This window comes from Eublepharis macularius, chromosome 4, assembly GCF_028583425.1.
Source record: "Eublepharis macularius isolate TG4126 chromosome 4, MPM_Emac_v1.0, whole genome shotgun sequence".
NCBI classification, from domain to species: Eukaryota; Metazoa; Chordata; class Lepidosauria; order Squamata; family Eublepharidae; genus Eublepharis; species Eublepharis macularius.
In genome coordinates, this window is record NC_072793.1 from 140,091,246 (window position 1) to 140,163,334 (window position 72,089).

General features: G+C 43.1%; 1 protein-coding gene across 1 annotated transcript; it reads left to right on the plus strand.

Moving 5' to 3' along the window:
• The first annotated feature begins 15,607 nt into the window (after positions 1-15,607).
• EIF4E3 (eukaryotic translation initiation factor 4E family member 3) lies at positions 15,608-48,948 on the plus strand. Its single transcript, XM_054978759.1, has 7 exons — positions 15,608-15,843; positions 29,860-29,932; positions 31,115-31,209; positions 36,229-36,289; positions 44,286-44,352; positions 47,643-47,798; positions 47,885-48,948. Exons 1-7 carry the CDS (start codon positions 15,662-15,664, stop codon positions 47,929-47,931), a joined length of 681 nt encoding a protein of 226 aa, XP_054834734.1. The 5' UTR covers positions 15,608-15,661; the 3' UTR covers positions 47,932-48,948.
• The last annotated feature ends 23,141 nt before the right edge of the window (positions 48,949-72,089 follow it).

Below are 72,089 nucleotides of genomic sequence, written 5' to 3' on the forward strand. Positions count from 1 at the left end.
AAATAAAAGATTGATTCCTTTTCTTGTCAACTGTAACTCTCACTAGTCATAGTTGCTATGGGAATGGTCTGGTATTGCCGGGGTTGGTGGTAGAATTACACAATTGTTATAGATGCTGCATTTGAAGCTCTTTGTTATATTGCTACTACTCTGTTTTGGAGATTTGGGCTTATTATCAGTAATAATACTTAGCATTATGTTGTGCTTATTGTATAATGAATTTATTATATCATGCGATAGAAAGCTCAAAGTACGTCACACGTATTATCTTACTGTAATTTTCACAGTAGTTCTATTATTTTATACCTCTATTGTCAAAGGGAGGCTGAGCAGAGAGAATAGCTTGTGTGAGGCTGCCTAAAGAATTCACACAAGACAAAATTTGCACCAAAGACTTCCTTTATTTGGGCACTTTTAACACACTTTTCTTTGCTCAAAGTGGCTTACAATGTCAAATACAGCCAAAAACTATCAAATACTACAAATATTTTAACCCAGTTTATTTACCAACAAATCTATGTGCCATCAAGAAACAATCTTGATGTTTAGAAATGGGCTGTACTGAGGCTATGAAAAGTAGATTAATGTGGGAGAGTGAAACTGAAAAAAAGACCCAGAAAAACAGTTTGCAGTAGAGCTATAAGCCAATAAGCAACAAAGATCCGGAGCTACTCCTCACCAGGTCAGAGGATACGGCACTTAAGTTTCAAAGCCCTGAACAGTGTTCATTACAGTAACATAAACACACAGTGCACCTACACAGGCAGTGCAATCCTAACTGGGGTGGGGAAAGCGAATAGGAACCGAACGAAGGCATGCAACGGTGCTTCTGGTCCTTACGTGCGCGTAAATGGTCCTCTGCCAGTACTGGGACGCAGTGCTGCCTCGCCAGCAGGCCGGCACTGGCGAAAGCAACAGGCGGCCGGGCGGAGGCGGAGGAGTGGCGTAGAGCCCCGCGCCAGCGCAGGGGGGGCAGGGAGGAGGGCGGGGCTGGAGTTAGTCTGCTCCCTAAGCCCCTCCAGAAGTGGGAACGCCCACAATGGCGCAAAAGAGCTACGCCACAGAAGAAGGCATAGCCCATAGGCGCCCATGGAACGGCGAAAAACCGGCCCCCTCTCCGAGCTCCCAGCCCCACCCCCGTGGCCCGAAGGAGCATAGGATGAGAACTACCCCGGCGACCAATCAGCGTGGGCGCCCGGCATGGACGAGCCCCCCTCCCTGCACCCAATCACCCGCGACCGTGCCCTACAAAACATCCGGCCAGTGCCGCCCAAACCCTTCAGGTAAGTGAGCACATGGCCGGAGGCTCTGTCCGTGTGCTGCGTGGCGTGGCCTCTTTGAACACCGAGCGGGGGAGACGGCATTCATGGTGGCAGGCACGGAATGCACTTGGGGGACTTTGTAAACAAAGTGGGGGAACTTCCCGTCAAAGGAAAGAAGTGCAAATGTCTGGCTAACTCCCCTTTTACCCTGGCAGGAAGAACAACTCAACATATAACTGGACTCAGGCAAACTAGTTGCCTCTAACTAAGCACAAACAAATTAACCCTTCCGTGACAGAAGAGAATGACACTTGGCGAACTAACTGCAGCCACTCCTGTTTCCTTGTAGGTATCCTGACTCTGGAGTTCCCGCCTGGTAATGAGTGACGGAGCGCTGACAGGTGAGGAGGAGGTGGGGGGCACGGGGGGCCCGTTCTGCTGATTAGTGCTACCTGCCCCTTTACCTGACCCCACCCACTCACTTGCCGCCTCGGGTGAGGCCCAGCAGGGGTGGGGGGGCGACTGTGGCCGCCCCTGCCCGCCCCAGAGGCAGTTGCCCTGAAAACTACTTGTGACCAGGTGTTCATAACCACCAGCTCATTCCCTCCCTTACAGGTAAAGGCTCCCCAAGGCCGAGTGCATCCTCGCCAGATGGTCGTGCATCAGCTGGTCGCTGCTGCCCTCAACTATGTACACCCTCTCAGATGGCCGAGTGTGGGGCTTGCCTCGCCAGTGGAACGATGCAAAGCCCACATGTGTCTTTTTCTCCTGCAGGCACGTCCAGGGCATGGCTGCTTTCCCACGCCCCGACCTCCCCAAACATCTGCGATGGGCGGTTGGCTGCAGCCCAGGAAGCAGTATTGCGCCGCGGCCTGCATCGCAGCCCCGCCCCTTGGAACAGGAAGGAGGGCTGTGTGGAATGCTCTGGCTCCCTTGCTAGCCTAAAAACAAGTCCGCTTTTTCCAGTGCAATAAAACAAGTTGAAAAACAACTACCTTCTGTGTCTGCGTGCCTGACTTTGTCCCGAGCCCCTCCCCCAACACCCCCCGTCACATATTTCTACCTGCACATCACTACAAATGTATCTGCCCGTTCTGCCTCCCCGCCCCCTCCCTTCCCTCACTGTAATGTCAGGCAGAGGATTGGGGCCGGGCATGTCTGCAGGGAGGGGGGAGCTCCCGAGGGCGTTCAATCCCTGGTAGGTCGAGCAGCTTGCATCTGATAAGCCAGGGAGAGGGTTGCCGGGGGGGCACTGCCAGGGAGTGGGAGATGGCAGGGGAAATGGTCTGCTCACTCGAACCCTAGCCCCATAAGCGAAGAAGCTAGGGCGACGGCAGACGGATGCCATATCCCGGGCAGGAGGTCCCGCGCGCCTGGGGAGGGTCGCTCCCTTTGCAGCCGCAGCCGCAGCAACACAGTCCCATGAGCGGTCGCCTCCCAGAGTGGGTCCACCCCCTCGGTTGCCTGCATCAGCCCCATTGGTCATTCCGACACCCTCTGCCCCGCGGCGTCCTGCCTTGCATCCAATCCTCCCGGGTAGTTGCCAGGCTCCCGGGCCAACACGGTGTGGTTGTTGGGAGGGGCGGGGTGTGTCTGAGGCTGCGAGTGGCTCCGCCCCGGCCCGGTGCCGTCTCCTGCTTTCAGCATCTGGGGCCACTTGTGTTGCCCTGCCAGGGAATGGGAGCCACTCCTAGGCCGCCGGCCCCACCAATCCTGCAGGGGAGACCGCAGGCCCCGCCCACAGGGGCAGCGGAGGAGTGCGCCGACTGCGCAAAGTGGCCGAAATACGGAAGCCCGAGGCCCCCCAGCTGGCAGCCACCATGCGCCCCCCTGGCCGGGCCAGGGCCGGTTCCATGTGAGGGGCTGGGCCCGTGGACGTCCAAGGGGGTCTGGCTGCCGGGCCCACCGGTGAGTCTTGCTGCCGCCTGCTGGGGGGCAGGGTGTTCGGCTGGACAGGTGGGGCCGCGGCCCTGGATGTTATACAGCTGCTGGAGGCAATGGGCCAGGGTCCTGGGGGGGACAAGGGCAGCAATGTGGGGCTTGGCCACATGACCTGGTCACCACAACCGGGGCCGCATGGGTGAGAGTGGCAGCTGCTTCTGACCACGCACTCGAACAGGCGCCAGACGACGCAGGGGGCGAGCGGGGGGACTGGCGAAGCAGCACCCAGGCCATCGACGGGCCTCTGGCTGCCTGTCCTTCTGAATGGCCTCTCTCTGGCCGTGCCTCCCCATGGCCCCTCGTCACCCTACCCCTCCTACACGCCTCCCCTTGCTCACATCTGCTGGGGGTGGGTGGGATGGTATAATAATAAAGACTGTTTTCTGTGCAACAGGTGTCTGTGGTCTTTGCCTTGGGATGGGGACAGGGGCGGGCCCTCTGTGTCTGCCTGTTGGTGGCAGCCTCAGCCCAACCCTCCCCTTAGGCACCACTTGGTGGCTGTTCCCTGCTGTCGGGACCGCCTGCTGCCCTGGATTCCTTGTGGCAGGGCGCCTGCCTGTCCCATACCAACATCTCTGGACACGGCCGCCACGGACTTGATGCTGCATTGGGCAAACCGGGGAGAGGCTCCTCAGACCACGCCCACCCCTCTCCTTCCCAGCTGTGAGCCCCGCCCAACGCAATGACCGAGGCGGTCTGCCGGCATGGGTGCGGCTTGCCTGTTGCTCTGGGGCCTGGCTGAGATCACGTGCTGCCCATTGGCTCTGCCTTTCCTGGCCCCTCCCCCTGCCGCTTGTCAGGAACAGCACCCTTTGGCTGCGCCTGGCAGCACCAGCGCATCAGACCTGACCACAACACTTTCTGGTTCTCCCAATTTGCATCTCTGCGCCGCTGCCTCCACAGCCGCCGCACCATCTTTGCTGATACAGGATCCGGCCTGGCGCCGCCACCACCCCGCCTGTGCAGCCACACTGGCATTGGGGCCGGCCATAGGATTGCGCAGTAATTCCCTTATGTTGTCTATGTGGATTAAATGCAAGAGTGATGTTCATTTGTCATAGATACCTCAGAGGGCTCTGGCTCAAAATAAACATCCACCATAGACACAGTTGCCAAATAGATCATGTATATTTCTATTTTATAGGGTGTTTTAGATGATAATTGATATAAGCATTATAAATTGTTTTTGTACTCTCAAAGTACAACAGAAATTAAGCAGATTCCTACTTAATACATATTGCTTCCTATCTAATACATATTCTCTTTTATAGATATTTTGACCTTTCTCTTTGATTCACTGTATTGTAAGAAGAAACACAACTTTGTAGATGGCTTTCTAGGGATGAGGTATGCAAGAAATGGTTTATTCTAGTTCATGTACTTTCCAAGTCTTTTATTAGTAACTAGGTGCTCACCCCTGCTCCCTCCACCGGCCAATCCCATCGTTCGCTGTGCTTGCAGTATTCAATGGTAGGGCCAGATGGAATTTCTGATTGGCTATGCAGATTTTTAAAAATATTGCTTTGGACACAGCTACCATCACAGCACAAGGATATTCACTGTGTGAGTGAAGGTAAAGTGTGCATATGCAAAAACAAAACAAAACAAAACCTTTAAAAAATATGTTCATTTTTAAAACCATCCTGTTAAACAGAGATTCTGTCTGAAATGTTGAAGACTTATTATTAGAGTTATTATTAGAGTTAAAATATCTCTGCCTGATATTTTGTGGTTGGTTCTTCCTCCTGTGGCAGCCATTTTTTGGTTGTGCCCACCATCTTGTGTCAGAATTCCAAAGGTGCCCACAGACTCAAAACAGTTGGAGACCCTTGGAATACTAAATGAGTAGTTCTGTCTCCTGCCAAGAGTTGCAACAATACCCAATGAAGCAACAGCAACCATCCTTTTTACAAAGTATAGGCACAATTAGATTTATACCAATTGTCATAGTTCAACTTTCTCCCCAATGGGAAACCAAAGTGGCTTACATCATCCTCCCATCCACCATTTTATCCTCACAATAACTCTATGAGGTAGACCTGGATGAGTGTGTGAGAGTGGCCCAAGGTCACCCAGCAACCTTCCACAGCAGACTGGGGATTCGAATCTGAGCCTCCTTGATACTAATTAGACTTTCTAACCACTAACTCACATTAGCTCTGATAGCTCAGTGAAGTTCTTAAACCCTCATTTTGTAAAGGAGGGGATATTTTCTACTCTCCCTGTCTGTGCTGCCTCCGCTTTCCTGGCTTTGAGCCCGTAAACCATCCCTTCCATTGCAAACAGCAGTGGGATTTACTTCATTTATACCCCACCTTCCTCCCCAGTGGAGCTGCAAAGCAACTTAAATAATTGTCCTCTCCTCCATTTTATTCTCACAACAACTGTGTAAGGTAGGTTAGACTGCGCTGCCCAAGGTCACCCAACAAGCTTCTGTGCTAGAGTGGGAATTTGAATATGGGTCCCTAGATCGTAGTCAGACAGCCTAACCTGCTACACATACTCTGATTAGGTCAGGGGAGTTGTTAAACCCCTTTTGTTTTGTAACAAAAAGGATATTTTCTACCCTGCCTACACTGCTTTTCCCCCCAATGTGGACCCAAGGAGGCTCACAAAGCTCTCTTCTCCTCCAGTCTGTCCTTGCAACAACTACTGTTTGTGGAGGGTTAGGCTGAGTGGATGTAACTGGCCCAAGATATCCCAGGAAGCTTCTGTAGCAGACCAAGCATTCGAACCTGGATCTCCTAGATCCGTCAGGCACTATACCACACAGGTCTGGTAAGTTAGGGAAGTTGTTTAAAAACCCTTGTTTTGTATCAGAAGGAATATTTTTCACCTTCCTGTCTGGGTTGACTCCACTTTCCTGGCTTCTCATAAGTAAACCTTAGTTTTCATGCAAATAGTGTGTGGGGGGTGGGTTCCATACACAAGAGTGGGAACTAGTCAAAGGGTCAAAACTGCTGATTTTGCTGAGCAAAATTCCAAAAAAGCTGACAAAAAAACTGACAAATTACTGAACAATTTAATTTCAGCCTATCAATAAATTAGCGGTTTAAAAGTAAAACTGGGACTTCATTAAAAAAATTATTATTATCTGGCCTTCACCATCCCCATAGCCAGCCATCACACACCTTTCTATTGAAAAATATATATTTTTATGACAATAGGACAATGGTTTATTATTGTGCAAAATTTAAGGCAAAAAAGATTACTTTTAAAAATAATTGCATATTGCAGATAATAAAACAGCAAAACATATTAAAACAAAACATAATTACTGTAAGGTAAGATTTGTCTTTGTTTTTACTTGATCTTTTTTTTTTGCTTAAAAAAGTTATTAACAAACTTTCGTTTCTTAACAGTTTTCTGCTCTGCATCTACCAGCATTTTTTCTTGTCCTTCCATTGTTTTCTCCACTCCTTCTAGAATGAGCTGTGCCGTGTTGAATCCCATCATATCCTTTTTCTCAGCAGCCTCCTTTACACATTTGGTTGCATCACTTAGCAATGTTCTAGGAATCATCCTCTTCTCGTTCTGTTCTTGTCTCAGCTTTTTCAGTTTTACTTTCTTCTCTTGTATACTATCCTTTTCACTTTCTATCTTTTTAAGCGTTTGTAATTTCTCTGCCTTTTCCCTTTTTCTTTTTGATCCTTCTCTTTAATGACACACTGTTAATCACAATAGTGCTTGTAATGAACATGAGCTGTTCCTGCCATCTGTAAAGGCTCTTGTGTGATACTAACATGGTGTACCTTGTTTTCATATACATGATATAAAGTTTCTTTGACCATCAGGTGGGCATTCAAAGTTATCTCCGACATGCTGGCCCTTTCGCTCGTCAAAATGCATCCAGATTTTGAAAACCCTATTTCTATGTCCGCACTACCATGTGATAACGATAATGCTGCTTTCACCATGTTGGTAAACAGTGGGTATTTTGGATCTCCAGATGGTTTTGTCTTTTCAAAGAACTGGTTCCAGTATGTATTTATGCAGCAAGTTTCACTGGCAGTTTCATCTTCAAGTCTAAGAAGTTTCCATTTATCCACAATCATGTCCAGTGAGATATCCATTGGGAGCGCTGCTGCTATTTTCATTATATCCTTGTGGGTTCCTTCCTTGACTCACTGTGCTGGAGGTAAACATTGGACATTTCTGAGGATGGGCTTGTCCAAAGATGACTGAAGTAAAAGGCATTTGCAGGCTGCTATGAAATTTTTTTTGCTCCTGTTAAAAAGAGTTGCTGTTCCTTTTCAGAAAGTTTTTTCAGTTCATCACAGATTCTGCTGTCACTGTTTACTTCTTTCACAGGTATGTAGTGCTCAAGAGACACTTCAAGAGGCTATGGTGCTGAACTCTTACAAACATGGTTTATTATGGTTCTTGTGAGCATTTTTACTTTACTGTGCATCACATGCACCAAAGGCTCTTCTTTCTGGAACACTTCAGTGAACTTTGTAAATAAGTGGGCACTCGTGCAACAGAACATCACTTCTGCCTTCATTGTCTCAGGTTTTAAGAGGTTAATCATGTTTCTATGCTTTGTGGAAGATTTCACCAAATCATTTTTAGTCTTAGAAACAAAGTCCTTAAAGTACTTTGTAACTGCTGGCCACTGTTCAATCAGTCTTGCGGCAGCACTCTCTAGTGGCAGAACGGGCAGGAGCTCTATTGTAAGTTCTGCCGTTTAAACCAAAATTTATATCTGTAACAGGAGGTTACAGGAGGTTACTAGTAATAGTCACCATATACTATTTACTATCTGCTACCACTACCTATTACAACTTGATAATTATGGAATTAAAGAACTGAAGAACATCTGACATAAACTACCAGCAACTATCTGCAACTACCTGCAACCACTAGCAACTGTCTCTTCTAGCAACTATTAGTAATCACCAAACATCACCAACAATATCCAGCAACCAGCAATAGACTGAGTCAGCTACCCAATTGCCCAGTTGGAGAATATACCTGGAGGTTTGGGGGCTGACAGAGATAGGGTGAACTGAGAAGAAAGAAGGAAAGCCATTGAAACAATGAGGAGGTGAGCCAGCTGGCCAGAGGCTTGGTGAGATAGTAGAGACAGCTTCAAGAGCAGATCGGAGAGAGGCCGCTAAGGGACAGGGAGTAGGAGGCCAAAGACTCCGTGCTGCTGGGAATGCTGTCGGGGTTATTTTGGTGGTCCGCCGCCAGAAGCATCAGCTCAAGAGGCTGCCATGGACCGTCGATCTCCTGGGGCAGTAGTGAAGTTTGTCTGACTCTCCACCCTCCAGAAAGCGTTAGAGGCCCCAAGGAATGCCAAAGGCCTTCGAGAGGAGGCAGAGGCCTCGAAGAATGCTGGAGCCGCTCGAGAGAGTATAAAGGGCAGAACCCTCTGGCCTCCGAGTGAGTCAAAAAGGCCCGAAGGCTTCTGAGAGAGCTCAGGTAAGATCCAAAGGGCATGAACAGCTCGAAAATAGCACCGGAATTTTCAATACATCAATGCACTTGGAGGACATTGGGATTATTGAAGACGCCCCCTTACTCTGGAGAGAGTCTAGGGGATGAAGAACACACAAAATGCCCTAGTAGATTGAGAGGATACTCAGGTTTTTAAATATCTTTATTGTAATGCAAGTTTAATATGGGATTAGGTCTAGGACGTATGTATGTTAGAGAGGTACAAATGAATTGAGGAGGGATTTGATTGATTAGGAATTTGGTTGATTTATGAATTGATTTATTGTTCCCAGAAGTTAGTTGATTATTGATTGTACTGCCCCATTGGTTATTAATTTGGCCTTAAAATAGAGAATCTTTAATGGAAACTCTTTTAGAGTTACTAAATTTATAAAAAACAAAAAAGGGGGGGTTGCTGCTACAAATTAGATAATCATAAGTTAAATGATCAATATTAGAACTGGGGATCATTTGGATTGAGAGGGGCAGGGTCATTGGGTAGATTGCATTAACTGGGAACTCAGTAAATTTGGATTATGGGAAATGAATGCGCCCTTGGACTTATGAGTTGCTTATTTATATGGTGCGGAGAAAGTTTGTGGCCATTCCATACAGAACACATCAAATTGGAGTTGGTGTTATTTCTGGCTGCGAGTGAGACACTGTTGTGGAATGATGGTGGATGCAGAGAGGGTGGCCAGGAGAGGGACGGGGATCCCAGTCCTCTGGGGACAAGGTAGATATGGGAGTGGGACATGGGTAAAAGTGAGAAGGTCACGGAGATATAGGAAGGCTCGGTGCCCTTCTATCTTGCGTCCCATCTCGAGAGACGCTGGTATTGGAACTAGGAAAATTAGCTCTCCTTCGACACTGATGTTGTGCAATGCCAGGTCCATAAATAATAAGATCAATACTCTACAAGATGTTTTTGCAGCAGCTGACATGGACCTGGTATGCGTGTCTGAGACCTGGGTGAGGGAAGGTGAAACAGTTGCCTTGAGAGAACTGATCTCCCCAGGGTACTCGGTCCTCCATCAGTCCCAAATGGGTGGCCGGGGGGAGGGGTGGCACTTCTTGCTCGAGAGGCTGACCTCTTCAGGCCACTCCCCACCCCTGAGATCTCCAGCATTGATTGTGTAGGCCTAGTGTGGAGTGCTGAGGAAAGTTTGGCTGTTTGGTGTACCAACCACCTAGCGCACCAGCAGATGCCCTGTCACATCTGCTAGAGGTGGTAGCGGGATGGGTCTTGGAATACCTCAGGCTGGTAGTGCTGGGGGACTTTGTCCATGTTGATGATGCCGCCTCTACGCAGGCTGCAGACCTGGTGTCAGCCATGGCAGTACTGGGACTTTCCCAATTTGTATTGGCCCCCACACATAAAGCAGGCCACATACTGGATCTGATCTTCAAGAAGGGGATAAATGTGATTCTGGCTGTGGTAGAGTCGGTGCCATGGTCAGATTACGCGGTCCTGAAGGCTCAGTTAGATAGACCACACACACACACCCTGCAAGGGCAGCAAACTAATTTATGCTCACCCGTGGAGACTTATGGATCCGATCAGATTCCAGAATGCTCTGTGGGAACCAATGCTCCATGGCGGTTCATTGGTTGAGCTGGTGGAGGACTGGCAGGTCTGGTTCTCCGAAGCCATTGACGATATTGCACTGTTGCCCTCTTTGCCCACATGTCCGGCGAGCTCCCTCGTATACGGAGGAGCTACATCAGAAGAAACGGGAGCTAAGATGGCTAGTGTGTGTGTGGCAGCAAACTCGGGATGAGGAGGCAAGAGCATCTTATAGGTTTATGAAATCCTATGAAGTGGCAGTGAGGGCTGTGAAGAAGGAATTCTATGCAGCCTCCACTGCATCGGCTTGTTCGCACCCAGCAAAATTATTTAATGTGGTACAATCGCTGGTCTCTCTATCAGAGGCAGACCACCAAAATTTGAATTCGGACATTAGCTGTGAGGCTTTTGCAAACTTTTTTGCCGATAAAATCTTGTCTCTCCGCCATGACTTACCGGCCACGATTGACACAGTACATGAACTAGAGACCCCTTGGCCATCTTCTGGAACGATATTCAACCATTTCAGCCCACTCTCTGGGGAGAAGGTTGACAGGACCTTGCGAGCAGTGAGACCTACCACGTGCCTCCTGGACCCATGTCTGTCATGGCTGGTGAAAGCCAGTGCTGATGGACTACAGGATCCTTTGGAGGCCGCCTCTACGCCTCTTGAGCTCCAGGGTTTTTCCTGGGGTGCTAAAGAAGGACGTCTGAGGCCTCTCCTAAAGAAACCATTGTTGGACCCCGCCAGCCCTGTCAGTTACCACCCAGTCTCGAACCTCTCGTTTCGGGTAAGGTGATTGAGCAGGTGGTGGAGGAGCAAATGCAGGGTCCTGAAGGATACCTTGGCCCTGGCTCCTTTCCAGTCTGGTTTCAGCCCAGGATATGGGATGGAGACACTGCTGGTCGCCCTCACGGACGATCTTCGCAGACACCTGGATCGGGACGGATCGGCACTGCTGATATTATTAGATCTTTCAGCAGCATTCGATAAGGTCGACCATGATCCTTTGACCCACTGCCTCACTGATTTGGGGATTTGAGGGATGGCCCTACAATGGCTTGTCTCTCTTCTCCACGACCAGGGACAGAGGGAGGTGCTGGGGGAGAAGTTGTCATCTCACCATCCACTGGTGTGTGGTGTGCCTCAGGGGGCAATACTCTCCCCACTATTGTTTAATATCTATATGTGCCTCCTTGCCCAGCTTGTGTGAAGTTTCAGACTTGAGTGTCATCAGGATGCTGATGACACCCAATTATATCTGTTGATGGACGGACAGCCTGACTCGGCCCCAGATGTCCTGGAGTGTATTTTTGAAGCTGTGGCTGGATGGTTGAAGCAGAGTCTGCTGAAATTAAATCCTACAAAAACGTAGGTCCTGTACTTGAGTCGCAGGTGTATGGATTTGGGACCTCAACTTCTAGCCCTCGATGGAGTGTTACACATGCCAGTTCTGAGGGTCAGGAGCCTGGGAGTGATCTTAGATGCCTCCTTGAAAATAGAGGCTCAGGTTGCAGTGGTTGCCAGGTCCTCATTTTTCCATTTGTGACAGACCAGGCAGCTTGCCCCATATCTCTCAACCCATGATTTAACTACAGTGATTCAAGCAACGGTCACCTCTAGGATGGATTACTGTAACGCTTCCCTTCGATCTGATTCGGCGATTACAGCTGGTTCAAAATGCAGTGGCGCGTGTCATCACCAGAGTACCAAGTGGTGCGCACATAACACTGGTATTGCGCCAGCTGCATTGGCTACCAGTGGAGTACCAAATCAGATTCAAGGTTTTGGTATTAACCTACAAAGCCCTATGTGGACTGGGACCAGCATATCTGCAGTACCATCTCTCCCCGTATGTGCTCCAGACGAAGTTACGATCAGGAAATAAACACTTGTTGGTGGTCCCTGGCCCCAGGGAGGCCTGCCTAGCCTTGACCAGAGCCATGGCCTTTTCGGTCCTGGCTCCAACCTGGTGGAACTCTCTGTAGGATGAGACCAGAGTCCGGCAAGATTTGTTATCCTTTTGCCGGGCCTGTAAGACATTCTGCCAGGCATATGGTTGAGGTGGGGCTTAGCCTCCACCAGCCAAATAGAGGAGATCAGATCCCTCCCAATTGGATGCATCCACCATCTAGCTTTTTAAACCTTTTAAATGGTAGTTCAGGTGGTGAACCCTGTTACTGAGTGTTGCTATCTATTTTATACTACTTTTATACTATACTGTTTTATAGTTATTTAAATGGGTTTAATATAATTTATTGTAAATGCTTCTTATTAAACTGTAATCCACCCTGAGCCTGCTTGTGTGGGGAGGGTGGAATAAAAATCAAAAATAGCGATAACCAACTAGAAGAAACATACTTCAAGAAACGATGATTTGGGATACCAAGATCTCTCTGAATTTTTGTGAAATCCTCCAATCGTGATGGCCACCCATCAAAAAAATCGTGAAGAAAGAAAATTAAATTTGATGCATTGTCTCCCAGTTCTCCCATGCCCCTTCGGAACACATCTCTTGGAAGTCATGTTTCCCCCAAAATGCAGTAATGAAAACAAAAAAAACCAAATTTGCATTCACAAGAAACAAAGAAATGCTGACTTTGCTGACCAATTTTTAAACAATCTGACAAATTGCTGACCGAGATAAAAAATCTGACTTTTGCTGATTTTTCTGACCATTTTCCACCCCTGCATACATGAGTCAGAGCCAAGCTACAAGTGACGCCTTACACAGGTTGGACACTTGTCAGCTTCCCTCAAGTTTTGTTGGGAAATGTAGGCATCCTGGTTTTACAGCTTGGCTCTCCATTACAGCTGCAAGACCAGGATGCCTACATTTCCCATCAAAACTTGAGGGAAGCTGACAAGTGTCCAACCTGTGCCAGGCGTCACTTGTAGCTTGGCTCTCAGGATGTACCTATTCTTCAGTTTTGGCATGGCAACTCCCACAACCATGCTGCATCTGGTGGCCAATTTTGAGACTTCTAGCTTTAATTTCTGATGAGTTATGGCTGCCACAAACAGGACAACAAACAGATGTATCCTTTTATTATTATAGATGGGCTTAATTATCCAAGGCTTGTGGGTAATGTTTACAGGGTTAACATGTGGGATGCTACTGGCAGCACATGTGTAAAGCATAATTATCATCCAACTACTTGTGGTAGAATAGCTGCATTAATAAAACCGAAGGAATTATTCAGTCAGAAATATTAGAACTGATGCCTTACAAATGGAGGAAGGAATAAAATCAGTTTGATTTTACCCAAGTTACCTTTAATCCAATCATCATCCTGACCAGCTCCAGAAATTCCACATTAACTGCTAGAGCCCAGTGGCTAAAGAAAGGAAAGAGATCAGCGTAGCTATAGTTGACATTTTGGAGCTTCAATGGCTGTCTTCAACTTGCTTCCCCTTCCAACAAGTTCAATTTACACCTTCATAAAAGATACTCTGTAGCCTGCAGAAGCTGCTCTGAAGGTACTCAAAAGCAGCACAGAACGTTTACTTTTTATTTACATTATTTATTATAAGCCACTGAAGTAAAATGAAATAAATATTAGCAGCTGTTCACATATTGTTTATTTTAGAGCTTATCAAGATCCTCCACTCAGAGGTGTTGAGGTATTTTCTCCTGAAGTAACTGTTATGAACAGCTGAACGCATACATAGGGCTGTGAACTGTGAAGAGGTTTTAGCTTCACAACTTATTTATGCAGATATTTATTCCTTGCTTTTATCCTCAATGGGGAGCCAAAACAACTTTCAACAGTATTCTTTCATTTTATCCTCACAACAACAATCCTTTAAGGTCAGCTAGGCTGAGAACGAGTGAATAGTTCAAGGTCACCCAGGAAACTTCCTTGTGGGGATCCAAACCTGGGTCTACCAGATCCCTAATACAACACTCTTAACAACTATACCAAACTGGCTCGAGATAGTAACTTGCTAATGTATTGTGACTTCTGTGCTATACTAACTCTCAATGTCTTTAGTTTGTGTCCAAATGGATATTTATTTATTTAGCTTGTGTATAACCTGCCTTTCTCACTCAGATTGAAGGTGAATTACAGAGCAAAAAAAGAGAAAAACGTAATCATACATCATAATACATCAAATGAATGGTTCAAGGGTTTAAATATCACAGGATTGATTTGAGAGGCCTGGGTTCAAATTCCTCATCATCTTGAATTCAGGATTAGTCTAGATATACAAAAAAATGAAGTCGCAGAATCTTGAGATGGTAGAATGGACTGCTGCATGTCAGGCTACTGGTGGAAAAGTTATATATTTTATGGTCTCAATTAAACAACTTTTGGCAAATTAAAAAAATACTACAAAAGGGAGAAAGGTGCTGGCCTACACCTTTCTACGCTGTGCTCGTTTTCCACTTACAGGGAAATATTAATACAGGGGAACTTTGAGCAAAATACTCTCTCACCTGTAGAGTGAAGCAGATCCATTCTGTCACCTCAGTATTCTACCACCTCATTTTGCCATACATGTAGACCGGCCTTCAGCTTTCCTGCTCATCTAAATGGAGTGCATATAAAGAATAAATTATGGGTACTTTGTACAGTATCTCTTTTTAAAAATCTCAACCTTTCTCCAAGGAAATCAGGGCAAAGTCTGTCTAAGAGGTGGGTAGGTTGACCATAGCTGCCTCCACATACCACTGCACTATCATTGTGCTATAGCAGTGATTTGTGACTGGATGTGAGGATCCAGCCCTAAGATCACCCAGTGAGCTCCATGGCTAAACAAAGGTTAGAACATGAGTCTCTCTATGTCTTAGACCAAAAATTCTTAAGCACAGAAGCAAATTAGCTCCTATTTATTTACTCAGTACACGCATCCTACCCTTCCTCCATTTATCCTCTTTAACAACCCTAAGAAGTTGGTTAGGCTCCGAGAATGATTGGCACAAGGTCACCCAAGGATTCTCCTAGGGTCCCCAACCTAAGGGTTGGAGATCTGTAATTTACTGATCTTTAGTCAACAGAGACCAGTTCCCCTGGAGAAAATGCCGGTTTTGGCAGGTGAACTCTATAGCATCATACTCCATTAATCTCCCGTCCCCCAAACAACTACCCCAAATAGCCAAGAATTTCCTAACCTGGAATTGGCCACACTTACGACAGAGCAGGGGTTTGAACCTGATCCTAACACTAGGAGGCACCAAAAAGTGCTGGGGATAAACAGTACTGCCCCCCGCCCGTTTGTTCGAAGCACGTTTATGGGAGGCGAGGTCCCTTCCCGAGGGTGGCTGGCGCCTCTGCGGTGCGTGCCCGCCTCCCTGTGCTTAGGGTCGCAGCGACGGCGAGCCGGGGCCCCCTGCTGCCCGCCGGCTGTGTGTGCAGCTCTGGGAGCGAGCCAGAGCGAGGGCGGGCGGGCTTTCCTTCAGCGAGGCGGCGCTGACTCAGGCTGGGCCGAAGGAAGCGCAAGGCAATGGCGCTGAGCCCCCCCGAAAGGCAGCCGGGCCCGCCAGAGCCCCCGCACCCGCCGCCTCCCCACCACCCCCAGCAGGAGGAGGACGACGACGCCGAGCTCGACCCCCAGCAGCTGAGCGGCCTGGAGCCCGAGTCGGGCGGCATCCCGCTGCATTCGCCCTGGACCTTCTGGCTCGATAAGTGAGTGCGGGGAGACCGGATGGGGAAAGCGGAGGAGGGCGCAGCCAGTCTCCGGCTCGGCGCGGCCTGGCTGCCGGGCGCACAACCGGCTTCGGGAACGCGGGCCTGGGGAGCAGAAGTTGGCAGCCGCCCCTGCGCCAGGACGGCCTGGCAGCGGCGTTGGCCTTCCTTTGTCCAGCCGGGCTCTTCCCCTCCGCCCTTCCCCCACACTGCCGAGTCTGTCAAGTGGGAAATAGCGGAGCCCCGCTTGGTCCCCTCCTCCTCCTCGATCCAGCAGCTCGGTTCTCCGGCATTGCCCCCCACCTATTCACCCTCTTTCCCCAATACTCAGGAGCTTCCCTTGGCTTTATTTTTTTCTTATGTCTTCCGCTTCCTCCAAGCCCCCCTCCCCCTTTGCAGTTTCTTTCTGCTCTCTGCCGCCGCCTTCCTTTTTACAAGGTTTAATTTGAGAGGACGCCTGATTTAGCCTTAGGGCATGTAAAGTAATCTGTGCCTCTGAACATGTGCTGAGTCCCTTGTGCCCTCCTTGGTAGGCAGAAGTTCAACCAAGCTAGCTTTTTCCCCCAAGCGGAGAGCTGTACAAATGGGGAGGGGCGCTGCTGGCACCAGCGAAAAGTTTGTACTGGAAAAAAAATGATTATGGGGATGCCCCACAATTATTAAAACTTACCATCATCTGGCAGGCTGAAGTTCTATACCATTCATCCTACTCTAAAGAGGGTTATTTAGTTAGTTAACTTTCTCTAGAGATACTTGTGCTGCTCTTTGGAAGCTTTGCCTTGAAGAAAGGTGGCTAATAAATATTTTAAATAAATAAATCTCTAACATATGAGTTCCCAAGGCTAAGAAAATGGTATATTTTCGTACACACAGTTTTTGCCCTAGAAGCAAACTAAAGATGGGTAATCGATCTGCATGGTGACTTAATATACTTTGAAGTATCCTTACAATACCGTCCTGAACTAAGTTCCCATTCAGGAACTTACAGTTCCTTACAATACTATCCTAAGTTCACTGTTCAGTCATCATAATCTTTCAGTGCATACTTCTAGATGACATGGGAATTCTAGCTTGCATTATGGAACAACGATGTAGTTATTCTTGATTAAAGCAAGAAATGATTCATTTTACTGTTGTTGTTTTTTAAATTCCACCCTACCTTTTCACACAAGGCCCCCAAAGTGGCTTTTAAAATGTAGCAATGATGTGATGTTTGTTTAAATCCTACATATTGATACAAAAAAGTGTTTTGCTATAAAAAGAAACACATTTCTAAAATCTCTACCTACTGTTTGTTTTACAGCTATTTTTAAAGCCTTTTGGTCTTCCACCTGATGTCTCTCACATTCCAGACCCACTTCATCAGCCTTTCCAAAATCAAACTGACAATCTTTCTTCTTTCTAACAGTCTAACAATCTTCTTCTTGTTCTAACAGTTTGCATCTTTATCCTCACTTTTTATAACTTCATGATCTCCCACCCAGTCCAGATCAAGCTCCTAATAGGTAGATGGCTTGTTTTCCTTTCTGGATCTGGTTTTGTAATCTGAGAAAGAAATGAGTCCTTGAGGCATAAACATCTTCCACTGATTAGTTAGCTGAGGCCTGAAATGCTGTTAAAGTTAGTTGTATTTTATCATGAGCTGTCTTGATAATAAGGATTTAGTAAAAAAAGGATTTAGTAAAATGAAATGCTGAGGGCCAAACCAAATGTGAGGCAGCACAGTGTGTTCCGCATACCTTCCTATATCCCTTCTCACTGACTCACTCAGTTGAGATTGCTTCTGTTATTGGAGCTTGGCTAAGGGAGAAAAATTGCTCAGAGGAAAGTTTTGCGCTTTCACCTGGGTACCTTTGTTTCTGGTCAAAATGAGACCCTCGTTTTATGTTTAATCATATGGAGCTGCGACTGTCCTATCTCACTGTATAAAAAATCTCAGCCACATCTGAACGTATAGCCATTTTGGGTTAGGTGTTTGATAGATGCATGGCAACTTGTAGAATAAAAGATTTATTTATTTGCTTTTTTACTTACGTTATTTATAATCCGCCTTTTCTCACTGAGATTCAAGATGGATTGCATAGTGCAAGTAATCAAATAAATAAATAAACAGCTGGGACATTCAATAATGAATACAATAGAGTATGGCTGACACCAGCAAGTCATAACACTGAAAACTAAGATGATCTAGGGCAGATGCTGCTCCTAATGTGAGGTAGAATATTTCATGCATCAACCACCTGCATTTTAATCCAAAATTACCAAGTGGCCAAGCAGACAGCAAAGCAAGAAAGATGTCCCCACATCAAAGCTACCTGCATGTAAGGAATAGTTTAGAAAAAAATGCAGGAAGTTTCATTGAGGTTCACAGTTGCAATGGAAGCCACAACATACTGTGATGTGTTTTTTCTTTGACTTCCAGTATTGTGATTAGGACTTAAACATGAAATAAATCTTTGTGAACATCACTAGAGAGATCTTGGTTTTCTGAAACAAAGCCATAGCTTCTGATTTCCATCCACTGTTTTCGGTATATGGAATCCTAATGTCTATAATGAGAAAACCTGTATTGTACTGTACAACAGGATGATATATGGATATAAGGAGGATGATATAAAATGGGGGTGCTTGCATAAATGTATTTCATTTGTCTACGTTATTTGCTGGAGGTATAATGTTTTAGAGCAGTGAACTGTGAAGAAACGCAAAATTCGTTGCCCCCTTCGCTGCCTAAGCATTTGGCAAAAACTGTTTTTTATTCCCATAACAGAAGAGCCAACACAACTTGGTTCTTTTTTAACAAGCAAGAGCACATGTGCTTGGATTTCCATAGCTGCTATCAATTTCTGTGTTAGAGCTCCTATTTCATGCTACACACAATGTAGCTTCAAGCTGTCTAGAGTCTCCGAATCTTTTATTTCACTGGCATGGGCTTTGCAAACTGGGGTGTGTGGGGCTCTTACCAATGAAATTCATAAATTTTAACTGTCAGTGCTATAGTGTGTGAAAAGTGGAGGGTTCCCTCACTTGGCTTGTGCCTAATTTGAGTACTGTTTTAGTGGAAAAGTCTGCTATGAGCCCAAGATCCTTTCCAATCCATAGCCTGACTTACTCCAAATCTCCTTTTTAAAGCAAAAATTCTGAAGGATGTTCTTTTCCATCAAAAACCCTGTCTTACTATTATAGGCCTTTGTCCTGAGAACTAAGTGGGTCCGCTTAGTTCTCATTGAGATAATAGAATTGATTCTAATAATTGGAAATGTGAATCAGTAGCAGGGTAAGAGTCAGGAGCCAGTTTACCCCCACTTGATTTCATATCCAGTCCCAAAGTCAGACAATCTCCAGGATAGAATAGGATTAAAAAAAATAATTAAAAGGTAGACATGGAAATCATGGTTAAACTTTGCAGTGATTCCTACAGCCCACGTTAAGGAACATAAGATCAGACCAAAGGCCAATTTAATTTAGCATTCTGCTTCGATCAGTAACTAGCTAGATACTTCTGGTAAGCTTAAAACCAGGCAAGGAAAGGTGTGTGTGCATGTGTGCTATCAAGTCAGCTCCGACCTATGGCAACCATATGAACAAAAGACCTCCAAAATGTCCTATCATTAACAGACTTGCTCAGACATTGCAAACTGGAAGACGTGGCTTGTTTTATTCAGTCGAGCCATCTTGTTTTAGGTCTTCCTCTTTTCCTACTGCCTTCCACTTTTCCTGGTATTACTGACTTTCCCGCACCATTCTCATGACATGACCAAAGTACAATAGCCTTAGTTTTGTAATTTTAGCTTCTAGGGAGAATTCAGGCTTGATTTGATCTAGAACCCACTTATTTGTCTTTTTAGCCATCCGTGGTATCCGCAAAACTCTCCTCCAACACCAGGAAAAATGTAACTCTCTGTTGTTGAAAGCTTCCTCAGTGTCAAATTGATGGGAATGATTCTCATCTCATTATACTGGCAATGGTTGTCTCAGATAAATATCAAGAAGCTTAGCTGCAGTGTCATAAGAAACTTGGAACCTTGGAATTAAATTCCACAACTCCTTTTCACTGATAAAGCAGTAGAAGAGGCACCTCTGGTGATGAAAGGTCCCCTGTACAGGAGAAAAGCTCTTCTTGTTACTGCTACAGAGTTGTAGGATGTAACTTAGGAGTCTGAAAGAGCCTAATAGAGCATCTGGTTCAAGCCATGATAATTTTTAGCACTTAAACAAATAAACATGGTCATTGAGAAATAGATGGTTGTTGTGAAATAGACTGAACAGTAAACATGTAAACCTGTGTTTTGTAAGAGGAACATTCAGAAGAGAAAGCAAGAAGTGGAGGACAAATTCATACCAGTAGCTAAACTGGTGGATAGCTGCATGGTTTAGATAGAAAATCAAATATCCAGAGAAACAAATGTTTTTATTCATGTAAACACTAACATGAGATGTATAGGTAGTAAATGAAATAGGAGTATGGTGATAACGAGGTTAAGATAATTTTAGTTCTTAGAGTAAACATATAAAATGACTGTGTCTACTGCACTGCAAATAACAGACTGCAAAACGTTTTGTATGAAATAGCTGGAAAGTAGGGTATATTGAAGGGAAGGAACACACAGCAGTCCTGATGGCTTTTTGTGGAACCTTTGGGCTATCTGTGGCAAAATGATGTCGTGCAGCAATATGGATAGCACTGTAAATGCTGTCACAAGTAGCAGTGTGGTTTTTCAATTTCTATTTTGTTACTGAATAATAACTGAATCCATTCAATTTTTTCATTATACATTGATTAAATCAAATAAAATAATTGCTTTCCAGGTTTGCCCTAGGGCAGATGTTGCTGCCTTTGGAGTTGATACAAGTAATTACCTAATTTCTGATACTGAACAACGCAGAATCCACAAAAGTCTTAATTCTAAACTTTCCTATATAGCCCTCTGGCATTAACTTGGCAGTAACCAGCATAAAGTGTGCTAAAATTGCCTTTTAGTGCCCCTTCATTCTGGTTCTAAAGTCCAACTAGTCATTGAAAATTTTTTAGAGTAAGTTAAAATCTGACATATTTAATCCATCCCTCTGAGGGTAATTTGACTAAATGTAATTGTTGTCATGTCCACACAGTATAGGAAGAATGACGGCAATGCTGTAAGCCCACCTTCAACTTCTCATGTCCAAAGGATTGTAGCTGCACAATCCACACAGTAGTTGTGGTTATAAAGGGAAGGGAGCTAGTATAGGACTTCAGCTTGCAATCTGTGGAAGGCTTACATATTAGTCCACAAAAGTTACTAATAGGGCTGTGTGCTTCGGGTTTTGCTTCGGGTAAAGTTACCCGAAGCAACCCGATTCGGAATGCTTTGGTATTCCCTGAAGCAAAGCTTTCTGAAGCATTCGGAAGTGCTTCAGAAAGCTTTGGGGCTTGTTTAAAGGGCCCTGCCGCTGCTTGCAAGCAGCAGCGGGGGCCTTTAAACATTAACCCCCCACCTCCCCTTCCACTTACCTTGCGGTGGCTCTAGGCCAGCTCCTCTGCCACCGCCACCCGAGCCTACGGGGTGGTGGGGAAGGCTGGAGCCGCCACCTCCAGCCCTTCCTGCCCCTCAAATGGCCGCGGCGTGCCAGCAATAACCATATAATATTTTATCATTTTCACTCTAAAAGTTTTGTTTGGCCATGTATGTGTTTTTCCTCCTTCATACACAGGGGCATGGGGACATGTTCTGCATGTAGAAGATAACATGAATTATCTTTTCAAAAGATATGAACAGTCTGTTTCAGTTTTCCATTGCTGGCAATAGGTTGAATCGGCATGATGAGAAAACATGGTGGTTGATACATTCTCCTCCCACATATCTACCCCAGCGCAATCAAAAGGGCAGTTAACTTTTAGACTATTTTTACACCTTTATTTAGTTTCTGTCCGACATTTTCTTTAAAGAACAGAGGTTGTAACAATCTAGCATTTAACTTATTCCCAAAGCCATCCTTTGAAGTAAAATAAATTGAGAAAGAGTTAACAAGGCACAGTGTGAAATTCACCTGCCCAGTGAGCTTCACAGCAGCTCCAATTTAAATGTGAGCCAAAGTTTTTCCCAGGATGTTTCAGTTTACCCACAGAATGTGCAAACTAACAATGATTTTTTAAAAAAACAAAACCCTTAGGGAACATTACCCTCACAATCTGTTACTTCAGCCAGCCCCAGGGGTGTAAAATTGCAGTAACCCAGTCACCAGTGGCTACCACATAATTAAAGTCTGGCTTTTGGGAGAGAGAGACAAACATGATGTTCACCCTCTTTCAGTGCAGAATAAAAAAATACATTTAATGCCTGAGCTGCAAAAGTCAACTGTGCCTGTAGGTGGCATTATGTACATGCAGGGCTTCTCCAGATTGGTTCTGTTGTTTGTTCAAAGGGGCAGAGTATTGCTGTACAGTGCAACTTAAGTTTTTTACCATGCAATCCTGAGAAGAGTTACTCCAATCTGAGCCCATTGTTTCAATGGAGTTAAACTGGAGTAACTCTTTTTAGGATTGCACTGTAAATCATCCAACAGATTGGTAGCCATTAATGATTTCATGTCCCTTTCCCTTATGATTGCTTTCTATGGTTTCCTTAGCCCTGGGGATTGCAGTAGTATGGGATACAACTTCTAAATACAAAGTATATAGTTAAAAGATGTCCTAGGCTAGACATGAGCTTAAACTAAAGCAATTTCCAGTGACATTTTACAGATGCTCATGCTGCAGAATGGGAAGGGAAAAGTAATAGTAAAGGGGGGTGGAAGAAAAGGGAAATCAGAGGAAAGAAAGATAGGGAAACATTAAGCCATATAAGAAAAAGAGGAATAAAAGAAGAAGAACAAATTACTAAAACAACAGAACATGGGGAAGAAAGACACTATGGCAAGCCCTCTCATTGCATTGGGCTATTAGAAGGAGATGCTATGAATTCCTAGTTTACAGGTTGGGGAATGAGGCTGAAGTCAAGAGGACTTGCCTGATGCCATCAGTGATTCCAAGGCAGAGGTAGAACTTGAACTCACATGCAAGTCCAAGTGGGACATAAATCTACTTCCCTATTGAATGTGGACGTATGAAAAAGATAAGACAGCAGTCCTATTCAGACATAAACCAAAGCATTACATAGTATTGCTGTCCTACCCCAGTCTCCACATGTTCAGCTGTAGGTTGGAATATAGCCAAGATACATACAATTTCATTCATTAGTCTATCTCTGTTGGTACCTTCTGCCAGCAGGTGAAGAAGTTTTTCTTTTGTTTGCCATACCCCTAATAACTCTTATTGGCTCTCTCCCAAGGTTTTAGTGTTATGTGTTTATTTCCCTGTATCACATTTTTATATATTACAAGTGGAACCTGCAAGGACTTACAGGAGACATTTCATTTTCCCCTCCCCAACCATGTCCTTTCCCCCTTCCTTGCTTCCCATAGCCTCTCCCCCATTTCCTGCTTCCTTCTCTCCTTCCCACCCACCTTTGTCTGCCTCTCTGCCTTCACCTTTCCATCTCCCTCCCCAGCAGCCTCTCCCTAATGGCTCAGTTGCACGGGGCTAGCAAGGTGGGGGACCTGCAAGGACTTGCTGAAAGTACTTCACTTTTCCCTATATCACCTTCCACACACTATTTCCTCTTTCCCTCCTAGCAGCCTCCATATGCTCACCTTCCCTACATCCTTCTCTCCTTCAAACTCACTAAACAGGTCACCTTTTATCTGCCCCCCATTTTCACCTATATGTTTAATTCACTTCATTTATATACTGCCTTTCTCCACAATGGAGCTTACATAATTCGTCTTGCCTCCATATTGTCCTCACAACAACCCTGAGAGGTAGGCTAGGCTGAGTGAGTGACTGGATCAAAGTCACCCAGTGAGCTTCCACTGCAGAATGGTGGTTGAAACCTGGCTCTTTCACCTCCTACTCTGGAGCTCTAACCTCTACACTACAAGGTCTTTTGAGGCAGGGATGGGGTTGCTTTTAAACAATACCAATCAGCCAGGTCTGGGTGAGTCATGCAAGTCATGTGGTAGCAAGTTGTCTGATGGTTGTTTCTGGGCCTGGCCCCAATGAGTCCTCCCTTAAAGGCCAAAACAACCCTGAAAAGGATCCTGCCCCCTCTCTGCCTTTTACTGACAGAAACCAAGGCTGGAATACTGACTAAACTGTTACAGTTATGTTTGCCTAGCAATAGCCACAGGGCATCTGGTTAGAGCTACAGGCGCTCCTTTTATCATTTAGAGTTTTTTGTAACCCTCAATGTATTTTTTTAGATTTCAGATTTTTTTGCAAACCTGGGGCATTTTTTCAAGTGTGCAGGAAGATCTGTCTTGTTCGTTCATGGCTCCAATCTCTAGATTTAAGTATCCTCAGATCATGGCTATTTGGCTATTAGTATGTAAGACTTTAAATGATATTTTAATGTTCGAATGTTTGCCACATTGAGGACCCTATTTGGGTGGAAAGGAAGCATTGAAATGTTTTAAATAAATAAATAAATCTCACGGTTTCCATGCATACCTTATCACAAAACTTTGTTCTAGCCTTCAGCTGAATGTGTGTAATTGTAGAGTGGAGATCCTCTTCCATGCATTCAGTGAACTTGTGAAGATGGTAATGCAGCATGCCTAGTTAGGTGTGCTAAAGGAAGGAGGAGAGGGCCTAAGTTAATTTAAACTTGTCTCCTAGAAAAACTAGCTGGTTTTTAAGGTATGCAAATCTTTTTGTACATGTGGGTTTAGGACATGCTGAGTTACCATGTGGCTTTCAGACCGGTTGGATCCTAGTTACTTTTGGTGCATATAATAATCTGAACCTGGGTTCCCCAGGTCAGTCTCTTGTCTACAATAATCGCACCATACTGACACCCTGCCTATTATTTCTTTAAGATACATTTTACTCTCTCTATATGTGTATAATTGTACAAATTTCATAGAATTCTTTCTAAGAAATCACTGTGGAGAACCATGCTATAATCCTGTATAAAGTACACTAATATGTAAGCAGGGAGAAAAATCTTGAAAAATGTCTGTGATGTAAATTCAAAACATGTGCAGTCCAATATATTTTATGTTTGACTTTGTTACCTCCTGTTTCTTGCATGGCTTGATGATCAGTTCAGTAAATGGTACTTCAACTTCATGACTATTCCTTTGAAATTGAATGAATTTGCTTCACCTTACCTTACCCCTTGAACCTTTAAATTCCTTGACCCATTAGTAGCATGCAGGACTATAATCCTATGACAGAGTTGTGTTTCATCATTGTTATTTCATTCTTATTTCTAAAAGTTCTGATTCCCCAGGCACTATGCCTGTTCAGACAGCTATGCCTGTTCAGACTACTGAAAATTTGTAATCTGGCATTTGTCCTGTTATTAATTTCAAAAGGGTGAAAGCAATGAAAGCAGCATAGAGAAAATAATTAATGCTGCATAACTACATGACCTACTTACAAGAGAGAAAGAACCGCACAACAAATCTTGGCCAAAACAAACATGTTGCTAACAGTGATTTTGGACACTGAACTTGCAATGAAATGTTGTAATATTTTACCAGTGAAATTCTGTTGAAATGCTTACAATAGGTTCATAGGCAATTATACTAGCCTCATTCATTGTTCCCCTAAGCCTTGACGTGGATAGCCCAGGCAGTTGGCTGGGAGACCTCAAAAGAAGACCATGGTTGCAGAAGCAGGCAGTGGCAAACCACTTCTGTTAACCTCTTGCCTTGAAAACTCCAGCAGAGGTCACCATATGACTTGAGGGCACTTCCCACCACCACCAGGTAGTTGAAGTGTTACAATATGCTACTAATGTCTTCTGCTGTCATGATGAGTCTCTCCTGCTCCCTTTCACCTTCTGCTTCTCAGTAAGGTATTGTGAAAGTGTAACATTTCAGTTTGCTAGACAAAGAAGTTAAAGATTCAAGTAGGAGTATTCATCCATGACCAGTGGTGGCCTTTATTCCATTCCTCTAAGGTTAATGATAAATCTCCAATTGACATATCCAGATATAGAAAATGATAGTGTTCTGGAACATGTTGGGCCATAAGATAGCATGTTGTTCATGTCTCTTGAAATGTGTTGGGCCATAATGAAGAGCTTGCAGAAAATACAGAAGAGAGCAACCAAGATGAGTAAAGGTTTTGGAAGACCTTTCCTATGAGGAAAGGCGGGAGAGCCTTGAACTTTTTTGTTTAGAAAAAAGACTTCTAAGAGGGGGCATTATAGCAGTTTAGAGAAAGTGAGCAGAGGAAGCTTTTTCTTCTTCTCCCATAGTACTAGAACTTGGGGGCATGAAATGAAATTGTTGGGAAATAGGTTCAGAGTAGACAAAAGGAAATACTTCATTACTCAACAAGTAATCAAACTGGAATTCGCTACCAGTGGAAGTTACATTTGCCTCGAACACAGATGATTTTAAAGGGTGATTAAACAGATTCATGGAGCAAAGGTCCATTAGTGACTATAGCTGTGGTGACTGAAGGGAGCATAGCAAACTTCTGAATACCAGTGGTAGGAGACAACGTCAGAGGAAGACCTCAGCCTCTGCCTTGTTTGGCCCTCCAGAGCAATTGGTTGGTCACTGTGTGAATAGCGTGCTGGACTAGATGGACCACTAGTCTGATGATCCAGCAGGCTCTACTTACGGGTGCTTTATAGCAGGAGAACTCTATTTTCTCCAACAGAGAGAGACTTCTGGCAGAAAGAGACTTCATCTGATTCAGTCGGTCTTCATCTTGGATCTCACTGGATCAAAGTCACAGTAACTATGGACAGTTGAAGTATTTTAAACACTTATCTCTTACTTTGTTGCTGACTAGAACAATAAAAACAATTCAAATCAATCAGCTAAAAGAAAATAATCATAGCAAAATCAGCGAAGGTCCAGAACAGAACGAAAAACGTCCAGTAAACAAAACTTAAATGGTATCAAATGCCAAGTGTGAAGTTTGTAAAGGGGGGGTAATTTTGTGCATTTAGATGTAGGAATTTAAAAAGAAATACTTCATGAAGACCTGTAGTGTTAAGTTCAAAAACTCCTGCTTTGAAGCATAGAGTCTTTTTGAGTCAGACTACAGATGGCTAAGTAGACCATTGAACTGAGTCAATAAGGCTATTCTTAAATATATTTCTGTGTCTTTGTATCCAGTTCAGTTGCGGCAATGTCATTCTTATGGGCAGTTTAAGAACCCCCTAGGCTTTAGTTGGGCTACAGAATGACTCAGTTCCTCTTCATTGTCTCCAAATTATCAGTAGGTTTATTATACCTTTTCTAACCATTTTAGATAACAGGGTCCGCTTCTATCTGCCTAGTCCATCTGTATCCTATCTTTCCTCCAAGGACCATAGGGTGAGGCATCACATTCTCTCTTCCCCATTTTATAACAACCATTGTCATAATTCTTATGAGGCATGTTAGGCTGAAAGGGAGTCACCCAATGAGTTTCATGGCTGAGTAGAAATTTGAATTCAGGCCTCTCGGGCCCTGATCCCACACACTGACCATTTCACCAGCCTGACTTTTTTTCTGTGATCTGTTTCATAAAACTTAATTTCAGTTTTTGTTGTTTCAAGTTCTTTGTTTAGTGCAGAACTAAAGCTTTAGTTGATTGTACAGTATTTCCAGCCATAGCATTTATTTTTAATTAGCCCAACAATACTTTTTTTTCGGTAGGTAAAAGCAGATTGTTCGAGACAGTCTGAAAGTACCCTCTTTTCTGATAACTGCTTTGTGCTGTGACTATTAGATCATTAAGTATTAAAAATGCATTGTCTTTTATTATGCATTTGTTCCCTGTTCTCTTACCTGGGAGGACTACTGGGTCATAGATTTAGATCTCTAGATTCTCATAAGATGATCCAGCATCTTCCTGTTCCCTATAGAACAAAGGATATCTGTTGTGTGAGACAAATTACTACAAATAAGGCTTCCACTCATGCTTTAAAAACAGTTTGATAGTTGAGATCTTTATACCATCTGCAAAAATATTGAATGATTTGCCAATACATGGATGTAGAACTAAAAATAAGGACCCCAGTCCAGAGACCTAAACAGACAGCAGTGGGTTGTGCATGCCTAGTGTCGTCGTTGACATTTCCCATCTCCTGTTTGGAAAGTGGTCACCTAAATCCAGGTCTCCCCTCCCTAGCTACAGATACATCTACTCTTACAGATATAGCAATGTAATGTTTAACTCACAGCAGCCTGAATAGCCCAGCTTAGCCCAGGCTCATTGGGGTTGGCCACAGTCAGTAGCGGGATGGGAAACTACATGGAAGATGGGTTGCTTTGCAGAGGAAGGCAATGGTTCTTGCCTAGAACAGCCCATGGATAGGATTACCACGAGTCAGTTGTGACTCGATAGAATGTGCTTCAATGTTTAACTCATACAAGTCTCACAAACATTTCAAAAAGGGAGTACATAAAATCTTTGCAGAGGCTGATTATAGACATTATCTCTGCACACTGTATTGGTATTGAAATAATGAAGTTGTTGTTAGTAGCTCCAATATCAAATATCAAATAATAGCTCAAATATCATTTTGGCTGTTCTGCTAAGACAGATAACGTAGTCTGTTGAAACTAAGAATACAACTCTTTTGAAGACACAAAGAGAGTAGCTTGCACCAGCATTATTCATTGCTATAGAACATTAATTCTAATTAAAATGTAACCTTTTAATCTTCTTTATTCTTGTAGCAAAAGTGTTCTCATTTTACAGATTGGGGAACATCAGCTGATTAGCGAATGCATGCTTATTGACATTCGTAATCTACATGCTGAACAAGAACGGAATCCAAGTCCACCACTGTATGCCTTCTAATGTCCCTATACTGATCAAAGTAGGAAATCCTTGTTCAGGAAGTCCATCTTGAACTGCTGCCTGTCATTTGTAGTCTCAGGGACATAATATATGCAGCAGAGTTAGTGGTGACTCTTTGTTGGCCAAAATGCTTGTAGAGAGTTCTGCTGTGAATCATGCACATAGAAATGGCATGGTTTGTCTGGAGATAATCATGCTTATCTTTTACTTTGGCTTCATCTATGAAAAAATATTTCGGGTTATATTTGTGATAGAGATTCTGTACAGGATTGTACTGTGTCAATATGGGGGGAAATGCATATGTTTTGAGGATTTCCATTTTCAGCATTTCTATAAACAAATGAAAAAAAATATTTTCTCTTGAGATAAAAATATCATGACTACTAATTAAGTTAGTCTCCCTTAACCAATGTGTTCTTGTTTGATTTGAATCATTATGTGGTGTCATGCTAGATATGTAGTATGTTGCCATCTAGTGGTTTATATTTGAAATAAATAGTACAATGATTAAAAGTGCCTGCATGATGTTTTTAAATCCTTGAACAGAAAACATAGAATTTTTTAAAATATCTGTGATAAACTATTAATGAAGCCAAGCCATCTTTTAAGATTGCTAATTAATTTCCATAAAAGAGTTTGCTGGGGACAAAATCAATTTGAAGATTTAGAGTATCCTCAAATTGACTTGTTCTTCTCCATCTGTAATCATGTTTACATCCAGGCTGCTTACAACTCACTGAATTAAGTTGGATTTCAGCCACCTATATGTGAGGTTAAGCCTTCATAATTGTATAATCCAAAACAATTAAAAATGTTTGAATTATTTTTTTCCTTCCCAGTTATACTCAAAGAATGGATTGATCAAATAGCCTTGAATAAAATCAGTAATCATCAAATATGTGACTTCTTTCCACACCAGGAAGGATGATCATCTACATAGTTGGTAAAATGTTTACTTTGCCACTTCAACATATATTAATCAATTTGTATAGTGTGTGGCACTATAGGAGCCCTCTTGTAAAGATGTAGAAATCATTTTCTAGTTTTCATATACATTTTGGTTTTATAATCAAAACTGTATAATACACACACACATACATGAATGTATATGCAATTTTAAAATATGTAAGTGCATTTATTGTACTTCCTGTTTAATTAATATATTATTTCCCTGTTTTTTTAAGGTCACTGCCTGGTACTACTGCAGCTGAATGTGCATCAAATTTAAAGAAGATCTATACAGTGCAAACAGTACAGGTAAGAATCAAGATGTTGCAAATGGGAATGATTTGTTTCAAGTTAAAGTTGCAGTGATCGCAATTGTTATCTAAAGTTAAGAATTAAATGGATTTTTTTTTTCACAGAATGTATATAGCTTACTTTCTGCTTAGCTGAACACTGACAGACAAACTGAATAGAAGGTGCAACATAAAACCAGCCGGTCAGTGTTGACACCAACACTCTGAACAGTGATTGATGTCTAAAATCTTTTGTTCCTAGGATCAGCATGCACTGCATCTGAATTAGAACAAAACTGATTTTAACATTTTTTAGTTTTTAGCCTCACTTATTTCCTTTTGCCTGTGTGGTGTTAGAGTATAGAAAAAGTCCCTTTGTTGAGGGCCTTGTATTCCATCTGAAGTAGAGTGGGGACCTCCCCCATTTGTATGTATTTAAATATTTATACCCCGCCTTTCCACGTAGCTCAACTGTACTGTCCTTTCAATGATCAAAGTCTAAGAGCCAGCTTTTGGGTTACATGTAAACTTGGAAAGGGTAATATCTGAAAATATAGACCTGTTTTTATTAGCATGATTACAATTTTATACATAATGTGGATTTTTTTCTTCTGTGTAATTGTAAATTTCTACAATTAAAAAATCTGAAAGCCAGCTGAGTTAAAATTCTAAAAGCCAGGTTTTACTGTAATTTGCTAAACTGAGAGGTACCTAGAACAGTCTGCAGAGATAAATGAGTGGAATTTCTGCTAAAAACAAAACAAATCACCTGCTTTAGAGTGAATGATTAGCTTATCTTTCAAAAAAGGCATTACGGAGAAATGTGTTAAAACTTAGCCACTCTTTTAGAAATGTATAAACGCATACTTACTTCTCACTCCTTCAAATAAAATAATTAATTAACCATTTATTTTACAAATGATTCACGCTATGGACCTCAGGCTTAATTCATATATGAGGACACTGATTATGAAAACGCTATATTATTGAAAGTTTGTTGCAGGCTTGCCCTTCTTACCTTTTCAGAACTTTGTTAAGAACGGGAGCGTATCGAGATACAGTTCTAATGCCTTGTGTTGCTCCCACTCACTTTAAAGGAGATTGTGCAAAAAAAATTTCCAATGCCATGTCCCAAGCAAAGAAAGGGAAATTCTGTTCACTGTCATGTGTGGATTAATAAAACTATTATCATTCTATTTAGATTTTCTGGAGTGTTTATAATAATATTCCTCCTGTGACAAATCTGCCTCTGAGATGTAGTTATCATTTAATGCGTGGAGAAAGACGGCCACTGTGGTATGTATATTCTCTTATTGTAACCTGCTTTGACGGCTGAGTGTTTTTTTCATAAAAGGAGGCAGCAAACCTTTTATATTTCAGTAATTGTTAAAATACATACAACAACCTGTATATGCCATATGATGCTTTCTCATCTTTCAAAGTAGCTGTGTTTACTAAAAGTGCGTGGTATGCAATAAGTTCTTTTCCATCGCATAAATATGACTGTAAGTAGGCTTGGCAGCATTGGATTAATCTGAGTAAAATTTCTTTGCTGATCAAAATATATTGCTGGGTATTGTAACAAGTCACAAGGCAAGTTTCTAATGAAGCATATAACTTCTTCTAGTCAGTCAATGAGAGGCTTTAGATTTGCAGTCCTGGAGTAGTGGGCCTTCAAGTTGCAATTAGAGATGGGCACGAACCAAAAAAACCCCGAACCATGCGGTTCGTGATTCGTCAAATTTCACGAACTACGAACTTTCATGAACCTGCCCCTGGTTCATGAACCAGTTCATTTGGTTGGTGAAAATGTCACATCCGGGGTCAGAAAATCATCACTTCCGGGTCAGCAGAAGGTCACCTCCGGGCCAGCAGAAGGTCACTTCTGGGTCAACAGAAGGTCTGCAGGAAGTCCATCCCCTGTTGCCTAGGAAACTGATTGATTGGCACCAGGCTCTCTGCGGTCACGAACCAAAAAAAGAACCAGCCTAAAGTTCGTGGCAGTTCGTCAGAAATGGGATCTGACAAACCGCAGTTCACGAACCACGAACAGGCCTGGTTTGTGCTTAATTTTGGTTCGTATTTCGGTTCGTTCCCATCTCTAGTTGCAATACACTTTTGAAACACAGGGAAGGTATCAAAAGCAGCTTGCAATAAGATTTGTGGTTCTGGTGTGCAAAGTATAAAATCTTACGAGTAACTTGCAACATCTTGTGTGTATCTAAAGTAGCTCTTTGAATGTATTTACAAAATAAAACGATGACAGCAAGTAGAACACGCTCATTTGAATAGATTGTTTACTTTGAAATGTGATGGTGACAACTTGTGTTCTATACTAAAAATTAACTTTTTGTTTAATTCAGCTGCTTATATCATTAACTAAGTACAGTCTGGGCTTTTAAGGAGAGTAAAAGTTAGTTAAACAGTATGTTTTATCCGGCAGAATCCCCCAATGAGTTCTGCCAAGCCTAACCATAAATGTGTTTGGTCTTATAATAAATGCATTCTGACAAAATCCAGGCACTGTAAAAAAAAATTAAACAACACAACAGTGAACATTCAGACTGAGTTAATAACAGATATTTTTTCTTTTCTCTCCATGCAAAATAGTGCAGCATTACTTGCCACAGGTGAGGCAGTACCAAATTCTTTTATATCAGTATTCAGCATGTGATCTTAGTATGCCTTTTTGAATGCTGAAATCCTGCAGAAAGCTTTAAGTGTCATGTAGTCTGTGAGAAATAGGGGCTTTCAAAGATACCATTGTTGGCCTTTTTAAAATAATTCCCATATTTAATATTGTACAGCATGTGTGTGTCACAAATATGTGCATGTACCTCTTACGCCAGGTACAATCGAACAGTCACATGATGTTACAAGGCCAGTGCAACAAACAAGACAAATATTGTAAAGCGTGTTGTACGTGAGTAATAGAATATTAATAATGAATAATATAGCACTCACTTATGGGAATTTGAAAAAAGAAAAGGACCATAGTATATGAAGAAAAACTGACAGAATCTGCCAGGGCTCAGGAAGTTCTTTAGCTGAGATCTACACCAGAATTCTCTGGTAAAGGTGTTAAGCTTCATCTCACCATGGAAGTCAGCATCCCTAGAGTCAGAGGGGACCTTAGAAGCCATCTAGTCCATCTCCTTGCTCAGTACAAAGAGTCCAAACCTGAATTATGCCTAACAGATGGCTGTCCAGCTTCTGTTTGAAGACCTTTGTATAATAATGACTGGTTTGTCTAACCACATCTGCTTTCGAGTCAAGCCTTGCATGTGCTGTGTAATGGGATGATAACCCAATATGGCATAAGTAAGTCCTGATGCAAAAAGTAGGCAGACCTGCTAGGATCAAGTTGAGCCTCCTGACTCATATTCACTGTATTTATGGGAAGGATCAAGATGAATGAGTGCGAGTGGCTCGTGCCACTTCCAAAGTTTTGGAATAGTTTTCAGGACTTGAATTCTTCTTCTTGCTGCTTTTATTTGTCTATCAGCTAGTTTCTGTAATATGCAAATAAGTTCATTCAGGATGTCAAATGGAAAAGAACTGTTCATATTGTATTTAACAGTTGTATTTTTACGAAGCTGTATTTTGTAAACTCTTCCTCAAAACGATGCATGTTACTTTTGAAGATTCCTTAATCAAAGGGACTCCACAGTCACATTTTGGCGCAGAAAATGTGGCATTGATGTTTCAGATCTGTAGTAATTATTTGAAGAGGAGCACAACCACTCATAAGAGTACTCTTTCCATTCTCCTCTAGCTCATAAAATGTGTTAATATTCAGATTATAGTTTGGTCTTTGCAGTTGAGGATTTTGCTAATTGCAGTCTTATGAAACTAAAATATGGCTAAGATTCAGAGAATTGAGAGCAAAACTCCACTTACAGAATGAATCTTTGCTGCTTTCCCTGTGGCCCCTCAAAAGCCACTCCTGAAAAATGGGTCACGGTGCCAGACTCCAGTGGAAATAAATGTGGAGGCTGCAGTTGGAATGAGGAATTGAGCAGTCGATCCTGCCTTACAGATTTTCAATTTTTAAAATAACTTTTTGCTTCTGTTGCCAGTAAAGAGAAAATATTCTTGAAAATGCCCTATCCTTTAAGAGAAAGTCTGTTTGGAGACCGTCAACAATCTACTGATTCAAATCTACATCTTAAAGTATTATAGAATCTGTGCTTAGGAAAGGGAAATAAAAACTATTTCTAAACTTTTGTTTCAGTAAATGTTAAAGCAAAGGTTTCCGGTAGAATTTTTACTAAGTTGAGTTGTGGCAATAGAATTTATATTTCTATAAAATAATTGTTACATTCTAATGCTGGGTTATATAAATCACTGTATTGATTTTGTATAAATACAATTAATTCTTCCAGCTGTAGAACATAATTGAACAAGTGTTTTGTGCTCACATCTGAGATCCAGAGATTCAAATGTCTACAGAAAAGACATTTTCAGAATAAAATACATTTTTTCATACAATAGCGACTTATGGATTACTCATTAGTGTGCAGCTGCACTTCTGTGCCAGATATTGTAGTAGGCATGATTATATTTTTTCTCAAGAAATACCATTTTCTAAGACTAATAAAAAGTTTTATGTTCTAACCATGTTAAATCTAGAGATTGGATTTGGAAATATATTTTAGTCTCTCTTCCTCTTCTAGAGTTCTGCTTTTGGAATAAATTGTGCAATTAATATTTCTAAATGTTTTTATTTAATTTGCATGCCACATACAATTTAGATCGTTTACTTCTTTTGGATTTTTAATTCTTTGTTAATTTTCGTCAGGGATTACAAAACAAAGGTGGTAATTAAGGAGAATAGATCAATTAGAGCATGGAAGCAATGCATAAAGAGCCATAAATGGTGTTCAGTAGCTCTTCTAAGATCAGATACACACTCCAACAAATAGTAACCTCATCCAGACCTTCCCTGTTTCCTAAGCTTTTATCATAAAATCATACGTCCAGCTTTGTTCCATAAAGCATGGGGGCTTGAAACTTGTTTCTTTCATTCCACATTAGAAGCCATCATTTTTAATTCAGGGTGCTCAATTACATCTATAAGGATTTGTAGCGTCCCTGCATATGTGACCATTCCTGTACTTTCCAATATGTCTTTTATTCCCATACAGGAGGGGGGGAAATCCAAATATAAAAACGTATAGAAATATTTTGGAACGTGTAACAGTGATTGTGGGAGATTTCTTTACATAGAATTCTGAAACATGTGCCTATGTTATGACATTTTGTTCAGCCTCCTGTGGCAGGCATGCCATAGCACTTGGCAGCCCCTGCAGTAAGTTGATCTGGTCTCCAGGGAGAAAGGAGCCATCTCCTGAGTCATACTACTTCTGATGATTTAAAGGAGAAACCTTTCTCTCTGGCTTAGTTGGGCATTTATTTCTGAACATGTTATGAAAGGAGAGGGAGGGCTTAGTTTTAAAAAATGGTGTGGGAGAAACCGAGGAAGCAAGTCACAGGCTTTCCCTTTGCTCTCCTGCTCGCCAGTGGTTTTCAGAAAGTCGGCATGAATGTCTCTTCAGGTCTCCCCCTGCACTACATTTCCCTCGCTGAAACTCCTTTTTGCCAGGAATTGGGTATGGGAGTCAAACTGATTTCTCACCGTCTCCTTTTAACTGCTAATAGTTGCATTTCCATCATGTTGAAAAATATTTAGTCATTATTTTATATAGTGCCAGTTGAAAATAGAGGCTTGGCTCCTATGACATCATGCGCTTCTGTAAAAGCTTTCTTTCACTGAAGTGCTTTCTTCCTCTGCTGCTAGCACTCCTGAGCGCATAAAGCCCAGGATTTGAGTAAAGTAGCACCTTAAAGACCAACAAGATTTCCAGAGTATAAACTTCCAAGAGTCAAGGTCCCTCCATCAGGTATCTGACGAAGGAGTTTGACTCTCAAAACCTTATGCCCTGGAAATCTTGTTGGTATTCAAGGTGCTACTGGACTAAAATCTTGCTTTTCTACTGCAAACCAACATGGCTACCCACCTGAAATCCTGCATAAAGGCTCCTTGAAGAACATTGATCCTGTGCGCATGGAAGTCCTAGTGGCAGAGGAAGTGAGCACTGCAATGGAGAAAGCTTCCACAGCAGCCAGAGATAAGTGCAAGGCGATCAGTGTCATAAGATCCAAGCCTAAAATTTTAGGTTGCTGAATTCTGTTCCTAGTGACAATTTCTCTACTTGCACAAAATTATTGAACACTCACAGCCTTGCAGTGATGTAAAATATTAGCAATATGAACATCTGCATAATGATGATTTTTCTCTCTCTCACAAACTAGGGAAGAAGAAAGCAATGCCAAAGGAGGCGTGTGGAAAATGAAGGTTCCCAAAGACAGTACGGTACGCTTTACTTCATGTTATCCTATCATACTCAATCAGATACTGTTGTAATGAAGGTTTTAGGTGGGTAACCATGTTGGTTTGAGTAGAACTGCAGGATTTGAGTCCAGAGGCACCTTAGGTATGAGCTTTCAAGAGTCAGAGCTCCCTTCTTCAGCTCATACCCTAAAAATCTTGTTAGTCTCTGAAGGTGCCACCTGGCCTCAAATCCTACTCTTGTGAAAAAGGGTGTATATTGATTTCTTGATTTACACACATGCTTTTAGCTATGTAACCTTATATTGCTGCCTATATACTCTTCAGATGTACAGTTGGAGCTAAAGTAGTTCTTGTGTAAGCAAAAGGCACTTCCACAAAGATTTTAACAGTTTCCTCTTGAACAGCAGCATCCCCCCCATCCCATTTTCAAGGATCCTCTGACCCTCTGAAGCAACTTTGAGGGTGGTGTGGGAGCTGCAAAATCAGGAAGAAGTGGGAAAGATCCATTCTGTTGGCACTTCTTGAGAAAGCAAGAAAACTAGTTTTGTCACGGATAGCGCAGAATATTCAGATTCTTGCCTTTAATGGCTTTCAGCAGTGTGTTATTTTAAAACAGCATCACTTTCCATCCCTATTGTCATTTCATGCTTAACTTCCCTAATTTTTTTTTTAAAAAAATTGTTGTTTTTGCAGTTTGTTTGAGGCTGAAGGGGGAGGGTTGCTGCTTTTGTTATCTTTGCTGGTTTTTACAGTTACTACAGAAGAGAATCAGCACAAAGTTAATCATAGCTACACTGAAGATCTCATTTATGTAATTGATTTGCATTGCAATCGGCCCCATTTTAAGGGCTTGTATAGGGGAATAAATAATAACTCTAAAGCCCAAATTATCTGTGATCATAAAGGTAGGTAAAGGTTTGCAAGCGCTGAATCATTACTGACCCATAGGGGGGACGTCACATCATGACGTTTTCTTGGCAGACTTTTTATGGGGTGGTTTGCCCCATATCTGTGATCATGTCCTCATTTTAATCCTATCCCTGATACGTCTCCAGGGGAAAGGAGTTACAGAGTTGGTGGGTAGGCAACAACGTAGTCCTCTGCGTAGCACTGCAGTACAGACTTTGTGTATTATTGTTAACAGTATGCTGCTCTGTGGTCATACTAGAACATGTGGTATGGCAATCACTTATGTACAGTGGGCCTGTACCGCTTAGATCAGCACCAACAATTTCCCTGGGTGGTTCTAGGGAGTTAACAGCAAACAGGAGAGCACTGATATTCTTAGATTCATTACACAAGAAGAGCCTTACTAGATCAAACCAGACGACCGTCTATTCCAGCATCATGTTTCCCACAGTGGCTGACCAGATGTCCCAGAAGGGCCACAAGCAGGGGCACAGAGTCCAAACCCTCCTCCTCCCCCCCCCCCATTATTGCTGTCCTCCAAAATCTGGCATTAAGAATTAGGCTACCTCTGAATATGGAAGTTACCTTTAAGTGTCAAGGCTAACAGTCATCAATTAACCCTCAAAGGACCCACTTTTGATGTGGTTCAGCTGACCCTGGCAGACTCAGTTAAGAGCCCTAGGGGTTATATTGGATCCAGCACTGCTGCTGCTGGAGAAGCAAGTTAATGCAGCTGCAAAAAAGGCTTTCTCCAAGCTCAGACTAGCCTGGAAGATGACCCCTTACCTTGACATGGTGATCTGGCCACCTGGATTCATGCCACTGTAACATTGAGCATAGACTATTATAAGCACTCTATATAGATTTCCCTTCAAAGTCAACTGGCAGACACCAGCCCTCCCCTATCCTCTGCCATGGTAGCTTCAGTCATCTGAACAGAGCCTTCTGCAGAAACCATCCTCTAATGGGTGGAATAAATCACTGCCTCTGTGCACGCATCCTCTGTACTGGCCCCCACCTTATGAAATGCCCTGCCAGAAGAGGTTAGGAAAGCTTTCACTCTCCTGGCTTTCCGTGAAGTATGCAAACCTGAATTGTTCCTGAGGATAGTTTAGGTGGGGAGCCATGTTGGTCTGCAGTAGAGCAGCAGGATTTGAGTCCAGTGGCACCTTAGAGACCAACAAGATTTTCAGAGTCAAGCTTTCCTTCAGAGTCAGAGTTCCTTTCTTCAGACACAAGTAGGAATGGAAATCCTTGAGCCTTTATATCCCAGCCAAAGGTGGGTGGGATGTTAGAAGGGAGGGCTTCAGTATGTAAAGGTACAGTGCAGCTTGATTAGATAGGAGGGGTGTAGCAAAGGAAAATGTCAGTTGCATTGTATCTTTACATCCCGAAAATGAGTGAGGGAACAAAGGGAACACAGCCCACATCCATACATGGTATGAATAGTAGGAGCCCTGAGACAAAAACATGCCTGTGAGTTCTGCAGGACTCCTTATGAAAGGTGGTTTCCTTCTCCCAGGGAAGAAAACCACTCTGATCCAGGGCTGTGCAAGCCCTGGTCACTTCGGGTTTCCAGCTTCGGGTTTACCCGAACCGGGAAACAGCTTCGGGTAAAGCTGCTTCGGAGCTTCGTATAGCTTCGGGTTTGCCTCGGAAAGATTCGGGTGTCAATTTCACTTCCGGCTTTCAGGTGCCCTGGGGGGCGGGCAATTTCTTTCTGAGGCAAACCAAACTTGGTGGAGACCTTCTCCTACCTCTTCTCTAACAACCCCCCAAGTTTTGGAAAGTTTGGACTTTGGGGGGCCATGTTATGGCCCCCCAAAGACAGTACCCCCATCCTCCTCCATTCGCCATTATTCCCTCTGGAAAAAACAGGCGACCTTTCTAGGTTGCTAGGGGTGGCATTTTGCAAGCAAAATGCACCCAACTTTCAGGGGCTCTTCTCCTACCTTTCCTCCCACCCCCCACCAAGTCTCAACCTGCTCCCACTTTGGGGGGCCATAACATGGCCCCTCAAAGAAGGTACCCTATCCTCGCCTTCTCCATTATTTCCTATGGGGAAAAAATCAAGAGGCTTGTGTGGCTAGGGGTGGCATTTTGCATGCAAAATGCCCACAACCCTCAGAGGACCTCCTCCCACCCCCCACCAAGGCTCAACCTGCTCCCACTTTGGGGGGCCATTTTATGGCCCCTCAAAGAAGGTGCCCCTATCCTCGCCTTCTCCATTATATCCTATGAGGGGGGAAAAAGAAAAGGCTTGTCAGGCTAGGGGTGGCATTTTGCATGCAAAATGGCCCCAACCCACAGGGGACCTCCTCCTACCTGTTCTCCCACCCCCCACCAAGGCTTAACCTGCTCCCACTTTGGGGGGCCATTTTATGGCCTCCCAAAGAAGCTGCCCTTAGCCCCCTTCCTTTTCTCCATTAGATCCTATGGTGGGGGAATTGAAGAGGCTTGTGTGGCCCCAACCCACAGGAGACCTCCTCCCACCTGTTCTCCCCCCCCCACCAAGGCTCAACCTGCTCCCACTTTGGGGGGGGGCATTTTATGGCCTCTCAAAGAATCTACCCTCAGCCCCCCTCCTTTTCTCCATTATATCCTATGAGGGGGAAAAAGAGCCCTGAGGGGACCTCCTCCTACCTGTTCTCCCACCCCCCACCAAGGCTCAACCTGCTCCGACTTTGGGGGGCCATTGGGGGGGCTAACCTGAAACCCCCAACAGCCCCACACAGCCCCAAAGACACCCTCCCCAACATTCCCACACTTTCCCCCTACCCCAAGAGCAGGCTGGCCAGCCATCTCCCATTGTTCCCTATGATGGGAACTTTTAAACTCTCTTTCCCAGGGCAATTATGCACATCCCAGGGGTGCTATAATGGACGGCACACTCCTGAGTGCAAGCTTGTCCCCGTGAAAGCACACCTGAACCACAGACACCCTCCCCAACATTCCACCACCACCTACAGAGAGGGCTGGCCAGCCAGCCCCATTGTTCCCTATGAGGGGAACTAACCTAATACCAAAGAACAAAACCACAAACACACACTTAATAAAGTTTAAAATCTTTATTTTTCAACCTTCAAATACAGAAAAAAGGCACAGTAGTGTGACACAGCACACCATTCCCCCACCCCACCCCAAGGGAACACAACTCACTACACACCAGAGAATCTAAAAAACAGTTACATGAAAAAAATCTTTATTTCCTGTTGTGATTCAAGTTACACAGCATGAACACAACACCAAGGGCATCACAGCCACCACCACCCCACCTCAAAGGAACACAACTCACTACACACCAAGAAACACCCCTCCCCCCCAACCCTTAAAAATCTTAGCTTGGGGCAGACACACAGACACTCACACACACACACACACACCAGGAAACACCCCTCCCCCCCCGACCCTTACAAATCTTAGCTTGGGGCAGACACACAGACAGTCACACACACACACACACACACCAAGAAACACCCCTCCCCCCCAACCCTTAAAAATCTTAGCTTGGGGCAGACACACAGACACTCACACACACACACACACACCAGGAAACACCCCTCCCCCCCCGACCCTTACAAATCTTAGCTTGGGGCAGACACACAGACAGTCACACACACACACACACACACCCAGGAAACACTCCTCCCCCCTCTAACCACACACACACACACCAAATGTATAAAAAAATTATTAAAAAACAATTCACTCCCACCCAGTCAAGCCCCTAATCCTCCCCTCCCCACACCCACCAAGACAACCCCCCTGAGAAAACCCTGTGAGTCACTGACTCGCTCACCACTCCTGCAGTCCAGCGATGGTCAGGCGACAGGCAGGAATTCAACAGGGGAAGTCCTCCACAGCAAGACTGCAGAGATGAGATGCTCGACCAGCCACAGCAGCAGCGGGAGTCTCTCAAGTCTCTCAGTCTAGGAAAGAGCAGAATGGAAACTGGTTATTAAATAAGTATATTAACTCTTTAAAAACTATTCTAAATTCTAACCCCTCAGTCCCAAAGTGTGGAAGCCAGAGTAAAAAACTAGGCCAAAGCCTTGGCACACACCAGGGAAGCCACCCACTCTAGAAATGAAAGGCAGGCACAGTAAAAAAAACTTTAAACAGAGCAGCAGTGGGCCAGCTTCAAGTTAACCCCACCACCACCACCTAGGCCAAAGCCTTGGCACACACCAGGACTTGGCATGAGTCTGCCCCTGGGAAGCCACTGTTAAATTTAAAAAATAAAAATAAAATGCAAACTTAAAACAAATCCTTTCCCAAACCCATTGCCCCCCAACCACCCCCTCCCCCAAAGATCAAAGAATCTTGTGAGTCAGTGGGACTCACTTACCAGTGAGATGCAGGGCCAGTCAGCAGCTCTCCGCAGCAGGGTCCTCCTCTTCCAATTTCTGTCCAGGCAAGCCACTCTGTCAATGTCAGGGTAAATTGGAAGATTCCTAAAGGGAAGCCTCCAATTTATAGCTCTGCAGCATTTTAAAAAAGGCACTCTACTTTCAGAGAATCCCCATTGGCTGGGCTGAAAGGAGAATGCAGGATTGGCCACTGCAGGATTGGCCACTCCTAACCCCTCCTCCCCCTTGCACTCATTGCAAAGTCTGCAAACAGTGCAAAGAATCTCTCCAAATGTGCAGGTTTGCACTGTTTGCAGACTTTGCTTGTTGCTTGCATTGGCAATGGATATCAAGCAGCAAGCAAAAACTCCCGCCACTTTTTCAGGGATGGGAGGGGGAAGGAGGAGGTTAGAGTGTGTCACTCACTACTCCTCCCCCTCCCCTCTCCAAAGCCGGAGCTGGAAGCCTTGAATAGGCTTCAAAACGTTGCCTTTTTTTTTTTAAGCAGGGGAAGTTTTTTGCTTGCTGCTGCTGATCTCCATTGCTGGCTGCTTGCAATTGCAAGCAGCCGGCAGTGGAGATCAGCAGCAGCAAGCAAAAAGTTTTCCGTGCTTAAAAAAAAAATAACGGTGCTCGGAGCCCAAGCAACACAAATCACTTCGGGTTGCTTAGCTTCGGTATTTCCAAAGCGGGGCCATCTTGCTGGCCCCACTTCGGGAAATTCCAAAGCTACACAAAGCGGGTAGCTTCGGGTAACTTTACCCAAAGCGAAACCCAAAGCGACCAGCCCTACTCTGATCTCATCATCCTGTGCCCCCATAGCTAACTTAGCAGAGGCAGTCCTGACAGGACATCTAAAACTTTTGACACTCAAGGGTTCAGACCAGGAGCACCTACCTTTTGCAAGGCGAGGGGGATGTGTTAGCAGTCAGACCCTCTGTGTACGCTGTAAGGGCAGTTTATAAACCCCTTGCCATCAGTCCTAGGCACTGCCTGGCCCAAGGCTGAGCGGATGCCATCTGGTCTGGAGATGGAGATCAAGATGTGAGTCTACCTCCAGACAAACCATTAAGTCATTGTTTTGGGGAGCAAGGCACCTACATTGCCCCAAGGGAAATTTTTTTTTCCCTATAATTGGGCTTCCCAGCCATGTACTCAGTGTGCGTGTACCTTGGTATTCATCCATGCAACCCCAATCCATTTGGGCTTCTCTCCATGAAACGCTGGTCATTTTACTGTTCTTCCATGGACCCCTTCCTCTTCAAGACTGGTAATTATCACCCTTCTCCCAAAACTGCTTTCCCATTTCCTCATTGTTTTCTTAGTTAGCCCTGTGTGTACGTTGTGTGTGGTTTTCTGTATTCTTGCCTTTTATTTCTGTTAATAAACCTCTCCTGTTAAACATCTGCCTGTTTTAGAGTTCTCTAAGGGAATAATCCCTGTAGGCATAGGCAGAGAAACCCAGTTACCCCCTCTGGCTGCCTCTTTAATGCCAATTTCCCCAACTAATTAAGGAGACCTCCTATTTGGGCAACAGATGCAGACACTAGGAAACCATCTAGGGCCCACATGAGTGTACATTCCCAGAATGCATTCTTGACATTTCTGGAGGTACTCCATCTCCTCATCTCTTTCATATTTGTCCTGAGGTGGAGTACTGTAGGGGTTCTGAGAAAAACAGTATTAGAAATACGCTACAGCAGTTATCTGTTCTCTTCCTCTCTGCTCTGTGCAAAGGGCCCTTTATCTGAGGTCCCAGTCACCACAGTCCCTCCCATATATGTTCCAAGTATGTGTGACATCAAGCAAAGGAGATGTAGCCATGTGCCTGGATCCTGGCTAGGGTTTATATGGTGCTTGGGAAAGCTGTGATTGGCTGCATATTGGCTGGTTTATTTATACGCGCGCACACTCTTTCTCTCTCCCTGGCACAAACCAAAGATGTTGTATCTTTCTCCCCTTCTCCACATTACCCTCAAAACAGCAACTTTTTTGTTGCTACCTGTGAGATAGGGTAGGCAAATAGTGCATGTGACTGACCTGAGGTCACCCAAGGAGCTTCCATGGCAGAGAGAGGATTTGAACCTGGATCTCCCAGATCATAGTCTGACACTAACCACTGTGGCTTGACAAGTATCAGGAGGCTTGAGAACAGTAGTATTTGCATTCCCCTTGAAGTCTGGGAATTTTTACAGCTGTAGTAGTATGAGGAGGAAGTTGGAAAAGCTTAAGATATTGACTAAGCCTTCTCCTCTTCCTCTGATGCTGCCCAGGTCTTAAGACAGTTGTGGGTTGTACCAGCATGGCACCAATGTATCTTCACTGTAGGGGTTAGTTGGTTTTCTAAGCTGCCCAGAGACAAGGTTTAGAATTGCTCCCTAAATCTATTTTGTTTTCAATTCAGTAAGTTTATTTTTTTCTGAATCTGAACAGTCGTTATTTTCTGCAGAAATGAAACAGTTAGAAAAGAGCCCTGTAGTCTTTCCTTTTGGGAGAAGTTTGAAGAAAAGGGTTGACAATTGCAGAGGAGATTGCCTTTTACCATTTTATAATAGCATGCTTTTAACAAATGTTGAATAAGTTCAAATAAGTTCAAGTTCAAAATATACAGTTGGGTTGATGTTCTTATTGCAATTAATGTCAAGTTTATAAAAAAAACACGGTATAATAGCAGAGTGTTCGTTAATGCACTCAGTATATATTACAGTTCAGGCTGCATACTTAATCTTGAATGTAACAAAATCTAAATGTGTTGTTAGTCTGCAGTTTGGAAAGAATTATTGTTAGCAACAATTGGGGAACAGTTTGCAGACCGCTGTGCAGGAGGTAAGAAATTTGCTTTTTTTTTCCCCAGTTGATTTTTATTTCATTTTGAGCACTTTTTGCTCAGTGCAACATTAAAACAGAAAAGCTTTGCCAAATGCTATCATCGAATGCAAATCAAAATACTCCAGATTTTGCCAAATGCTATCATCGAATGCAAATCAAAATACTCCAGCACCGTGTGTGTGTGTGTGCGTGCGCGCGCGCGCGCGCGTGTGTGTTTTAAATGTTAGGATGTTTATATATTTATAATTTTAAACTGTGTAAATTGTTAGATGTATTTTAAATGTTTGTAAATTGTAATTTGCCCTGAGCCTGCTGGTGTGGGGAGGGTGGAATATAAATCTAATAAAGTAAATTAAATTATGTCCAAGTGAATTATCTCTTCAGCCTCAGTCCATTCTTTCAGATTTTGTCCAAGGGACTTTTGTAACTCAAGAAACATAATTGATTGATGTTTGTCAAAGAAGGATTTAAATGTTTTAGCTAGCTAGCTGCTTATCATTTTTGTTGCTGGCAGCACTCACTTTGTCCTGATGCTAGGGACAGACAGAGTGTGTAGTCCCATAGTAAAGGGAGTCGAAACAGCTGTATCCTACCACTCAGCAACATTTGAAGCCTTTTTATAGCCGAAAGAGCCTTTCTCCATCATAAGTGGCTCTTCTGCCAGTAAAAGGCTCCTTAGGCTTGAGGAAGGCTTCAGATTTTGCTGAGCAGAATGATAGATTTTATAGGACACAGGGCAAAGGAGGCAAAGCCAAAGAGTTAACAAAAGAGGGCGTTTGTTTGTTTGTGTGTTTGTGTATTATTTACATTGTTTATAGTCCTCCTTTTTCGCTGAGACTCAAGATGGATTACACAGTGAGCTAGTACATTCAATTTCAAGGACATTTCAGTAAACAATGTAATAGGGTATATAAATGCAAATTCACAAAGATTTAAAACCAGCAGAAATTCAATACAGAGTTTAAGAAACACTGAAACAGAGTATAAGCAATTTTAAGACTGACATATTAACAACATAGAACTACCCAGTAGAATCATACTTCAAGCAGCAGATAATACATAGTAGTAAAGTCTGTGGTTCCTATGCATCTGCTTAAGACCACTTACCTGATTGGCTGGTAGACCTGTCACTCATGATACACTAGCATCTGTACTCCATCCTTGTTCAAACGAGCCTTTCCTCTGGACCAAATCATGATAAATAAAAATAGGTGGGCACCAGCAGTTTTGGAAAAATGTTCTGTGTATCTTTCTAAGTATCCCCTTTCCTATACTGAAGACAGTCTTCCAGTCAGGTGGTTAATTTCATATCATATAATATAGTAAACTCAAACTATTAGCAGCAGTGCAAAATGTTATTAGTGACTTTGTCAAGTCAAGTCAAGCAAGCCTTTATATTAGTGACTTTGTAATATTTCTGTTACTAACCTGTGGACTGTGTTTAAACATTGATCTAACCATAGGTTGTTTTGAGCTATTTCATATATTGGGGTGTAGATGATGCTTTGAATCTCAAAAGCTATTTTCATGCAAAATGTTTTCTTTCAAAATAAACCCGATAAAAATAAATGGGCTGTGCTTTTTGTGGCTAGGCTGTAGTCGATTGTACACTTACCTGGGACTAAGCTGTGTTGACTAAGCTGCTGCGCTCACTATAAAGTAAACATGCGTAAAATCAGACCGAACTTCTTCAGAACGTTCACTGCCATATTAAAAGTAGATCTTCTCTGCCTTCCTCTGCAGTCTTTTGGTTCCTCCCTCCCCACCCAAGCTGATCCTCTTGAACAAAATTCCATAGAGTACTGGGGGGTTGCTGGAAAGAGGAGGAATGGCCCCCCTTCACTCTTGAGCAAGCAGTGCAAGCTTGGTTCTGAGGCTTGCTGTGTGTACTGCAGGCCTCCATGTTACATGACTTTTTGTTCAGGAGGGATCCCTGGCCATGAGCAGGTGTTTACCGGGCTTGGTGGTTGCTTGGTGATCAGAAAGGTGTAAGGAAGATCCACAAACTCTTGTTGTTTGTGGGAGTTATTTAAAATGGCCAACTTTGAAGCCAGCAGAGCAAGAAACATTGTATGTATGTAGCATGCTTTGTAATGTCTTACAGATCAGTATGTAGGTTTGCCACATTCCAGGTGGAGCCTGGAGTTCTCCTGGAATTACAACAGATTTGCATACTACGGAGATAAGTTCTCCTGGAGATAATGAAAGCTTCATAAAGTGGACTCTGTGGCATCAAAACCACATTGAGCTACCTCTCCTCCCCAGTCTGCCCTCCCAGGCACTGCCCCAAAATTTCCTGGAGTCTTCCAAGCCAGAGTTGAAAACTAGTACTTGATGCCTCTGCAACATGTCGATTCCTAATGTAACAAGCCTTGAGGGGGGAGCATTGTTGAGTGGTAGAGCACCAGCTTTGCATGCAGACAGTCCTTGGTCCAGTCACCAGAATCTTTAAATAATTGTTCTATTTTACTTCTGTACATTGTTTTTGTTTGTTTGTTTGGTTTAAAAAAATAAATTAAAAAAAAAAAAGAATCTTTAAATAAAACAGTCAGAGAACAGGCAATGGGAAAGACCTGTGTCTGAGACCCTGGAGTGGCACCGCCAGTCAAAGTAGACAATGCTGATCTTCATTGACTAGTGATCTGACTATTTACTATTTCCTTGCATTAGAAAAAAATAATTTAGACACTTTCTAAATGCTTTTTGTATAAAATACTGCATCTCTGCTAAGAAAAAGACCAGTTTTGTATCAAACATAAACATATGCCCTTTGTAATTAACAGAGCCTTCATCGTGGCAAACAAAATCTCTTCTGGCAGCAGTAGTAAAAGCTACTGTTTCTTTCATTTTGCTAATTAGGAAAGTCCTGTGAATCCAAAGGGCTCTGAGTCCTCTCCCAGATCTCTCCACTTCAGACAAAACTCATGCTAGCTTAGAACAAACAAACATAAAAGCACTCCATTACAACATACTGAAGAGTGTATTTCTAAAATCATCATATGATTTGTTGACATTATTGTCAAAAACAATGCTGTCAAAAAGAAGGCTGTTTATAACTTCATGGTGGTATTTTTAAAAAATTAGCTTTTCATATGAACACAATACAATACAGGATGATTTATAGTAACATCTGAAATACATAAAATTAACTTTCTTTCAACAAACTCATCAGTTCTGAGTGGGTGTTCTTGTTTCTCCTTTGATTTGGGGAGTAAAAGAATCCAGTGTTGATTCTGGTAACTTTGAAGATACCTTTTTAAAAATAATGTCACCTTTTCTTTTGACAGGTGATGAAGTAATAGGGGTTAGTGTCAGTGTTCGTGATCGGGAAGACGTCGTTCAAGTGTGGAACGTAAATGCATCATTCGCAAGCGAAGCAACAGTTTTAGAAAAGATCTATGAACTTCTGCCCCACACGTCTTTTAAGGCTGTTTTTTATAAACGTAAGTGGTACTGCAGTAAAAGTGGAGGTTGCTATCTCTGCATGTTTCACCTGTGGTTTAATCCTGACATGGCTTTTGCCTTTCAGCTCACAAAGAACATCATGCTTTTGAAGGTGGACGTGGAAGGCATTAACAGTACTGAACTCATGTTGTAATAATTATTTTTTGAAGATCATCACAGTGAGAAGATGGACAGTACATTTGCAAAAGCACCACAATCCCTGGTTATTTTAGGTCTCTTTCTATTTACGTTCAGCCGCTGGTACTCAAAGGCAAGGAGAATTGCTGCCTCGGTTGCTGATCAGGATGTTTCTTTGGACTTCACAACAAAAGGAAAATCACCATTCAAATTACCTTAGCACATTATTTCTTGGGTAGATTTCCTTGTTGTTTTTAATTAGTTTTACTGTACTTAGTTTAAATGCAAATATGCACAGGCGTGAGATGCTGCTTTTCCTCAACTTGCTGTACTTAGAAAAATCATAGCTGTGTGTTCCATTTTTTTTTTGGTAAGCTTTATTTTGAGACATTCCTATCATGTTAAAATTTACTTACGGATTGTCCCGAGAGAGACTGAAATTTGCACTGTGTTACTTCTAATATAGAATGGGAGAAATCCAACAAGAAGAGTTCATTAGACACAAATGGTGGTTGCATAGCAGCTGTGCTGAATGAATTGATTTCAGGATCATCTGGTTAAGCGCTGATGATAGCCATGCTTTAAAAGAAGTATTCATAATCACTGAACAGAGAGAGAGCCTAGAAACAGAGAACAGGTTTCTATTGTTACTTAATTTTAAATGCTAGGGAAGAAATCCCCAAACAACCCTTGGGCTGGTTAACACTTGATGGTGGGCTTCATGGGAACTATTGGCACCACCAGCAGACTGAAAGCCAGGCAGCCATCAGTTGGGGGGATGTATCTGTGATTTGCAACCCCTCATGATCATGGCAGCACCCTTCCAAGTCACTGCAATTTTCTTAATTGCAGGCGGAGAAGGGCACTGTCAAGTGTGGAACGGCATGTTTGTTAATCAGTGTTTTGTTTTAGCTGTTTCAAAACATCTTTGAAAAAAAGCCTCTGCTGTGATCTCACTTAAAACAGGAAATTTTACAAGCCCATTTTTGCAAACCAAGCCTTCATCTCCCCCCTCCCCCCCCATTATCAAATCAGATGTGTTCTGCACCCATTTAAGGTCAGTATCAAATACATTGCTGTAAACATAACCAGTTCAACTGTAACCAGTTGCAAGCTGTGATGGCGCCTTATGGTTTTTTTCCTCACCATAAAGAAAAAGTCAGTTACACTTTGCAGCATGAATGTGAACATTTTCAACATGAGCTTTTGTGTGTGGCTTCTTCCCTCTCCTTTCCATATTAATTATTGGAGCTTTTAATATGTTTTTATTACAGCACCAAAGATTTATTTAGTTTCTCCAGAAGATGCTGTCGAGTGGTAGGGAACGCACATCCCTCTAAGGCAGCATTAGTGGATTAGTATTAGTGTTTGGAAATTGTTCTGATTGCACTGATATCAACCCATTTGATCATATAAAAGGCAGCCATTGGAATTTAATACATTTATAAAGAAATCAATCTCCCCCTTTTTAATTTTTGTACTAGTTCATCTGTATTTATGAATTAAACTTGTGCATTTAACAAGCATTATTAAACAACTTTTATAAACTCATACATATAGGTATCTGTTCAGTAATTGCATTGATTATTGGGCGTCCTTTTTAGAAAATTTAGTGTTCACATGAAGGGTGTTCTCTAGGTCCCAGTCCTTCCATCCATGTACATTCATAGACATTTACTGCATTATGAGTGTTCTCCACACACACACACACCCACACACACTGTAATAATGTATCTACAGATGTTTGCAGAATCAGGGTTGAAGAGCAAAGAAAGAGTCAAACAAAATAGAATTGTGATACAATTGCATCGTTTGGTATTTTGAATTGGTGTGCGCTTCGGATTTCCTATTCAGGTTATTAACCCAAATAGGGTCTGATTTGTATAGATTCGGGGGTTCCGGAATCGGAACACTTTAGAAAGCTTTGTGTAGAGCAGCAGCAGCAGCACTTTCCTTGCCCTTTGCAAATGCAAGAAAAGTGCTGCTGCTGCTTTCAAAGCTCCCGATATCTTTTTCACCTGATGGGAGGGGGGGGGGAAAGGGAGTTCCCTCTTCCTCCCTCCCATTGGATGAAAAAGCCAGCCTGGGAGTTTTAAAAGCTCAAATCAGCTCTTTGCAGGGCTGCTTTGAGCTTTCAAAATTCTACTGGGCTTTTTTGCTCAGTGGGAGGGGGGAAGAGGGAGTTCCCTCTTCCTCCCTCCCATTGGATGAAAAAGCCAGCCTAGAAGTTTTAAAAACTCAATTCAGCTCTTTGCAGGGCTGTTGTGAGCTTTCAAAACTCTAGGTAGGTTTTTTCAGCCAATGGGAGGATAGAAGAGGGAACTCATTCTTCCCCCTCCCATCCAGTGAAAAAGCCTGCTTTGATCTTCGGAGTGCTCAGAATATTTACGGAGCATTCCGAAGCAGCTTAAATACCTGAACCCGAAGCAGCTTGCCACTTCAGGTTTAGGGTTATTCCAGATTTTTTTCCTGCTTCGGGTAAACCTGAAGCAGGAAACCCGGGTTTTTTTCCAGTGCACACCCCTAATTTTGGATGCAGATACAGACGTGGATCTTGGGTATGGCCCTTTCCAGATAAGATAGTACCTTGGCCCTTCAACCCTTTTCACATTAAATGCCATTATTATGTGAGAAACTGATAAAGATTTGAATTCTATAATTTTTATTTTTGCTTGGCAAAGGATTCTTGGGAGATTAGTTAAAAGCCAAAATTTTGAAATTGTCAGCAGTTACTGAGGGTAGTCCAAGCTCTTCCTTAAGATACATCTCTCAGTCCCTAGCTTGGTAACACACAGAGAAGCGTGGACAAATTGGTTCATTAACTTTTATAACCTTTCGCCCCTATTTTCATCTTTGCTTTCATTCAGTTGCACGTGGGACAAATCAGAATGTCCACCTGAAACTTCTCACAGCAACATTTGGGAATACTTGATTTATGGTCAGATACTGTTTTTGCTGAGAAGGAAGTCCCATTGTCAACTTCTAAATAAATGTGTTTGGATTGTGGTGTTGAGTCTTTTTGCTTCAATACTTCCATTGCAATAGGGGCTTTCACACCACACTCCTCTTATTCCAGTAACTGTTGCCCTTGCCACGGGCATAAAGAGAGCTTTGCTTCTCTTAATGTTTCTTCCCAATTAGTTGGGACTCTGCAGTGACATGGAGGGTTTTGTAGGTCCCCGGACAACAGCACTATGGTTAACACAATGCCTTTTAATTGTAAATTCCTCTTAATAACAATGAAAGGCTGTGCACTGGGGCATCCTAATTAAGAGGCTTCTGCAGCAGTAATTAAATATCACGTGCAGCACACAGTTCATCTAAAAAAAACATTTGAAGTCATCAGAGTTAGGCTGTAGGGAAAGGTAAAGTTGCTCATAACCCAAGTCTTCCCTTACACCCCTGCAGTGTATAGTTTTTCTGCCATTTTCTTAATTCTTTAATACTAGTCACCTTTTATTTTTTCTTCTTGATTTGAAGATAACAGTGTCATTGTAGGTAAAGCTGTGCCCTTCAAAGTCCATTAAAATCAGCAGGTTTAGAAGTATGTCACTCTGTTTAGAATTGTGCTGTCTATGATTTTGCTCATTGCTGAGTATTTTATTTGGCATTTTGACTAGGTCTCTTCTTTGAATTTATGGAGACCCAGTCCTGTTTTTTCAGGCTATGAATCTGTTGTAAGTGGACACTTGATATCTCTCAGTAAATCAGACGGGGGCCCACACAAACCAAAATGACGTAAAGTGGGCATTCTTCAAAAATAGTAGGGGATATAAAGGCTCAGGGATCTCCAGTCCTACTTATGTCTAAAGAAGGGAGCTCTGACTCTCAAAAGTTCATACTCTGAAAATTTTGTTGTACTCTTGAGGCGCCACTGCTGTCCTACTGACTACCCACCTAAAATTATACTACTAGAAGTAACTTTTGCCATTATTGGTAGATACTATTCTGTATAGACACTGGTAGTACTTGGCTGTATGCTGTAGTATTATTCCCTTACTAGTGAGGTCTCACTATGTCCTGTTCAGCATAATAGTTGAATTATTGTAGTGCTTGGCCAGGCACCCTGTCTGCTGTGCAGGGAAGGGGGGCAGGAGAGGGGCCCTGAAACCCCCACACACACACCCAGCAGAGGGGAAGGTGGGCACCCGGCAAGAGCCCCACGCCTGCACTTCCTGACGCTCTGTAAACGTTAAAGCTGCAAGAATGCTCGTACTTCCTACACTTCCCATCAAACCTTGAGGTAAGCAGACACTTGTTGAACTCTAGTCACTCATCTCGTTTAGTTCAGCTCTCAGCCTTTCCTCATAGGGCTCAGTGTCCAGACCTCTGATCATCCTCGTTGCTCTCTGCACCTTCTCAATTTTGTCCACATCCTTTTTGAACTGAGGCCTCCAGAACTACACACAGTACTCCAGGTGCAGCCTGACCAAGGCAGTATAGAGAGGGACTATGACCTCCTGCGATTTTGATGCAATGGCCCTTTTGATACAACCCAAGACTAAGTTTGCCTTTTTTGCCACCACATCACACTGTCTGCTCATATTTAGTTTACAGTCCACTCTTACCCCAAGATCTCTTTCGCATACATTACTACCCAGAAGTATATCCCCCATCCAGTATTTGTGCTTCACATTTTTGTGGTCCAGATGTCCTTACATGTCCTTACACTGAATTTTTGTTTGCAGAGAATACCTTAGTTATCACCATTCCCCATACCATGATTGTATAAATGGAACTATTTGTTAGTGCCCTAAGTTCTACAGGAGTTTATATTTGTTTTAAACAGCACAAGGTAGCACAATTTTACTAACTGGCTTTTTTTAGTACTAGGAAAGGAGATACAACAGCTTGGCCTTGTTTCTGGATACACTTAAAAATAAAAAATGAATAGGTTGGATCCTGCAAACTGCAAGCTCAAGGTACTTCCTGCCTTCCCCCAGCAGTACTCTGTGACCTTTGAAAAGATATTGCCAAGGAACAAGACCAATAATTCTGCAGCATGGGCATGAGGAAACAAGGCAATTGAAGTAAAAAGGGGGAATGACTGAAATTGCCTTCCCCTTAATTTTTGTGCCAGCATGAAATGCCTGGAGGGAAATCTCCCCACAATTGGAATGGTAGTAGCAAATGATTACTTCCAGTGCTCCTAGTCCGCATGTGCATCTGTGGTATTTTTTAGTGGATAGCCCATTCACTTACACACTAAGCCTTCCTGTAAGCTACAGCATCAAGGTGTCTGGCAACATAGTTTCATTTTAGACATGGAAGAAAAGGAGTTTAGAGGGCATCCATCAAAACATCTTCACAGGCTGAGCCCAATTGTTATTCCCACTCTGCCTTGAAAATTTGCTGGCTGATGGGCCACTCGTACATTCACAAGGTTGTGGTGAACATAAAATGGAAGAAAGGAAAATGTAAGCCACTTTGGGTCAAAAGGTGGGATATAAACGAAGAAAGTAAATAAATAGATAAATAAAATATTTGGCATGGTTCTGCTTGAATGGCTTACAATTAGGATTATATATGGGAATCTTAATTTACACATCCTTATGAGGATGCTTTACATTGCATTATTTTATCTGTGATTTCTATTAAACTCATTTAATTCTTTTTAATTCCCTAAGAATGCATTTAGGAAAAGCATTAAAAAGCTTTTAATGTATTCTTTCATCCTTTGTGGTGTAACTAAAAGATCGATAATGTAAATAACAAGCACATTTCTACCAAAATGTTGTTTTGAAAAAGAAAGTAGTCTTTTTAGCATGTGCTTAGAACTTCCAAAAATTCTATATGACCACATGTTTTTTTAACCTCAACTCAAGTAATCTTCATATTAGCCTTTTTATCTGGCTCAATCACACATGCCTGCTAACAAGTAATGAGTTACCCCACAGCAGTAGCACTGAGACCATTACATTAGATCTGAAGATTTGCCTTGGATAACAGGATTTAGCTGTTAAAAGGGTGAGAAGCAGAAGTGAGGAACCATCAGTTTGAGAGAGAGTACATCAAGGGTCTGTATCAGTTACAATTCCTGAGTTTGCTTTCGCTCATCTCCTGCATTTCATGTCCTACATATTCTTCAAACGAAAGCTTCAAAGCGATCACACATTTCTATCAGTGCCAATTAATTAAATGTTGTCCTTGTACATGGTGGCTACAAAGGAACGACAGCTCCCTACGGGCCATGTCAGTGCACTGTTTCTGCCAACTGGAAGAGGTACAGAGGCGAAGAGTTTGCGTGTGTTCCTCCTGCCATGAGATCACTCGAAGAGCTGTGAACAAAGAGGGGGAGCCATCTTGTTATAATGCAAATAACTTTGAATGCACAAAAGAGACACAATAACTGACAGTGAATTACTTGTATAAACATTCCCACATGTTCCCAAATGTCAAAGTTATTCTTTTTTCTCTAACAAAAAAGTATAATGAGAAGTTTAAACTTATTCCTTTTTCTTTAATAAAAAAAGTATAATGAGTAATTTTGAGTATTAAACAGTTCATTTTCTTGTCTATTCCCTTTAATGATTTCTCATAGGACAGGGTGGGGATATTTCTCATAGTTGGTGAGAAGGATAAGGGACGTTACATAAAAGAATTAGATAAAGGATATCCCTAATTTTTATTTTAAAATATGTCTTAACTATACTTATATCTGACAAGTCTCCTAATTTGACAAGTTAATGAAGAATGAAATTATGTCAGAAACAAAATGTAAAATGTGCCTCTTACCAGTGTGGATAGATTTTAATTTATTTTAATTTAATTTATTACATTTATATTCCGCCCTCCCCGCTTCAGCGGGCTCAGGGCAGATAACAAAGATACAAAATATTAAATATCACTAAAACTTTAAAAACACTACATCTAATCATTAAAATTACAACTATGCAAATAACAGGAACTGGATTACATCTGTGAACAGTACTTCATAAACCAAATACTCTGTACTCTGCTTAAAACTACCAAGTTCAACGAGACGTTTATATGGAATCCTAAAATCCTAAATGTCTTTGCTTCTGCAAGAACAGGATAAAGCAGGGAGCTTCTGACAAATTGTGAAGGGGGGACATAAATGATTTCAAAATTTCCTTTCACCCACCCAAATTTCCTTCTATAGGCTTCAATAAACTTCCAGGGGCTTGAGCTGGCCAGTCTCCCCCTCTCCTTGTATTTTCCCCACTTAATTGATTCTCAACAACTTTCAGCATTCCATGCTTTCTGAAGTATACTCGGTAACCATAAATTCAATTTTAATTTGTTTTTTCTTTTGAAGGGACTGATTGGAAGCTGCCTTTGGGTTTGTTATCTAGACTAGGCACACCTGCTGCTTCTCAGCCATCACTGCTTGAGTCACTGTGCCTTTTTCCTTGTAAGCACAGCTATTTAAACCAAGATTTGTGCCTGAGGTGTGGGCTCTTGGTGTTATATATTGCTTGAGTAGGAACGAAGGCTCCTGAGGCCTACAAGACTATTGGTCTTTTGTGCCAGTAATGGCCAATCATAACTGTTGCCTTATAGTCCAATCACTGTGCTGCAAGTAGTTACTTTGTAAAAAGTTCATGCAAATGACGGATTCTAGCTGCTTACCTTGTATTGGTTGTTGTTAAAAGTGGGTGTGGTTTCTGTAAGTATAAATTAGTTACCGTTATGTCTGTCTGTTGTCTGTCTGCTTCCAGCTTTCAGTAAAGATGTTTACTATAATAAAGAACTGTTAATCTCAATATGTGATACTTGGGTGCAAGCTGAAGAACAAGAGTTAAAGGGCTCTGTGGTTCTTAGCCCGGCTTGCAACTTATGTCTCAACCATCTGAAAGATCTAGTTCCCCAGATGCAACTTCAAGTGGTGGGCAAGCCATGTGACTTCAGCAATTGCTGGACTGATATGGAGAGATCCAGAGAGGAATGGGAGCACTTAGGGCTGCCACCCTCCCTTACTATCAAAACCACCACCCCATTACTAGGCAGGTGGGGGGCTGATTCTTTGCTCTGCAGGCCCAGATGATGTCACTTCCCATTTAAAATCAGAAAGGGTAGTAGCTGGACAACATCAGCCATTCCAGAATGAACCTGAGTGTTCATATCCTTTTCAACCTGGTTTCAAGCCTGGTTATGGGCCTGAAATCACTTTGGTCACCCTGGTAGCTAACCAGCACCAGGAGGTAGAAAGAGGGAGGGCAAATCTGTTGATTCTCCTAGATCTCTCAACTCCTTTGATACCATTGATCATGGTTTCCTTCTGGATGACCTTTCCCTGTTGGGACTGGGAGGCGCTGAAGGACTGCTACTCAGCCACTTGGCCTTTGGACTATGGGGTCCCACAAGTTTTCATCCTGCCCCCCATGCATTTTAACAACCACATGAAACTGCTGGGTGAGGTCATCTGGAGATTTGGACTGGATTGTAACCAACACGTAGATGCCATTTAGCTCTATATCATGCTCCCAGCTGATCCTAGAGAGGTGATAGGAACCCTGGACCGATGTCTGAAGGCATTTTTAGAGTAGATGTGGACTAATAAACCAAAACTTAAGAGACCCAGTTCGGTGTAGTGGTTAAAAGTGCAGGACTTTAATCTGGAGAACCGGGTTTGATTCCCCACTCCTCCACTTGAAGCCAGCTGGGTGACCTTGGATTGGTCACAGCTCCCCCAGAGCTCTCTCAGCACCACCCACCTCACAGGGTGTTTGTTGTGGGGATAATAATAACATACTTTGTAAACCGCTGAGTGGGTGTTAAGTTGTCCTGAAGGGTGGTATATAAATCGAATGTTGTTGTTGTTGTTGTTAATCCTGACCAGACAACAGTGCTACTGGTGAGCAAAAGGTCTGAACCAGGGTTTAAGGTGTCAACTATTCTGGATGGAGTTGCATTCCCTCTGAAGGAAGAGATCTAAGGTTGTCAGATGGGTCTGGGCAAATACCAGACCCTGGGGAGAGGCTGTGGGGGGGGGGGGACTTACGTTTTTAGTTTCACAATGCATGCGCAGTGCACACTTGCTCCCAGGGCATCATGATGATGTCACTGCAGGAAGTGATATCATCATGCCAACCCCACCTTCTGGGCACCACTCCTGGGTGGCACCACACAGCCCCAGGAGGCTAGATGGGTGTCCAGCTGGCTGGCTGCTTCTGGGTGGTGCTGCACAGCTGCAGGAGGCAGCCCAGGCTGACTGGACACTGCTCTCTGCTAACAGCAACGTCACACAGCTTGAGGAGGGGGAAGGGGAAGGGGAAAGGGGAGGGACCAGGTTCTGATTTGGGGGGAATGCTTTCCCCATATGGTCCCCCAAAATACTTAACTGTCCAAGTAAATACCAAACACCTGGCAAACAGATCTGTAGTTTATAGATGCTCTTGGGCCCAGGCCTCCTGTTGCATAAGCAAGTGGTAGCTGTAGCCCAGAGTGCCTTTTAGCAATGTTGACTGGTTAGCCAGCTGTGGCCTTTCCCAGGCAGAAAACATCTGGCTACTGTGGTCCCTGCCCTGGTTACATCTAGATTAGATTACTGTAATATGCTGTAGGTGGGGCTGCCCTCCAAAAGTGTTCAGAAACTTTATTTGATGCAGAATGATGCAGCCAGGATATTGCCTGGAGTGGGCTGCAGGGAACATATCACTCAAGTCTTGGCTGGAGATTAGATAGGTGGCAACGCAGGATAGGGCTTTCTCATTAGTGGCACCAAAACTTTGGAACTCTCTCCAAAGGGAGATTTTCCTGCCCCCTTCTGTTGCCATCATCCACGAGTGGGAGAAGACTTTTTGTTTTACTTGGTATTTCCTCAGTGATCCCTTTTCTTTCATCAATGCTTTAACTCTTGCTTTTATCTCTTGTATTTATTCTGGTTTTAAATTATTTTAATGATGCATTTATGTTTTCGTTTTACTGTCCTTTAACATGATATTTGTATATTTTAATTTTTTTAGCCTCTTTGGTGGCCCTGTGAGGGCAGAAAGGTGGGGTAAAAATGGTTAATAATAAATAAATAAATTACACAGTAATGTTTTTCTGCATACTTGGTAAATCCGCCAAGTACACAGAAATCCAAACTTGTTTGTTGGTGAACTGGTTTTGCTGCTTTAGTGCTTGGCACCAGCCACTCAGTTTACTATTGTTTATAGTTGTGATGGTAACAATTTGATTCTTTCTCAGGCTAAGCTTCTACCAGCTTGTCTCTGGAGCTCACAAGGACTTCACCAGAGAAGACTTCTTTGATGAGCCTTTCTGTACAATTGTGTGAACAATCCATTCACCCCATTCAGGCTGTGTAGCAAAATGTTTTTTTTTTAAAAAAAACATACTTGAGAGAAGCCATTGTTGAGAGCTCTTGGAAAGCAAGTAAGCTTTCCCTTTGTGGTGAACAGTTGTTACATTATTAAATCAGTTCCAACCAGTCTAAGCCAGAAGTGGTAAGGGAAGGCTAGACTAGTTTACAGCTGATTAAACCTCCAGTTTAGGCTGTCATATGATAGAGTTAGAAGCAGGACTGCCAACTGTGTGGAGAAAGGTGTTCTCTCCTTTTAATAGAAGCTCAATGTGTGAAAATGTCCAGATGAGGTTTGCATGGCATAGAGGTAAGTAATGGCTCCAGGTAAAAAATATTAGAGAGACAGAGCATTTTTTCCCTCCAGGCAGTTGGCAATCCTAGCTAGCTCTCAGAGAAAGACTACTAAGAAAAGAGGAATCTATAGAGAGGACACTTGTAAAGCTCATCTCCCATTCCATTTTGGAAAATGCTACAAAATATTGGGGGGGGGAACCCTCCAGACATGCGACATATGTCTAATAGGAGTAGGTTATAAGGGAAAAGAAGATAAACAGAAAGTATCTACATTATTTAGCATTCTGTTGCCGAGAGCAGACAATGTTTTTAAATAGCAGGCAGCTACACTAGGCTCAGAGAATTAAGTCTGGGGCAGTTATTCACAGATTTGGAGAGTTTTGTACTCTGAAGCGAAGGAAAATGAAAAGCTGGAGAAAGATACATTTCGTAAGAGTACTTAGGGGAATATGAGGTTTTCAAAGTATTTTTATAGGCTTAAACAGGAGTCTTGTGGTACCATTAAGAAGAACGCTTTGTATTACAATACCGAACAAGTTATAACCAGTCCTAGTGAGCAGAGCTAGGAAAATGCTAGGCTGGTTTATAGCAGACAGTCATCTTGTAATTAATCTAATTTAATCTAAAAACCATCACCCATTTAATAAGAGCTCAGTAGAACATAACACTATTTGCCTTCTAGTAGTAGTCTAGGAAGTAGAAATTCTAGAAATTATTTAAATGGCTAGGCTTCAGTAGTCAAAGAAGCCTCCAGGTGCCTGGGCCTATGCTATATATTAAACCAATTAAGTATAATTCCTTTCTTTCTTACTGAACAGTCTTCCTTGGAAAACTGGAGACAATCCCTACACTAAAAGTATAATTCAGATCTGGTAGGCTTGCTTTTCAATAGAGGTGTGCACGGACTGAAAAATGGACCAAATTTTGACACAGACCGGCCCAGTTTGGCGTTCATGAACCAGCAGGTCATGGGATGGGCATTTTTCACGGATGCAACGACTTTTGGGCTGGTCCATTGGTCCGTGAAACCAGACATCCCGGTGCTGAGTAATCAATTCCTTAGGCAATGGAGGGGATGTCCGCAGACCTTCTCTGGCTGTCAAACAGAGAGTTCCTGTTCTTCCCTATTAGAGCAGAAGGAATAAATTCCCCCACCCCCCACCTCTCAGGCAAGTGGTTTCAGCTTCCAGCAAACAGTAAGCCCATGAGAAGCTACAGGGTGGATTTTTCAGTCACAGAGGGAGGTATTTGAAACTCTTGCTTGAGATTCTGGCCACTTCTATCCCACATCAAGGTTCAGGGGGTTAGCCTGTGAGGACTCAGAATACTTTTATATATTATACTTATTAACAGTACCATTATTATTTAGAGCTCTTGTCCAGGCTGGGAAGGTGCCTGGGTGGGTCAGGGCTCTGGACTACCCCCTGTCCTTGTCAAGTGCAAATGCAGCCTCCCCCACACAAGGGGAACTTTAATTTCCTTCCCCATGGGTCCTCCTGTCCCCTAGTCCACAAGTGTCAGACGCCCTCTGGCTGCATCCCAGCAGAGGAACGCATTGTTCATAGCTGGGTTCATTCCAGGAGGATCTGAAACACATACCCCCTTAGGAATTCCTTGCCATCCAGACCATGAGGGTCTGTGGTTTTGAAGCATGTTTTTGTGCCCTGGTGGTACAACAAAGCAGTGCATGCATGGGTTTTTGGGTGCAATTTGTGGCAATATACATGATACAGGATTGTGTGATGGCGTTTGGATGGCCCCATGTAAAAATCAAGAGAATCCATGAGGATCTGCGCTTTTGAAGCATGTTTTTGCACCGTGGTGGTGCCACGGATCAATGGGTGTGCGATTGTTTTGGTGCTGTCTGTAGACTAGGACATGATCTATAATATGACAGCCTTTTTGTTTTGTTACAATATAAAAATCATATGAATTCATGAGGATCCATTTAAAATCATCTGGATCCGACTTTTACCCACTCCCTTTGATCTGTTTCCAGAGAATATCATTCCATTCTGGTGGCTGTCATTCCAGCCCCAGAGCACTTTAGCTGCTCTCAGGGACTGTCATTCCTCTTGGGGGGGGGGGGTCTTCATTCCAGGCCCAGATAGGGTTGTCAGCTCCAGGTTGGGAGATTCCTAAAGAATTTGGGGGTGGAGCCTGAAGAAGACAGGGTTTGTGGAGGGGAGGAACCTCAGAAGGGTATAAGGCCAAAGAGATCTCCCTCCAGAGCAGCCATTTTCTCCAGATGAACTCATTTCTGCAGCCTGGAGATCAGTTCAGGGAGATCTCCAGCCACCACCTGGAGGCTGACAACCCTAGAGCAGAGCAGTGCATCTAAGCATGTGCAGAAATAACAGAGAACAGCGCCTCTGCAGAACACTTTCCGTTCTCAGAGGAAGATTCTCTAAATCCAGTCCATGTTTTCATTGCTACTTTTTGGTTTTGCAATGTAGCCAAGCCAATGCCTGTCAATTGGCATTTATAGCTCCTATTGTATCTAATGGAACTTTCCTGGGAGCAGCTGCTTTGGGTGTCTATAACTCATACATCCAAAATCTAATATTCACCAAACTTGGAGGGTGGCCAGAGTTGAGCCTGCTGAAGACTCCCTGTGAGTTTGGCCTCTCTGAGTGTGAAGGGGGCTGTCCTAGGGCCCTCAGAAGTGACAGACTATGGACTGATGAACTGGTCTGCAAACAGGGGCAGGTCTGTGAAATTCCCAGTCTGTGCCCACCTCTACTCTTCAACTCTTTCTCCTAGCACAGAGTTTTAGAACAAATCTGGAAGAATATCAGGAAGTAGCACCAAAGAATTCTCTGTTTGGCATGGTTTGGATTTGAACAACCAAACAGAGGGAAGAAGTTCTCCAACCAAGGAAAAAGGAACAAATAAGAACCTCCAAATAAAAGGCAAGTAACAATGACATTAATAATTGTATATGTTTGTGTGTATACACACACACATACATATACAACATAAATGTCACAATGATGGATAGAGCTGCCAACCCTGAGAGGGGGCCTTGCAGTCTCCTGGAATGACAACTGATCTCCAGATGACAGGTGCCACAGCAGGCTGGAACCCGGGGAAGCTCTCTGTAGGCTGCCACCACTCTGGTACAGGTTTCCTTGGAAGGGCCCAGAGCACCCAACAGACCCTTTTTATTTTCTCTTTCCCAGTAGGTTTTATTTATTAAGTGACCGAATGAGGCGTGAGGACCCAGGCAGAATAATAAATAACTTTATTTAAGAGGTTTATTAATAACTGGTGTTCAAAACTTTGTAAAATAAAAAGAATAGTAAAGGTTGGTGAACAAACAAACTAAAACACCCTAACGTATCTAACTAGACTGTTTTTAACTGTCTCCTGGTGATTGGCTTCAAACTGTCTCACCCCTTCTGGATGAGGGATCCCTCCGTCTGCAGCTGCCTCTCCTCAGCTCTGCTCCCTAGGAGTGAACACCCTCCCCACTGTGGTGAAGCCTTTTATCCCTTTGCTCAGGCACCATACCCCTGCTTTTCTATTGGTGCAATTTTTCCCTCCAGACTCCTCTTACCCAATCACAGGGGCCAAAGGGGACTTGGGAAATGTAGGCCCTGCATCACTTTAGTACAGACTTCCCCAAAGCCACTAGGCTTTGCTATGTAGGCCCAGGCTCATAACAACTGGAATCAGTTTCCCTGGATACAATGGCCTGCACTGGAGAGTCAACTCTATGGCATTATACCCTGCTGAGGTCCCACCCCTCTCCAAACCCTGCTCTCTCCAACCTCACCCCCCCCCCCCGCAGTCTCCAGGAATTTCCCAATCTGGAATTGGTAACCCCATTTTGCCACATGCAGGCAAAAGATTCATGGCTAACAAAATATGTTTAATTCTCTGGAAATGCTCTTGTGCCTCTTGAATGAGCGGTGATCTGTATTCTTCTTGTAGAATGACACTACAGCCCCTCTAAAGCTGTTCTGCCACAGACAAGCCAGTCAGTGGTATTTCATGGTTTACTGATGCCTAATTTCCTCTATCAACCCTTCTGAACTGTCTGCTTTCAGTATCAGTGTCTCTGACACGTTATCTTTGATGAAGAGGGCTTGGAGAAATGGTTTCCGCTAGAGCTGCTGTCAATAAAACTCCATAAATCAGAGAGCCAAGGCAGGATGAAGGCAAAGACCAATGTATGAACCATCCATCACACCTCAAGGAGCTCAATGGAAGCCTATAAAAGAAAAGTAAAGCCTGAGCATAATTTATGAGGGGACTGAGTTTTTTTATAGCAGATCTCAGTTTTATTTAACATGCCAATTAAATTATTTTTTATCAAAGATGAGAGGTTGTAGTTCATCACACAGCAGCTTCTTTTCTCTTAAAAAAAAACTATCCCTAGATAAAAATGACATGTCCAATTATTGCCCAATTGTGATGGACTGCACTTTTTAAAACCTTAGAAGTGCTGTACAAACAGCTGAAGAACTGTGAAGGGTTAATTCCTCACAGAAACAGTGAGCCTTGAGTGACAGGCTACTCCAAGGAATCTGATTGAGTAGCATGAGCTGAACAGAGAAAGACTTCTGAACTGGATGCTGAGGAGAGAAGAGCCTGATTTAAGCCCTAGCTGAGAGGAGATGTGTACTGACAGTTTAGAGATTCAGCCCTGACTGAGAGCAGTTTAACACAGATAGAAGGGCTGAGGGAAAGTTGGCAAGGAAATTTGGAAAGTAGGTGAAGACTCCCATTTGAGCCAAAGAAAGGGGATTAATCTTCTAGTGAGAGGAGAATTTCTCTACCCAGTCAAACAGGGAGTTAGCTCTGCAGAGTGAAGAGATCCTTGGTCTGTTGTAGTTAGAAACTGCCTTTGGAGACCTTAAGAGACAGTTAGAAACTCAAGATGAGTACTGGTGTTTCAAGAGAAGGGGTTTGTGTACTGGAAAGAGAGTACCAGCCTTCTGGAGACCAAAAAGAGTAAGAGAATACTCAAAGAAAGTGTACTTGAGTGATTGGGAAAACACTGGAACAAAAGTCTGCCAGTGTAAAGATTTTTATGAAGATAAACCCTCATTAGTCTGAAACCTAAGAACTAAAGTCTGTGCATTTACTGATTTTACCTCAGAGTTATCTATATTGAGTTACCTCAAAAATGTTCAGTCCCTGAATTCACCTAACTTTTCCCCTCTATGTTAAAAAATATGTTGTTATTTTTGAATTTAAAATGCCTCTAGTGCCATTTAAGTTGAAGTAAAAAAAAAAAGTTGGTGAGGGCATCATACCAGTCTCTAATCTGCCCTTTCTGAGCAAAGTAATTCAGAAAGCAGTAGCTGACCAACTCCAGGTCTTCTTGGATAACTCTGGTGCTTTGGGCCCTTTTCAGTCTGGATTCAGACCAGGTCATAGGACAGAGATGGCTGTAGTAGCATTAGCAGATTATCTCCATCTGACTATAGACAAAGACCATGCTTCATTATTTCTCCTCTTGGATCTATCTGCGGCCTTTGACACAGACAATGTAATCTTGTTCAGGCATTTGGCAAATGGAACTGGGCATCAAAGGATGTGCCTTGGACTGGTTTAAATAATTTCTCATGGAACGGACTCAAAAAGTTGCTGTCGGAGATCAGCTATTTCCAGTATGGGAATTATCTTGCAGGGTTCCACAGAGCATAATCTTATCTCCCATGTTATTCAACCTCTATGTAAAGCCTTAGGAGAACTCATTTGCAGCTATGGAATGGGATGCCATCAATATTGTGGATGTCACCCAACTCTGTATCTCAATATCTCAATCACTACAAGATGCAGTAAAAATCTTGCCTGAAACGTGGTATGGTGAAATGGCTGAAAACAAACAAATTGTAATTGAATTTGGAAAAGATGGAATTGATGCTTGATGGGAAGGCAGAGATCTTGAAGGACATTGCACTCCCCACTTTCGAGGGAGTTTGTCTAACCCTTACAGATTCAGTTAAGAGCCTAGAGGTTATATTGGATCCAGTGCTACTGCTAGAAAAGCAAGCTAAGGCAGCTTAACTTAAAAAACTGCTTTCTATAACCTCACTCTAGCCTGGAAGATGGCCTCCTACCTTGATCCATGCTATGGTAACATCAAGACTTGACTATTGTAATGCACTATACATAGGTCTCCTGCCTCATTGAACTTGAAGATTCCAGTTGGTACACAATGCTGCAGCTTGGTTATTATCGGGAATGAGCAGGAGCATGAATATTACTCCCATTCTGCAGTCATTTCACTGGCTACCTGTCAGTTACCAGGCTCAATTCAAGATATTAGTTATCCCATACAAAGCTCTTCATTGCCTTCGTCCAGCATACCTATGAAATCGCCTCCCTGTTTTCCTCCATGGCAGCTTCACTCATCCGAACAGGGTCTCCTGCAGGTGCCACCCTGCATGTGGGGAAAATCAACAGCTGCCTGTACATGTGCATTCTCTGTGGTGGCCCCCATCCGATGGAACAGCCTACCTGAAGAGGTCAGGAAAGCCCCCACTCTCCTGGCTTTCTGTAAGAGATGCAAAACTGAATTATTCAAGAAATTCAATTTCTACTCAGATAGGAGGGCCGTATGGTAAGAAGGTGGTCTCAAAGAGGTGCTTCTATGAAGAGATAGGGACTATAGACTTCACTACTACATACTTTCTGTTTTATGTACTGTTGCTTTAAGCTACTATATTCTATCTGTTGCTTTAAATATGATCCTACTGGGTTGTTCTATGTTGTTTAATATGTAAGCCTTAGAACTGCTTATGTTATGTTTCAGCTTTTCTTCTACTCTGTATTGGATTTTTGCTAATGCTATGTCTTTGCAAATTTCCATTTATATACACTATTGCATTGTTTATTGAACAATGTCCTTGATATTGACTGTAGTAATCTTACACTATGTAATCCACCTTGAGTTCAGTGAGAAAGACAGACTATAAATGGCATAAATAAATAAAATAAATAACAGGTATTAGGCTAAGGTAATGATGGATACACGTAAGTTTCCGGTCAGAGCAAACAACAGCTCTCTGGAGCCATTTCAGTTTGCAAAAATGATGCAGGGGGACGACCAAAGTTGTTTTTGCAAATTGCAGCATGTGCTGGGTAAGCTGCTCTTTGCTCTGTTTGGAGACTTAGCCAACATTTAGGGCTACCAGTTTCCCTGGGGCTCAGACTGAGATGGAGCTTTTACGGCGGAGGGGGGTATGATGGGAGTACTTTGGACTGTGTGAGTTGGCCTTAGGCACAGTCCTGCCACCTAAACAGAGCTTTAGCATTGCTGGATTTGCTCACATTTCTCCGTTCTATCCACTTGTCCTCAGAGAAGAATCTGGTGTTTTGTTTTGTTTTTTGGGTGTGAGTGTGCTTATATTCCTCTGTAAGTACTTATTTTGTTGATTACTGTATATAAAATCAATATTATACCACAAATAAAATAAAATCTGAGCTGGAGTGTGATTCAGAGGTGGTACAGCATGAGGGAAGATGGGGGGGGGGCAGATGAAAACAGGGTCTGAGGCAGGGAGGATTTACAGGTATGGAGGCCGGCCAGGGATGGCAACAGAACAATTTGCTGCAGAAAGAGAAGGCACACCTGGGGGATGGGAAACAGGAGAATTAGGCAAGGTTAAAGCAGAAACAAAGGAACAGATGAAAGAGGCTGGTGGCATGAAACAGAAGTCAGAAAAGAGCAAAGGACAAGCTCTCCGTAGCGAGGAGCAGTGGTTATCAAGAGGTCACTTCTCTCTCCACTTGTTGTGGGCTGTTGCCCAAAAGCTCCTGTGATACTTTTGGAGTGAGTCATTTGGACTTTTCTCTTGGCTTGTATGTCTTGCCTGGGGAAACGTTGCACCATCAGTAAGGACTTGCTCTTCATCACTTTCTAGTTTTTATCCCCAATGGTGACACAAAGCAACTTACAACACTGGTCTCCATTTTATCCTTACAACCACCTAATAAAGTAGGTTAGGTTGACAGTCTGGGTCACCCAAAAAGCTTCCATGGCAGAGTGGGGATTCAAACTCAGATCCTAGTCTCACACTAAGCTACATCATGATAGCTCTTTTTCTGCCTTTGCTATGCACTATGAAACCACCAGGAAGATAGCCTTTGAGTGGGTCCTCACTCTTTCAAGCTGAAGATTCACATAATATGAAAAGAGAGACCATAGTGCTCTTTTTTCATACTTTAGGGTCCATCCATAAGGGACTGTGACAATAAGAATGAGTGCATTATCCATTCAGCATGCACCCAGCACAAAAAACATGCATAGAAAAAGAAGCAAAGGCAAGAGCATCTGTGCACCCCCCAAGAACTGATGGAGTGAATCTCTCCAAAAACCATTTTAAGAACTTGAATCCACGTTTGAGACAGTGCATTGTGCACCCCCATCTCCAGTTTAAAATGGAAAGAATAGAAGTTATTAGTCTCAGAATAGCAAAATGGACGTTTTAAACTCTACAGTGATACCAGTAGAATCACCTACATCTGAAGTCCACTTACTTTGCAAGTATCATCAACAGGAGCTGGCTGCTACTGATCCAATTAAATGCCAGAGTAAGGCACTCAAGCCTTCACATTTCGGAAATGTCTGGGGGTTTGACTGGCTGATGGCTGAGCAAGAACAGGCTTAACACAAAGGTCTGTTTCAGCAAAGCAGTGTTAAGAGAACATTGCAAAGTATGGGCATCCATGGGGTATACAATGTGTGTGGATGCTCATTGTCATCAGGTTTAATGAAGATGGCAAATTAATAATGATTTAGTATGTTCCTAAGAAGAAGGTTCAGCAAAATCATATACTAGAACAAACAGCTGATGTTTGAAAATGTTTCAGTGAATTTCTTAATAAATGACACTTGAGTTCTGAGTGTTCTATAGAAGCCACAGTGGTGTAGTGGTAAATGCATTGGAATAGGGCCAGGCACACCCAAGTTCAAGTTTCTACTCAGTCATGAAGTTCAGTGGGTGGCCTTGGAGTATTCATTTTTGCTCAATCAAGCCTACCTCTCATGGCTGTTGTGAAGGCAACATAGAGAGGGGGAGAGCCATGTCCATTGCCCTGAGCTCCTTGTAGGATGGGCAGGATAAAAATGCAACAGAGAGGTAGCTATCTGCATAATACCACAGTGACAGTCAGATGTTTTAACTATTATCACACAGTGGCTTAGTGATATTTCACATAATCTCTTTCACTAGGACTTAGAATTAACATTTGCTGCTGTTGCATAGTTAAGTTGTTGGGCTGCAAATCCACATGCTGCTGCTGGTTCAAATCCCGCTAATGTATTAGCTCAGTAGGTGGGCTTACATAAGCCACTCCTCTCAGCCCCAGCTCCCCAGCTGTATTGTTGGGATAATAACAACACTGACTTTGTTTACTGCTCTGTGTGGGGCAATAATCTGTCTAGAAGAGCAGTACATAATCACTATTACTCCTACTCCTACTATTATTATTATTAAAGTTACTAGAATTGGGAAACATACATGGATAGGAAAGAGAAACTACATTTCCTTTGGCAACAACTGTTCTATCATTTAAAGTGCTTCTGTCTGAAGCACTATATTAAATGAAAGTTCAGTTTTCTAGTTGCATTCCAGAATGGAGTTGCAGTTAACTCACCAAGTGAAGGCTTGCCAATATGCCTGGAGAAAAAGATCCCTTTAATAGAGCTATAACATGTGGAAATAGGTAGTTGAAACTTTTCATGGCACAAAGGTAAACAATATCACCTGGCAAATAACATTCTGTTAAGCCTATGTTAAAAGGACAGGACATTGTTTTCCCAAGGCATCTTGGTGACTCTACTTAATCTGACCTCTTGTATCCAAATGGTCAGAGGGAAATCAAAAGTATTTAGGAAATTCCACATCCAGACAAATAGAAAACACTGATTAAGTTGGGTTGCACTGACAGAACAGCAGTAGGGCCTTTGTGTACTGGGAAGCTTGAGCACATTCAAGACAACTGCAAAATGAACTGGGGTAAGAATCTGAACTCAAATGATCTTTTCTTGGCACTTTGTGCCTGAGATGTCTAGAAATGCAGTCCCTGGTTTGTTTTTATTAATAGCTAACATACAGCTACTCAGTAAAACTGGATTCAATTTTAATTTGCTCTAGGGAAACCTTGGTTCTTGGCATTGCCGCCTTCTCTCCTGTAATTAATTACTGTCCGTTTACTGGGGCGGAGAGAAGCCATACTGGCTCAGCAGGATTCCAAATGGAGGGTCTGCATTTCCTTACAGAAGAAGCTGGCATTTGATGTGGAAGCTACAATTAATGCTGCACTTTAATTCCTTTTTGATCTGAAGTCTGGGGAATGAGAGGCCGTGTTACAGATGAATGGCATCTGAATGAGTGTGCAAAGCCCTCATGACTTGGAAAATATTATCACTGTTTTTGGCTGTTGCAGAAATAGATCAGGTACTATTGGGGCTGCCAAATGGTTGGTAGATATATTTTTTCACACATGCACATACACACACACACAAACACCCATAGATGGCCATATTGACCACTTAATCTTTAATTTTGATAACTTCTTAGTTTCACAAAAGACTACATTAAATGGAGAGGGTCTCTCTGTGTGTAGGGGGAGTTAGCATGCAGAGAGGAAGCGAGAGGTGGGTAACTTTCACATAATCTCTTTCACTAGGACTTAGAATTAACATTTGCTGCTGTAGCATAGTTAAGTTGTTGGGCTGCAAATCCACATGCAGCTTTACCACTGAAGCTGGCTTCAAGTGGAGGATTGGGGAATCAAACCCTCCAGGGGCACTTGTTGGCCACTGTGTGAAACAGAATGCTGGACTAGATGGATCATTGGTCTGATGTAGCACGGTTCTTCTTATGTTCTTATCCCTACTTATGATGACTCCCATTACCTTATGAACAGAAAAGTCACTTTTATCTTTTGGATCACCTCCTGCTCGGATGCTACGGGATGCCTGCTTTGAAAATTGGACCTTCATTTGAAATCCGCATGGATAGATCATTATGAAGCCCTTCTTCACCGTCTTTGGCCACTTGCTCCCCCTTTTTTAAGAGGAATACTTGTGCAGTGTATTCGTATCCACTCGGAATATCGGTATCCTTTTGTGGGCATTCTAGGGTTGAATATTATTGCTATATGTTTAATATTTAACTTTTTACATTTGACAATTTTCATCACAGTTATCTGCATTATTATTATTCCCCACCCACCCCCTATACTTCTCAATAAGCTTTGTTTCTGATTTATCTCTGAGGTCTCAGTATTCTTATCAAGTTTTGGAAAAGCTGTGTCTCTTTCTCAGCAGATCCCTTATGCATTTTGCACACTCTCTATCCAGTGGCTCCTTTTTTATAGGAGTGAAAGGCGACATAAATAATGTATTGTCGAAGGCTTTCACGGCCGGAGAACGATGGTTGTTGTGGGTTTTCCGGGCTGTATTGCCGTGGTCTTGGCATTGCAGTTCCTGACGTTTCGCCAGCAGCTGTGGCTGGCATCTTCAGAGGTGTAGCACCAAAAGACAGAGATCTCTCAGTGTCCTTTGCTTTCTTGTTCCGAAGTGTTTCCAATCTCCGGGTCTGTTGGAATGTTTCCTCCCCGTAGAGGTGTTCGATGTATTGTCGAAGGCTTTCACGGCCGGAGAACGATGGTTGTTGTGGGTTTTCCGGGCTGTATTGCCGTGGTCTTGGCATTGCAGTTCCTGACGTTTCGCCAGCAGCTGTGGCTGGCATCTTCAGAGGTGTAGCACCAAAAGACAGAGATCTCTCAGTGTGGACACTGAGAGACACTGAGAGACACTGAGAGATCTCTGTCTTTTGGTGCTACACCTCTGAAGATGCCAGCCACAGCTGCTGGCGAAACGTCAGGAACTGCAATGCCAAGACCACGGCAATACAGCCCGGAAAACCCACAACAACCATCGACATAAATAATGCTTTCTTTCTTACACTCAGGAATTGGAAAAAAATAGCTACATCCCCACTGATATGTGTGTAGATTAAAGTAGCACGTGTTGAACCTGGGTCGGGAGCTGCTGGAAAGAGGGAGCAAGCACGGCTGGGGTATCCAGCTCCAAAGCCATGAGGCCAAGGTCAATTGGCTGTCCAGGCTTAAGAAACCTGGCTGTCCCTGACGCAGAGCTCACTGCTTCACACAAGGGTTACTCTTGGTGCTTTTAACTGGATGGGCAACTGAAAAATATTTGTGACCGTGATCAAATTCAGCCAATTGCTTTTAAGAAAAAATCCCACACTGGTAAAGCTGCATATACAATTAATTGTGGTGGAAGGTGAAGAAGACTCTGGAAGAATCTGATAAGGCACAGGCTAAAGCTCGTTTTAAAGTGTACGCTGTGGCAGCAATGGCAGCAAATAAGTATTTTCCACCACCGTTGCATTTGCATGGAGTAGGCCAGCAGAGCTGTTCCTGGTGGTCAGAGGCCTGTTGGGATCTGGCCTGCAGGAGGAGGTAGACTGCTTGGTGATCCCCTGTGGCTCAGCACTTTGCAGATACAATCTTTCCCATCCGTACCTACTTGGACTCTACATTAATAATGACAGGGTCAGATGGTGCCAGGGAGCAGACTTGTCCAGCTGTTTGGGATACTTTTCAGTTTATTCAGTCTGAGGAGGTGGACAGGGTCCTTGGAGGTTTAAGGCCTACCACCTGCTTATATGGCCCTTGCCCTTCCTGCCTACTTAAATCAGGCGGGGGGGGGGGGACTGGCTGACTGGGTCCAAGCGATGGTTAATGCTTCCTTGAGAGAGGGAATGGTCGTCCTACTCTTAAAACAGGCTGTGGTGTGTCCACTAGTAACAAAGCATATCCTGGACCCAGAAGATTTCAGTAACCATCAACCAGTCTAAAATGTTCCATTCATGAGCAAGATGATTGAAAGGGTGGTGGCTGGACAACTTTAAACATTCCAGGAAGAAGCAGATTGTTTGTATTCTTTTCAAACTGGTTTCAGGTTTGGTAAGGGGACTGAAATAGACAGGAGAATGACTTACATCAGCAGGTAGACAGAGGGAGTGCAACTCTATTGATTCTCTTGGATTTCTAGGCCTGCCTCCACCTGGCACCCCCCGGTCCCACTCACCTGGCCGGCATGGGGGCATGGGTGAAGAAGTGTGTATACATGCTCCCCTGCTCCCCCAGCTATGGAGTACCTGCTGGGCATGCTGAAGCTGAGCTCAGTAGAAATTGCCTGCAAATGGGCCATTTCTACTGAGCTCAGTTTCAACTTGCCCAGCAGCTCCTCTGTTGAACCGGAATATGACATTGCAAGTATACACAGGAGATAGGTACCCCCCCCTGCTCCCCCAGACCCCTGCCCCCTGCTTTGGCCTCTGGAGCCCCTGGCAACCCTGCTCAATCCCTTTTGATACCAATGATCATGGTTTCCTTCTGGACCATTTTCCCAGGCTGGGACTGGAAGGCCCTATTTTGTGGTGGTTCCAGTCCTACCTGGAGGGTAGGTTTCATAACATGGTGCTGGGGGACTGCTGCTCAGCTGCCTTTGGGATGTGGGGTCCCATAAAGCCTCATCTTGTCCCCTCTCTGGCTTGAATCCCATGACTGCCATGAGCTCAGCAGGTGGTCT

Bases quoted from the DNA above. Each gene is read 5' to 3' on its own strand.
- EIF4E3 (XM_054978759.1), top strand. From the start codon at position 15,662: ATGGCGCTGAGCCCCCCCGAAAGGCAGCCGGGCCCGCCAGAGCCCCCG. The intron at 15,844-29,859 runs GTGAGTGCGGGG...TGTTTTTTTAAG, and splicing joins TGGACCTTCTGGCTCGATAA to GTCACTGCCTGGTACTACTG. The intron at 31,210-36,228 runs GTATGTATATTC...CTCACAAACTAG, and splicing joins GGAGAAAGACGGCCACTGTG to GGAAGAAGAAAGCAATGCCA.